At 37.6% G+C, this 60,948-nt stretch overlaps 1 protein-coding gene across 1 annotated transcript; it reads left to right on the plus strand.

Annotated features, from left to right (window-relative positions):
- Nucleotides 1–30,853: 30,853 nt before the first annotated feature.
- On the plus strand, nt 30,854–60,253 carry BMT2 (base methyltransferase of 25S rRNA 2 homolog). Its single transcript, XM_030238184.2, has 5 exons — nt 30,854–31,029; nt 43,356–43,497; nt 50,327–50,500; nt 53,909–54,023; nt 57,182–60,253. The coding sequence occupies exons 1-5, from the start codon at nt 30,879–30,881 to the stop codon at nt 57,809–57,811; spliced, it is 1,212 nt and encodes a 403-aa protein (XP_030094044.2). The 5' UTR covers nt 30,854–30,878; the 3' UTR covers nt 57,812–60,253.
- Nucleotides 60,254–60,948: the final 695 nt, after the last annotated feature.

Here is a 60,948-nt window from a genome sequence, read left to right on the forward strand (position 1 = left end):
AAGGCTCACCAAACCCAGGGTAGCAAGGCCCTGACAAGAGCTAGAGAAGCACACATTCCTGTGCTCCACATGTGCTTTTGGAGGTGCTCTGGGAAATGAATAGCAGTGGACATTTCCACCATCAACCGTGGCAGTGAAGATGACAGTGAATATGTTTCAATTGAATTTTTCCAGGAAGAAAAGTTGGCCATGGAGGAAAATAGAGCTGGGTTTAAGCTTGAAGAAATTGTTTAAAGAACATTTTTTTCAGGGTTTGCAAAAAGCCATAAAAGCAGGTACACAAGCAATGTACAGCCACTGCCATAACATTTCAGTCTTTCACACATGCCATCCTGAAGTGTTTTTGCCATCCAGAATGGTTTTTCCCCTTAGAAAGGTAAAACAAATGTACCAACATCTCTTAAATACAAAACACATTTCCCCAAACCCCATAAAGAAAACAAATTTGAAAATGTTTTTGAGATGGAACTCTACTGAAGTACATCACTGTGGTAGTGGGTTGACCCCTGGCTGGACACCAGGTGTCCAGCAAAGCCTCTCCATTTCCCTCCCCCTCAGCTGGACAGGGGAGAGAAAACAGAATGAATGACTCATAGATTGTGATAAGCAGAAGGAGATCACTCATCCTCTACTTGCATGGGCAAAATCACTTGACTTGGGGAAATCAGCCTTATTTATTGACAATCAAATCAGAGGAGGATAAGGAGAAATAAAACCAAATCTTTAACACCTCTCCCACATCCCTATGCTCTTCCTAGGTTTAATTTCACTCACAATTTTTTCTCCATCCTCCTCCACAGCAGCACAGTGTGACAGAGCATGGGTGTTGTGGTCAGTTCATCATACATTGTCTCTGCTGCTCCTTCCTCCTCAGAGGGAGGACTCCTCACACTCTTTCCCTGCTCCAGGGTGGGATCCCTCCCATGAGAGACAGTTCTCCACATACTTCTCCATTGTGAGTCCTTCCCATGGGCTGCAGTTCCTCACAAAATGGGGTGCAGTCCTTCAGGAACAGACTGCTTCAGCTTGAGTCCCCCACAAATCTCAAATCCTGCCAGGAGCCTGCTCCAGCATGGGCTTTCCATGGACTCCCAGCCTCCTTGGGGCATCCCTCTGCTCCAATGTGGGGTGCCCTACAGGCTGCAGGTGGTTCTCTGTGCCATCCTGGAGCACCATGGGCTGCAGGGGGACAGCCTGACTCACCAGGGTCTCCCCCCAGGCTCCAGGGGGATCACTGCTCTGGTGCAGCTGCCGTTTGGGCAGGCTTTTTGCCCCCTTAAATACACTGTCCCAGAGGCACTACCACCATCACTGATGGGCCTGGCCTCAGCCAATGACAGGTCTTTCTTGGAGCCAGCTGGCATTGGCTCTATCCAACATACGGGAAGGTTCTGGCAGCTTCTCGTAGAAGACACCCCTGTAGAGCCCAGCTACTGAAACCTGGCCCTGCAATCCCAATACAGGCACCTTTCCTGCCTCCCCCCTCACTGCACCCCCAGCTTACCCAAAAACAACATCCTGGGAAAATGAGTCACTCCTGTAGCTGCTCTTGAAGATTGTTGTGTTCAGGTTTTTGGTGAAGTATGACAGAAGACACAAGAACCACTGGGTATTTGATTTAGTGTCAGTAGGTCAATTACTACAAAGATTTTCTGGTCTAGCTGCTTGCAGAAAGATGTGCACTGCTTAAAATCCCAGCTATTTCCTGTTTCATTTATTTGCAAAACAAGACATAACAGGGTAAAAAAAATCAGTTGAACACAACATTTTTATTGGAGTTCACCTGCTACAACAATGTGTATGAACACAAGGCTTCTAGCAAGACAAGCAAGCAATCCTGGAACTGTTTTTAAAGACATCTGCTGTTTGCAGCAATGCAGGATGAGCACACAGCCAGTTTAATAGGTTTTCTCCTTGATTAATTATTCAGCCTTTCCTTTTATTTTCCTGAAAGTTTGGGCTGGTCTGTTTGTTAGTTTTATTTAGTACAATCACTGCCTTTAATAAAGAGTATATGTCCATACTTCTGCCTGTTTGAGTTTGGAACACTATAAATCCCTGCTTTCTTATCTCTGTTTCAGTGGTTCCTCTCTATCCCCAGGAGTTTGTCAGGCAGGAGAAGGATGAGAAGCCAATAGAAATTCCAGCAGATCAAAGAATAGGCCATGTCAGATCTCCACTGCCTCCACATCCAATATAGTGGTGCAGTCCCCAGGGGCCAAAGCAGAACCTTTTATATGAGAACTTGCACCGAAGAAGTTCCAGAGTGCCAAAAAACGGATGAAAGCCAAATACAGTCTGTAGGCTTGGGATTCACAGCAATAAGGGGAGAATTGCACACAACCAGAGTTGCTGTATTAAAAAAAAAGTCTGAGTAAAAAGTCTGAGTAAAGTTTGAGTAAAGTCTGAGTAAAATTAGCTAAAATTGCACTGTAATCTTCAAAAGAAAAATAGATCATTTGAAAAAAATTCCTTTCATAAATCTTGTATTTATTTCCATACACTTCCTTTTTTTGCTTTTATTCAAATACTTTCTATATACTTAAGATGCAATTGGTATTTAAATTTTTTTCAGTCTCAATGAGGTTCAGTAGACAGAAGCAATTAAATCAGGAACAGAGAATGATGTGAAAAGCAGTGAGGGAGTGCTTCATTCAATGCACAAAAAAAATTACCTTCCACAGGACAGCTGTTAAATAGGGAAGATATTATTTCTTTGCTTCAATAGTAAAAACCAGACAGATTTTGTATGAAGCAAGCATTATATGCTCAAGAAAGATGGGTGACAGCTGAAATTTGCTAAAAGGTGGCATGGGCGAAAGTGTTATACTTATTTGAAATGAAAAATACCCCAGTAAAAGACTAAAGCTCTTACTTTACTCACATTAATGACTTTTGGTTTTTTAAAAAAAGAAACAACCTGATTTCATGAATAGAATAATACACAAATCTAGCTGCACCCTTGAAAAGTAGACAACATTGAGTAAGATATAATAATTAGTCAAACTCACCAGTTTATATCCCCAATCAGAAGGAAATTATCTCACTATTAATGATTAATAATTAATCAATTAAGTAAATAGCCCAGAAGCAGCCTTCCTTAAAGACCACAGGGTCAACAGTAGTGGAGGGAATCTGGACAAGCAAAGTAGCAAAAGAGACACAAGCACTCTGCCAAAGCTGCAAACCCAAAGGAGCCCTCAAAACCCAAGCCAGGTGCAGGCAGGAGCTTGGTGCTGGGACAGCAGGGGCAGAGCACAGCAGGCACCAGACTTGAGTCCCTTCCTGATCTGGACAGCTCCTCTAAGCTCAGCATGGTTGAGGCTGGGACTAAAATACCAGATAGTTACATGCCACCCCATTTCTTGTGAGAGGAATTTCTTGTCAAGGTGCTGTAACAGCTAAAGCTGGAACGCAGAAACAGGAGAAGCCCCAGGCTGGGGAGGACTTTTCCAACATGTTGAGCAGAAACACAGGTTTGGTCAAAGCAACTGGCTTTTTTGCAAAATCTGAATGGTGAGAAATAGCTGAAACCCAAACTATTCCACTAGCTTCATCTGCTAATGCATCGCCATGATATACCTTATTCTCAACAAGAAGATTCTGCATAATGAATTTATGCTCCTTAGAACAACTAATTGAAAAGAGAATTTAGAAGTACAGGCTAGAAAAAATCCTCTCCACAGCTCCAACATCATAGACTGGGGTAAAACCACCTTTTTCCCATGGGTCCCAAACTTCTCACAACATTGAGGTCATGGATCAGCCAATGCAGCACCAGACCTAAACTCTCCTCCCTCAAAGGGAGGACCACATTTTCAGGACAGTGTAACAAGAAGTTTTTAACTAGTTTGAACTGGGAGGAGAAATATGGCCTGTTGTTCCTCATCATCTAATCAATGCTTCTGCCAGTTGAGGGCATTAAAATGACAATGTATCTGCTTCATACTTGCATCAAAATATAAAGAAGACATCAGCAGAAAAAAGCTTATATTCTTCTCCATACTACACTAGACAAATTTCCTATATTATGGAAAAAGAACCCATATTTGCACAAAATCTACAATAATGAAAAAAAAAATCTAAAAACTAGATTTTTCTCCCAAGCTTAAAATGAAATATGGAAAAACAGTTGGGGGGAAGTTGGAAGGGAACATTTACATAAAGTACTTTTTCTCAGAAAAGTGACAGAAATTTAAAATAACATCTGAAATTCTGCTCTTAGAGCTTCATTTCAGTTTCTCACCCATTTTGACATACTAATTATAGAAAGACAAGTTATTTTAATTTAAGCTTGCCTATGAAAATTCCTATAAAATGTACAGATGTAACACCCTGATGTGTTACAATGGTTTATAGAATGGTTTGCTTTGTGTATGGTGATGACATTATATATGACATTTATATTCTAATAAAGTGGTTGGTAATAATAACAAAGCCTATATAGCCTCAGTTTTAGGGTTGTTTGATAGTGTTTATAAAGTTTTTAAAACAACACAATGTTTTAAAACATAGTGTTGTTTTAAAAACTTTATAACAAATTCACATAGAGATAGTGTGCTGCCAAAGAAAAATGGATATGTGTTTGTTTCGTGGCAACACTATAAAATTGGGGTTTTTTTAAAATCCAATTTCTGGGCTACACAAGCTTTTAACTTTCTGATTTTTTGGTTTTTTTTAATATAGGAATAGATAAACAGGAAAAAACCTTTTCTTAAGTACATTGTTTTCATCAATTTGAAGATGCATATATCCTTAGTTAAGAATATATAATGCTGGTAATACCAATAAGTAAGTTATGTGTCTATTTCTTACTCTTCTACTAGAAGATTAGTTTCATGAACAAGAAACTACTGGAAAATTTTTATTTTTTTTCATGTTTCCTAATCAGGTTGAGGAAGAATGCAGCCATACTGCCACCTATTAATTTTCAAACTGTGATGGAAATAGGAAAAAAAGTTACAATTTTTAACAGGTAAGGAAAAAAAATACAATAAAAACCAAAACCTAAAACCCTGAATGCAGCTTCACCACTACGAAACACTAGCCTTTTCTGACAATTTAACAGCTGAAACACAAGTGAGAAAAGAGAGCATGTCACACACAAGAAATCAAGGGAAGATAATGTAAGGAAAGACAGCTGATGATTGCCATGTAATCATGGCTGGCAAAAAAGAGACAGATTTCACATCCCGATTTCTGTTGACTGCAAGACTCAGTGAAAGCCCATTTCAGCCCAGCTAATGGGATCTGTAAGGAGGAAGAAACCACATGCAACGCTGACTGTGCTCCCTGTTAGAGCAGGGAGCAGGAAAGGACAGAAAATCTCAGTCCAGTCCCCCCAACCCCTTTTGCGTTCCGAGCGCGCTGAGTGCAGAGCCAGCTGCTGTTCCACAGCTGCAGCACAGCTGGACCTGGAGGGCAGAGGGACACTGCTGCAGGACACTCCTCACACACAGAACAGGAGTGGCTCTGGGAAGCAGCTGTTTCTCCTTGCCAGGGAGGTGCCAGCATGGCTGAATCCACTCTGCTCCAGCTGCTGGGTACCAGAGGGCTGGAGCCCAGTGCCCATCTCAACCAGGCCCCTGACACACAGAGCCCGTGCGGAGATAGCCCAGTAGAGCTGGAGGCAGCCAAACAGCACAGCTAAGCCACCTCTCCAGAGACAACAAGTCATAACTCACCTCACAATCCCTCTGTTCCCATAAATACATAATTTTTAAATTTCATTGGTGAGGTAAACTTGTAGATTTACTTCATTTGCAAATAAAAAAAAAAAAAAAAACCCAAAACCAAAAAACCTGATAAACTCCAAAGTCTTTCTCAAAATTTCTGGGATGATTATCTGAAAATAAATAAACCATCATTTTACTGGTTTTTTACCTTATGTAAAAAACCTCTCTTATGTATCACACACAAATTATCTCTGGATAATTTTTATATAACCTAAATAGAATCAGCTATATTCATACACCAAAATGTATCCCTTTGAGGCATCCGTTTTGAGTTTCACTGTACTTTTTCTTATGAGCTGGGAGAAGTTAGAAACAAGGATATGTCGTTTTTAAAACAAGGATCAGCAGATTTATTATGACTGCATTGGAGTATTTGGAGTGCCTATTACCCATGGTATAAAATTTAGTTTCAATAAAATATATGAGGTTACTTAAGTGCATTAAAAATCAACAACACAGATCCAAGAGTGGGAGAGGCCTGAGCTGAAGAGGTTTGGCAACAGTTGTTTATTAATTAGTGAGAAAACAGAGCCATTAAACTCCAGCAAGCTCAGATTTCTGTGCCAATGAAACCAACCCAAACTGTAAACCAGGAAAGTTCAGTTCACGCTTGAGAAAAGTATTAAAAGTTCCAAAAACTGATTTCAGAAAATTTTACTGTTAGATGGGTGATAGCAAAAAAATTTAAATGTTTGAAGAGAGAGCCTGGCTGAACAGTCTTCTCCCAGTTACTTTTAGCTAGCAAGATATTCTGACAAACTGGTTTCTGCTAGAATCAGATGTAAAACATGTTAATTCTTGAATTAATTTTCTACACAAGCTGAGTAGAATCTGAGGTACAAAAGAAATGTTATACTACCCTTTATGAACCAGTCATTCTTATTAGGGCACAAAGCAATTTAGGTGATAGGCTGAAAATTGACCAGAGTAGAATGCAGATAAGACCCAATTAAAACAAAAAGCAATTTGAGTTTACTGAATAATCTATAAGAGCAAATGACAAATTAAAAAAGCTAGAGAAAATTATATGTAGGCTTTGCTATCACTGCACACCTGGAAGTGCTGAAAGAAAACAAACAAAACATTACCAAATAATTAGAGTGGGGTAACTTCACATTCAGTCTTCAACAGTGAAGGATAGAAAAGATATCAGCAATTTAAATAGGTTTCTGCATTAACCCAGCTGGTTTTTCGTTACACAGAGGAAAGCTAGGACAAACCAAAGGGCCCTGTCAGGTGGCACAGGTGGCACAGGTGGCACCTACAGCTTGAGCAAGATGAAGACAACCAGTAACTCAAAGCTGTGACTGAGGCAGGCTCATGTCTCAAGCTTCCTTTTCCCTCTGCCACTTTGCTTGGAGACACAGGAACTCTTGCCACAAGAGAAATAACTGATATGAGTTCCCCCAAATCAAAGACTAATAAAAAAATTTGCAATTTCATTTTTTAACTGGAAGATTTAGGCACACCCACACTTGTGTGCCCTGGCTCTTGTGTATAATCTCCAAGGCAACTCCTGCATGTTCAGGAAACACAGACACTAAAATGAAGGTGACTTCTACAAAGACACTGATTTCAAGTCTTACTTGCCACCATCAGAGCCCATAAGTGTTTCATTAATGTCTGTCTTTGCTCCATCACTATTAATATTGTATAGCAGCGCCAGTCTGAAATACAGTGCCCCAATTCATCAGCTATGTACAAAGCTATGAAAGTATATTAATATCATTTCTATTTTGGCATATACATTTCACAACAGTCTAAGTAAACTCTGAGTGCTAAGTGGGCATTTACTGGAATTCCCAAAGGCACTTTGGTGCCTTGGCTGTTAACTGAAAGGATAACTTCACAAGTTTGGTTACAAGTCAAGACAGGAGTCATTCTTCAGACCTTAATAAAGATTGCACCACCATAACACAAGCAAACATTTTCTCATCCAGCATAAAGTCTGCAGGCATAAATATAACCCAGAGGGTTCTTTTGAACTTGCAAGGCTGAAGCATGACTAGAGAGAAAATAGAATAGGCTTTTTTCCTTCACAGTTCTGAAAATAAGTTCTAATAATTTAACTACTAGGTAATAAATTACCATAAGTGAGTAAGGCTCAAACTGAAAAGACATAGAAAATGATAATTTGTAACAGGATTATCCGTGGCTGATTTATCTTTGAATATACATTAGAGTAAAGTTACACCAGAGAACTGAAGTCCTTAATGTTAACATTTTGGTACCTATTTCTCATGGGAAAGAAGCCACATTATTATTGAAGTACTTAGTAGAACATTCACTGCAGTTGCTTATTTAATTTCTATTTTAGGTAGGTCTTCCTTTACCAGAAAAAAGAAAAAAAAAATAAAAAAAGGTCCAGTAAGAAATGCTTATTAGGGCCAGGAGCTTTTTGGAAAGAAATATAATATGTGAAATTAATTTAGTCTCTTTCTGCTTGGAAATATGTTGCAAACAGATTGTGATTTTCTTCAACACATTACACAAAACTATTCAAGGATTCATTTCAACAGTAATTGACATCCTGAACCTCATTAGTAAGTAGTTTGCTGCCAGTAGTCAGTATTAAAAATGAACTATTTCAATAGATTTGTCATGTTGCTTTGTTGGGCTTTTTTTTAATACCTTGATTGCGCTGATATAAATCAGACAATAAATCTACCCATGTGAAGACAGGAATTCAGCACTAGGTTTCACCAATATTTTTCAATATTCAGTTATTCTCCATTTTGGCAGTTACTCCTACTAGCTAACTTAATTGCTATCCCTGCAGAAAACCCACCAAACCACTATGAAAATAGGCTACACGAGTTTCTTAACAAATGGGGTAACTAAAGCATGAGACAGTCATTGTACAGTTAAATTAATTTTTGCTGGTTTTTTTCATGTTGTGTATTCATTTACATGAACATCATGGAGGTATCACTTCCAGCTTGTAGAAGTGACAGCAGTGGTAGAGAAGGCAAAGCCAGGTTTCTCCACTTGCAGACCAGAGCAGAGTTATCAACAGCAGAGCGGGGCTTTACAGTTAAAGTTTCAGTGACAAATAAGGTAACTCAACAGAAACAGGAGCTCTCCAAGAGGCTATTCCATAAAATCCTATTTAGTTTCTTTACTTTCATACATGTAACTTCTAGAGAGCCGTGCTGTGCTGGCTTTTCTTCAGAAGGAGGGAGGGAGCTGCAGCACTTCACCTTCTATGCTGCTGCAGCTTCAAAGAGCCCATTAAGAGCCCACACAGAGCTGTGCTTTGATATCAGTGCTCATTCTTGAAGACAGCAGACAATGCTCTGCCCTTCAGGTCATACAAGCAGAGTCCCTCTGGATCACACAGACAGACCTGCCCTAGGTCAGACTCTGGGAAATTGAACTCTGCAGCTTCCATTATAAATTGCAATTTTGCTCCTTATAAAGTCACTGCTACCTTACTAAAACAAGCCTCAGCATCCCAAAAGCCACTTCAGTAGCATAAGACTTACTAGGCTCAGTGAATGCACTGCCTATACAGGAGCTGTTTATAGGGCTGCCAAACACAAATCTAAAATGTACCACAGGATTATGTTTTGCCTGAAGTTTAAACGGCTTCACAGGTAACAGTTCCCATCCTCTCTCTTATTAAAAAAAAAATACGAGAAAAAAAAAAGGATTTTGCTTAATATTTAATTGTGCTGTTGCTTTGTTGGGTTTTTTGGGTTTTTTTGCATTCTCACAAATATCAGGAGCAACCATTCAGTCATGAAGACTTAGTAATCTTCATCTGCAAAGGCGGGGTTGCCACATTTTAGTTGTCCTCCTTGTAACTACGTAGTAGTTTAGTACTATGTACTTCAGGTCAGTTGTGAGCTGAAGTTCACAAAAATGAACTGGATGGGGTCACCTAGCAAAAATTCTACATAAAATTTCCCTTATGATTTTCAGTAGGGGGGTTCATCTCTTCTCAACAAAACACTGTGAAGTTAAAAGCAATCTTTCAGTCCTTATTGTTTCCTTCTGCTAAGATGTTTTCTTCTTCTGTTACTCTCTGTACTGGAAGACAGCAATTAGATTTTGAGACATCTAAACACTGATGTCACACCAAGCTGTTACATGAATTACAGCTGTTCTGCAGAAGAGGGTGTCTCCCCATTCATCACCCAGCCCCTCATTGTGGAAAGTCAGAGCTGCAGATTGGATTTCAGCTTCTCGTGACATGCCTATGCCAGCCCCCTGCAGGCTGCACAGACCTGACCTTTCACAAGTAAAAATAGAAAACTGAATTCCTTGGAGAGAGAATACAGCTAGAATTTGAGGCAGGAGGATATTTATTTTGTTTTCCTATCAATTAAATAGATTTCTTAGACTAGCCCTTCAAACTCTCTTAAATTAATAACATTAAAATCTTAGTTGATAACCAGCCCCTTCTACTTCTCCCAGGCAATTACAGCAACAGAATTAGACTCAGGAAACTCAATTAGACATTAGCCTAACACAGCACTCTCCAGGAGGTCTCTAAGCAAAATTCTCCATAAGGCTGATAAAAACAGCATTAGGATTGCTTTGTTGAGGTCAAATAGCATATGCTTTCAATAATCACTGAAGGCAAAATGATGCCTTGTTTAGTCTATAAACCTCTCCACTTGGCACTTGAATCTCTCATTCATTCTCACACAGAAATTGTGCAGATCTGCACTATGAGGCTGACCTTGTGCATTTTTCCCTTCAGTCCTGGTTCTTCCCTAGAAAACACTGCTTCAGACACATACTTGAAGCACAAGGGCCAAGTAGAGGCATTCCTGAGCCTTATTTCAGCAATCTGCCTTGCCTTTCCTCTTCTGCACACCCTCCCCCCCTTGCCACTTGAAACAGGGCTTTACCTTACATATGAAAACTCAACATGAACATGTAGAAGGTGTAAAAAAAGGGCAGCTCCAAACATCTGCATAGGCAAGGCCTCAGACCTCAGTCTAAGCAAACTTTGGGCATTTTAAAATTAATCCTCAGTCCATTGCCTCTAAAGGGAGCTCAGGGTAAGGCACAGAATCATCAGCACCGTGCATTGGGAGAGGCAGGTGCCTCCAACCAGCCATCCTGCTCCTTAAAAATGTGATGTGTTGCATGTTGGTTTACATTCACTAGCTAAAACCCTGGGACTTTCTATGGAAAAAGTATTTTCTTGTCTTGGGGAACCTTCCCACCTCTGTGTTACCAACCTAGACTTGCAGCTATCTGCTCTCCAAACACCTCATGGCTGTGCTCCTTGCTCCCTGGGGTCCCACAGCTGCAGAAGGGGTGGAAGGTGCCTCCCTGGTGAAACAGACAGGAACCAGTGCAGTTTTCCAGGCTGAGAAAGCTGATGCCCTGGCCTTGCTCCCAATCTCTGGGCACCTGCTCCATCTGCTCAGCTGTTAGGCAGAAAGCAGGAAGCACAATCAGACAGAAGGCAAGGCTTCTAAAATTACGTGTGTTTGCAGACATCCAAAAATGGGTTGGAGTCCTTGATACAGGCTCACAACCTCTTTTTTGAGGCTAGGCATTAAAACTCCAAAAAGTACAGACATAACTCTGTACTCAATATCCCTCATCACTAACTCAGAGGAGATTCCTATTGCACAAGGGCTGGTTACAACCCTGTCTCAGGCACTTAATTCTTCCTCTTGTACTAGGAGCTTGGATGCTTGAATATATTATTGCAATTTACTGCAAGCACTTAGAATTCGGGCACTAGAGCACCTAATTCACGGGTATTAAGCCCTCTATTATATCTGTACACCATCAGTAACTTAGTGACACGAGCAAAATTGATGTACACAAGGGTTAAAAGAATTGACAGAAACCTACATTACAGATTTGTGCCAGATGAACCAGATTGATTTTTAAATTCACTTGATTAAATGGATGTACTTTTCCAAGACTGATTCATTTAGCAGTTTCTCCCTTTAAGGCTTCACTGGTATTTCACATACAGTGACTAATTACTTTTCAGAACACTGTGTACTTGTTCTCTGCTTCTGTGGACTTCAGTGACTTCTGCACAGTCACTATGTCTGGGTAAAGTGGGTATAAAGTTCTATTCTGCTTGACAGTATTCCATAGCACTCTGCAGGGGTGTGTGAAGGATCACAAAAGGGGCAAGAGAGTGTCTGACAGCTGCTGTTGGAGGTGGAGCTGCAAACAGTGGGAAAATACATTGCCGAAGCCACTCCAGTTGGTGGGGCTGTCATACTGGCTCTGTGCGGTGAAAAAAGCAAAGTCATGGTAGAAGCAGAGCCTAGAGGCAGTTGAGCTCTGGCTGTGGAGAGCACAGAGGAGGAGGAGGAGGAAAAGGAGGAAGAGGAGGAGAAGGTGGAGGAGAAGGAAAGGGAAGAGCAAAGGGAAGAAATGCAGCCCTTCACCACCTGCCCACTCCACCACCGCTGTGCCATAGGGCACAAAACTGTGTCCAGGATACCAGTAGGATTTGTGATGGACACAGACAACAAGTGATGATTAAATACCTGCTCTTCTCCTTTTCAGCATTCTTTTTATGCTAAACTCATTAACTTTCTGCTCTACCACCGTGCCTGAGGTTTACTTCCTCCCCTTTCTTAATTTCATAAGCAGTTTTTGTGCAGCTATGCCTAGGGTTTTCATAGCTTGCTTTTTTTCCCCCATGCTTCCCTCATGTACAAGTGGATTTCATTATAGAAGTCCACCAAGTCTTCCAAAAATCTGCTGAACATTTCAGCAAGTGCACATCAATGTTAAAGTTTGCAAAGTCTTCTAAAACCTCCTAAAACTTCTTCTTCACAGCAATGCCCACAGAACTTGGGCAGGCAGCAGGTTTGGCTAGCAGTTACACCACTGTCCATTATGATCACTGCCAGCTTGTGCTCCCTGCTACTATTTTAATTTTTTTTTTTAATTTTATTTTTTATTTTATTTCTGTGCTGTGCTTTAGCTTACACACAAACTCTTTACTTCATGGGACAGGGGCTCAATTCATGTTCACAAAATCATATAGTTTTAAGGTATCTCCAGCTATGAAATAACTGGTTTTTATCATCCACTCTTTCATTATGCAAAAGGAGTGTACTCAGAGGTTCAGATGGCCCCCTACAGAGGAAAACGGGGTTGTGGACCACTGTCAAAGTATGTTTGTAAAGGACAATTAGTCCAACTGAGAACTCACTTGGGCTGTGCCTGCTTTGACAGGCAGGGAGATTTGCATTCACTCCCCTCATGCTTACCCCAGAAGCTCATAGGATGTAGTTCTGGAAGAGATGACACAGCTGGAAAGAAGCCAACACAACTTAGGCTTTATTAACTCACAGCTTTCTTGTCTACCACGGGCACAGTAACTACCCCAGACAGGACTCCAACAAAGACGTTCAGATCTCTGAATTCATCCAAGTTGTGGTAGTCATATGCTGCCCTAAACTGATTATCAAAACTCATTAAAATTAATGCACCATACTAATGTATTTATGTAATACCAGTAGTCTTATGCTGCCAATGCTGTCATGAGCAGGAGGAAGAAAGCCCATGGTCAAAAGAAGCCCCACAGGAATGTGTACAGAGGGGATCTTATTTCTTAAACTTCATGACTTCGCTCTTTGAAGTGGTTAAACTCACATGCCCCATAATGACAAGAGAAGCAAAAGTGGGGCAAAACCTTCCCAGAGGTATGTCTCCAAAGCACTGAGATATATTCTTTTGCACTCTGTTGCAGGGTAAGAAACCTGGCTGATGTGCCTGACATCAGCACCAGCTCACCCAAGTTCACACTAGAGGAACCTGGTGTCCCTAAGCCTTCCCAAGCCAGACTGCTCATTTCAGAGCTGACCTTTGAGGTCCAGTTACTTTCCTGCTTTGGAGTTGCTAGAAATGTTAAAATTCACTTCAGGTGTGTTCACAGATCTCCTCATAACATTCAGTACTTAATAGACAATGAGTTGTCTGAAAAATTCATTTCAGTTTTCTTCCATGTAGCCAGGAAGTTTAGAGCTACAGCTCCTCTGTTACTTGAAGGCAGGAAAACATTTTTGAAATTTCTAGGGCTGTTAGTGCTACCACATGCTCCCTGCTAAAGATGTAGGAGCCATTTGCAAGTATATGTGACCTCTATTCTGACCAGTACATGGCTCAGTCCAAAGGAATAAACAGAAATAGTTCCGTGAAGGAGAGATACGTGCCAAGACCAGCTCCAACTGGACTCTGCTGCTGACTGAAGGAATGAAGCTCCTGTTCCAGAGTCCTCAGCTGCAGGAGGAGATATCTGCCCACATTGGGATGATGTAATACTTACAGAACAATGTAACAGTGCATACCCTTGTCATACTCTAATAACTGACTTGAACATTAGATGAATAACATCTGAATCATAGTGGAAATAAGCATTTCTAAATTGTTACAAACACTGAGCAATAGAAAGAAAGGTAAGGAAGGTCATGCCTGACCTCAAGGAGATGAAGATACAGAGACAAGGACTTCTCAAGATAACGTAGCTAGAGAGGATGGGAAAGAGAGGAAGTGGATAAGGAAAAAAAAAGTATGAAAATTTAACAAACAAAGGAAAAAAGCCAAAAATAGGAAATCCTTTCCAGAAGGAAAATTACAAATTTAAAGAAACCAAATATGTTCAGGAAAGTCAACACACGCCAATTAAAAAAAAAAGTAAAACCAAACAACAACAACAAAACCAGCACAAATAAAAAGAACAGAAATAAAAAGCTCCCCAAACATTTACAAGTGGTTTTCCCACAATACTCTTGGTTCTTCCTGTTAACACTTTGTGTTCATTCCCAATGTACTTTTAAAATCACAAGATCTGGTTAATCAAATATGGATAATATAGGCATCCTCCCTTGCTAAAATCCCAGGAAAAATGCTGTATAAATTCTAGAATAGGACTGGTATCTGCTTTTTCCATTAGTCTCACAAATATGAAGAGTAAAAGAATATGATTTTAACACATAATGATTTTATTCTCTTATTCCCAATCAATCATGTATTAGAATTCCTGATCTATTTTGTCAGACACCACTCGTATGAGTTGAAAACACTTGATACAAGAAGACACTCATAATATTTAAATAATCACTGTGTGATTAATCTCAATTTTGAGGTTGTTCTCCTTTATGATTGACAAGATTAGCACTTCCAAGGTCCCTCCTCTTTGTTCGTATTCTGATAGGACTATTGACTTTGACATGACATAGATTTTTTTTGTCCTACTTTCTACTTCAGATAGTAACTCACCTCTTCCTCCAACAATTAAGATTTATCTTGGAAAATTACTAAACTATACACTACATTGAACATAAGTCAAAACAATTTTCCATTCAGTTTGCAGGCCCCAGAGCGAAGTGCTAGCATGTGCATATTGCACTCTCCATAAATGAGTTCATGAATTATACATCAACATTATACATCTCAATTCTTTTTAGATTATGAGGTTTTTTATAGAGTACATTAAAATTATACAGAATTTAGCATGCAAAGTCACACAGTCTTGCTTACTGCATAATAAAGATACCAGACCATATCTTCAGAGAATATCACTATACCATTTATACAAATAGAAACAATGGAAAGCTTCAAAAAGAAAAACACAAGGAGTTCACCTGCCTATCAGAAAAGCTCCAAGATCCCACTGACAGACCATCAACTGAAAACAGCAAACCTAATAGTATCATCACAGCCCTTAGTAAGAGGGACTATCCAGTCTAGCCTAATACAACATCCAAACCTCACATCTTTCCCTGAAAATCTCTGAAAGTTAGCAGCAGATATGGATTCTCCAAATGCATACTTTTTTCTGATCATGAGTCAAATCCAGCATGAACCTTCAAGGTTACACAGGCTACAATTTTATGATCCTGGAATCAAAGATTTCAAGCAAGGGAGAATCCACCTTTCTGAAGAACTAATCCAAATGATCACTGTTTTCTTGGCATAACATGAAAAGATCTATTTTCAGAAGCAAACAGCTATATACCAAGAAGCAAATTTCAAAGAGTGCAGGAAAAGCAAGAACATCAAAAAACAGAATCCATGTTAGTAAAGCTGGGCAAAGGGGAAAGAGGATTATGAAGAGCTTTACCACATACATATGTGAAAGAGTAATAGGTTGAGGATTGGGGCAGAAATTAACAATGGTTGAGAAATTACTACAGTCATTTGATATTGAACAGAGTCAGGAAATCCAAGCATGTGTTAAGAGAAGATGAGACATTAATATAAGTAGACAAATTCAAGTAAAAGAAAACATGAGGCCATTTGCATTTAGATGATGTACTGGAAAAAGAGAATTTAACTGCCTTTTCTGTGTTTAGGGAGAACAACCCTTGAAAGAAGGGATCTGAAAATAAATCCCCCTCAAAAAAATGGATTTGAAAATCACTGTCAGGAAGAAAAAGACACTTACACACTATGATCCCCAAAAGTCTAATTTTAGCATTCATAAGAAGGACTGCCACTAATTTACCAATACCTTTAAAGTAAACGGATATACTGAACAGTAGAAATTGAAGACATTTTTAGAGATCAGAAATTACAAGCAAAAAGGCAAATCTTGAAAGAATTGCAATTAGTTTGAATTAAGTGAATAGTTTTAATGGTTTTTTAATTAAAACAATTGTCATTTCAAAATTACAGTTTCATTCCCAATCAGAATAATACATTTAATGTGGAGTAAATCCAAACAATTTTAAGTCTGATTTTTATGCTTGCCCCACAACAATATCCATTACTCACACAAGTCTGGTAAGTACCTTTCATTCAGATGGAGGAAGGAGTAATTAAATACTCCCATGAATGATGACACCTGAAGCAGAAACTCCTGCCTAAGGTTAAAGTCAGTACTGTAAGCAGTTAAGCCAGTTCAGTCAAAAGGCTTCTCTGATTTCTCAGTCGATTACCAGGCAATGGGCAAAGGCATAGATGTTTTTAGCTGTGCATTTTTAGAGGCTGAGGAAAACCAAAACACTAAAAGCAACCCAGCACACAGCACAATTTTTTTTTCATATTTTTTTCGTTTGCTCATTCAAGAAAATGCAGGGCTTAGTGTTGTATAGAACCAGTTGGAAAGCCATGCTTGGCTACCATAAGTTAAAAAAGTTGCTTGTGGAAGTCTATTTGTATACTGTGTTAGGGGAATTAAGCTAACAGAGCTGCAAAAAATAATTACCAAGAATTATCAAAATCTGCTAATTATTGAAGGAAGCCAGAAGAGCTTCCAGATATTGGCAAACCATTTATGCCAAAGGACATGGAATTACTATGAAGCCATTGTTCATTGTTTTATATGAAAAGGCATAAACCCCAAGAAACAGAACCTTGCAGTCCTCCTCTGAACTGGCCTCCTAGGTCACAAGGCCTCCATGAAAATGCACAGTGAAGGGGAGAAAGATGCATCCACATACCTGGCAGATATTGATATGTTTATGTCGGCATAGAACCTTTGCTTCTGCCTTGGACCATGCCTTTGAAAAAAGGCAACTGGAACTAACAGTAGGCCTGGCTATGCAGCACCATTCAAGTTGTTATATCATTTTTTGTGCCATTCTTTCAAATCATAAGACACAAGGAAAAACAAACAAATGACAACAAAAAAAAAGAAAAAGAAAAGAAATAAAAAAAAAAAAAGAAAAAAACCACAAACCACGGCATCTGTCATTTACAGTGTCCATCCTATTTTTTGCAATAAATGTTGCATATCTGTTCATTCATAATCAGGTCCATGAGCCTTTATACATGAAGGCAGGCCTCAAATTCCTCTTCTGTCTAGCACAGAGAGTAATGAGGTCAGATGTGATCCTGGATCAGTGTCCAGGAAAGTGCTGCCTCATGCCCTGACTTTTGTGTTTTGATAGTCAGATTCTTTGTACCCGAGTTGACAGCTGCTGTCTTAACCCAGATGTATATAATAAAATGTCTTTAAGGGCATCATAGAAGAGAAAGGTGACCTTGAACCTAATGTATTTATTTAGTGGAGAGAAGTAAAACTGTAAGGTAAGATAGGTCATGTGCTCATGGAAATTTCTTTTCTTGATGAGATGTATTTTTGACAGCACTGAAGAAGTCAGGAGAACAACCCCCTGTCTGGGATTCACCCATCTGCAAGGATGCATAGGCACCTCAAGGACACAAAATACCAAACAGCAACAAGATTCTTATTTTCTCCAAGCTCCCACTTGATCACCAGTAATAGATCTTTCATTAGATTATCCCTGCCTTTGTTTTAACTTGTGTGTAATAGAGGAAGTGCTGGGAAAAAGATGGCAGTAGAATGAATGCATCTGACAAAAATGTTACTTCATAAATAAGATAAAAGAAAGCTTACGATTGATTCTGTTCAATCATAATTGAAAAAAATCAAAATATTTGTTTTCTAAGGAAAAATATCCTCCTCAAAAGGAGAAGTTAGTAATTGAAACTTTGTTCAGCTTTTCAACATTGTTCTTTTCTTTGTAGAGACTTCTCACAAAACCAGAGTTTTTAATTCTCCCATTGGATATTTAATAGGAGATTATTATTTACTAACTACTTAGGCCTAGAAGCAAAGATTTTTACTTCCAGTTATCAATTTTTCTTTCGGCTCCTTCTCATGGAATTTGGAGCAAAACTCTGTTACAAGAGCATGCAATTTAAAGACTGTATTTTTTTCTTGGAATTAGACACATAACCTGTACTTTTCACTAAAGCAGCATCAAAATGTGCCTGGCATCATGTTGGTATTTGGCATCCATGATGTTTTTACTTCCAGAAGATATATTAGAGATGTAAAATCAGACTAGGTAAGGGTCTGCTTTTCCCAAATTACTTGTAAAGCAATAGGACAAATATATAGCTTAGGTTTTTGGGGGGTTTTTTGGTCTCTTGTTCTAGGCAGATCCAGTATTTTTATGCATTACACACTAAAACCACTGTAAACAGTGAAAACTCATGAAAACCTGTGAAAACTTTGAAGCTGTTTGGAGTTAGTAGATGCATTCAGTCTGGCAGATCTTAATTACATCATCAGCTTTTTGCCTGTTTTTAATCCATGATGTTAACATTTTGCTACCCTAAGCAAATTACTAATACCTCCATCTAGCAAACATATTTTTAGTATTTTACCCACCTATTAATACTTAGTTCTAGATCTGTGTTTTTAGGTAAAGCACATTTCATGACTGATATGCTGCTATCTCTATGCATGGCTATATGGAAATGGAAATAATAGTGCATATAGATGGAAAGAAATATGAATTCTTCATTTAGGTATGCTCAGTAGTAGTAACTCACATGTTGTAAAATTATGGAAAAGAATAACTTGTATTTTTAAGATCTGCTGGCAGACAAGCTGATATGGGGGAGTTTAGTGCCTACTACCATCCTAGTTTTGATGCATCTGTGACAATTTTCTGTGATATACTGAAGGAAATACTTCATGGGCCTAATATGGTACATAAAACCACTCTTGAAAGAGGGCAAAATCACCAGAGCTCATTTAGAATTAAATAGAGGGACAGTTGTTTTAATTTCAGGACATTCTCTTTGTTTTACATCAGCACAGTCTCTCACAACTGAAATATCATAGGTTATTCCAGGGTAAGGAACCAAAGTGAAACCTCAGCTTTTTCCTTTTAGACTCAAATTCCTTTTTAATTCCATAGGAATGATTCCCCAAAACCTTAGGATTACTGTCAGCTGTCCAGGATTCCATCAAATTTTAAAACTATTTTTAAGCCGGGACACAGTATTCTTAAGTGTAAGCAAAGTTGCATGAAGCAGAATTATTTTTCTGTCCTTAAAAGTCATGTTCTATTTATATATCTGGTACAATACTAATTTTTTGCAACTTCATCACACTGTGAACTCCTGTCTCATTTGCTCTCCATCACCCTCAGGTCTTCCTCTGCATTTCTGCAATTTATGATTGAGGAACTGGCCTTTAGTAAAAATAACCAACTCAATCAACACTTACCCAGAATTTTGGGAATTCAGACAATCCAACAGAATATTACTCAACACTCCCAACTCCATCTTCTCCAGTCACACTGCAAATAAGCACATTTACTCCTACCACATAGTAATCCTGTTATAATTACTTCTCAGAAAACCTTTGCTGTGGACTTTTGCTATTAAAATAGTTTGCTATTTTCCTCTTTGTTGAGAGGAAATAGAGAAGAACATAAAAAAAACCTGAGCCATAGGCTCCAGTCCCATCAGGGATAGGACAAGCACCTGCCACAATCTTGCCATTCTTAACACCTCAGAGTAGAAATAAGAACTACTGCATTACTATCCTTTGCTCCAGCACCTTTTCATTAACAACTCCTTCCTGAAGCATTCAGTTACCATCTCTGGTTTCCCTCCAAACCTCACACAGCTGGAAAATTCCTGTTTGGTTGCAAGTGGACCATTTTCTTCTGCTTGGCAAGGGCACTACACTAGTAAATTTGGAGGATGCTGAAGCTATATTTTATATTGTATTTCTGCAATCAATAACATCACAAACCAACATATAAAGCAGAGTAAGATGACATTCTTAGTTGACATGATTCTAAAAGTTGATGCTTCATGAAAATCAAGAAAATAAACCTCAGTGTTCAACATGATTTACCTTTTATCAACAAGCTTAACTGCTGCAAATTTAACTTCCTGATTGGAAAGGCAGTCTCTCTTCTGGTGATTGCATTCCTACCAAGCAGCAAACCAGTGAAAAAGAGAACACCATGGTCAGCTTGTTTCTACTCATGTTATACTGCACATGCTGATAAAGGCAAAGGGATCCCCATCCCTGGGAGTTTTCCAGACTTGGAAAACATGGCTAGACAAATCCATGGCTGATCTGATTTAGTCCCAGGATAAGTTCTGCTTCAAGCAAGAGATGGGGTAGATGGCCTCCACAGGTTCTTTTCCAAACGCTCCTGGGAATCTGGTCTGTCTGTGAAAGTGGTAGGAAAGTCAGTTGTATCACAGAGCTTTATAGATGCCAAACACTGAATAAGGCAAGAGGAGAAAATTCATCTAAAAATAAAAACGGAGTCAAAGGATGCTTTGTTTTTCCTGTCTCACAACAGCAACAAGAGCCAGGAGAAGGCAGAAAATACAAAAGATCTTTTTCTCTCTGGCAGCTTGAGTGGGTGACTCACAGCAAGTAATGAACTCTTTGCATACTGCTCCTGTCAGCATTGAGTGAATTCGCCTTTGAGCCCTGACCTGAGCCATGTAACTGCAGACAGAAGGAGGGAGCTTGGCTTCTCCCTAGAAGTTTCATCAATAAGACATAATGCCAAGGACAGCTGAGGACAGCAATCATCAAAACTTAGACTTTGCAAAGCAGCTAAAAACCAAGTGACGGGAAAGCAGGTTGAGAAAATTCCAGCATTCTCATCTCCCACAGCTGCTCTGAATTGCAGCATGCTGAGTCTCTCCCAAGACTTTTCTTCCCAGAACTCAGAGTGCCTTTGGATCCTTTTACACCTACCTACTTCAAACCAGAAAAATATATGATGCGTGTTCTCATACTTCTCTAGCAGCTAAGTTCCCCACCAAAATTTGCAACTTTCCTTGTAAGACTTCTAACTTACAAACCAGACCTAAAGACTGAACAAAGGCAGCGGTTGCTTGTAGGAGGCAGGACACAGGATTTGAGTATGATTTTGTAATTAACTCATTTTTGTCTAGCTACTAAATAATGTAATTGCACACAATCGCTGAGGCCCTGATGTCACATTTCCCTGAAAGTGTCGTGCATTTTTACAGTGCTTGTATACCTGGAGAAAGCTGCTCACATTCACACTCTTCCAGAGTAATAGGAAGACAAGGTTTTGCTGTAAAGATTTGGGTTTAAATTTCCACTTGTGTTTTCAAGGACTGATGCACTCAGGTATCAGCTAAACTTGCTATTACATTTACTAGACACACACAGTTTAATTGTATTTCATTAGACCTTCATCCATATCAGCAAATTCACTTACTAAACACATTGACCTAAGTCTTGCCACTGAGTTTAAGAGATTCAAATTTGGACCTGATAAGCACCTGCTGTCAGAAGTGGTAGCTGCTAATGTCATTCATTTCCAAGACCCAGCAAGCCCATGCGAATCCAGCAATCTCCACTAGCAAAAGAAGACCTCAAACCATAGTCATTTGTTTGTCACCTTCATTTAGGTGCCAGGTTCTTCAGAAAGAGGACTCTCAGAAACATTCACAGATGATCTGGTAACTTGATATATCAGAATAACAAGTTTTATAGTCACTGAGCATGTATCCCAGAGTGGAGAGAATTTAGAAGATAATTTGTTTAAAATAAAATTCTATTAGAAATGTGACTCAGTGAAGATTAGTCAAGATTTTCGGAAATCTCTTACCCCATAACAGTAACACAGGCATTTTGTGAATACCTCTCTTCATAGATTCAAAAATCTCACAAAGTAGATCAGATGGCAAAAAGGAAATCCTAGGAATGAAGTCTCAGCATCGGAGAGCTTTAAAAGCTCACCCTTGTTTTGGTATTTCTCTTAGGATAAAAGAGGAAATTGTAGGAGTACAATTTAAAATAATAATAGGATCAACCTCTGTATTCCTTCCCAACAGCCCAAAGATTACATGTTCCTATTACCTTTAGGGTGTGTTAGAAAAATCCCTACTTTGTAATTTCCAGCTAAGCTTCTTCAGAAAGAAGTCTATTTCATGTGCTCCAAAGGCCTTAAGTAATATAACTTAAAGAACGTCTAGTGTAGAATATTCACAGGCAATTCACATTACAGAAACATTTATGTAGTGCTCTTAAATGCTAATGTTGGCAGACCATTCAATCCCCAGAAGAAAATGTTTCTTCCAGCAAAAGAAAATTGGCTAAGGTCCCATTCATGACCATCTGCATGAAACAGCTATTGCAAAACTAACAAGTCAGGAATGACTTTGAAGTACAATAGTCATTTGTCTTGTTTCTCTCACCACTCTGTCCCCTGCAGGTTACACTGGGGTGGTTACAGAAGCTGCTGTTCACAGCTGTCTCTCATTCAGAGGTTTCTCCCCCATTATTCGTAAAGTAACGGCTGGGCCACCACAAATTATATAGAAAAATTAAGGAAAAACTTCAGACAGAAAAATTTCAAGCAGAAATCATAATTAAGAATGCATTTTTGTCCTAGGTAATCCTAGGCATCCTAAGGAACGTCAAGACCATAGAATAAATTACATTTGTAGGTAGCCTGAATTAAAAACTGTCAACAAGGATTCATAGGATGCCTCGTGCTGGATCTGAGAACAAGGTGAAAATACATGTGACCCCATGAGTACTTGCCATACATGATCTAAATATGACTGGTGTCCATACTAAATCCAATGTCTCTCACATTCCACCTGAGATGCTTCTTTCATAAATCAGCCTTCACAGACCAACAGAATTCTATTTATTCCACACAGGAAACTTCTTTTGAAATAGCTAGTTGTGTAAAAACAATTACTCACATGGACAACCCTCCAATAAACATAAGGTCAGACAGATCTTCTGATATATCTGTTAGTCTTTAGACTTCAGTCTGAATGGTAAAAAAGTGCATGTAGCCTTTTACCAAAGGAATGTACAATCTGCAATATTTTTAAACCAAAAATTTCTTCCCACCTGTTCACACAGGAGTAAAAAGAAAAAGAGAAAGAAAAAGAAAAAGAGAAAAAAAAGAAAAAGAAAAGAAAAAGAAAAAGAAAAGAAAGAAAAGAAAAAGAAAAAGAAAAAGAAAAAGAACAAGAAAAAGAAAGAAAAGAAAAAGAAAAGAAAAAGAAAAAGAAAAGAAAAGAGAAAAGAAAAAGAAAAGAATTTTATAAAAACTGGTTTCAATATTATTTTTAAAATAGATTTTTGGTTATGCTTCTAGTTCTGGTTCAGGGACCTTTTAGGTAATGATTGGTAAAACTCACCTTCATGAGTACAAACAGAAATTGAAAGCTCACATTTTCTGAAAGTTATTTCAGAAAATTGGCCACAATTACTTTTTTTGCTGCTTCAAAAAAAGAATTATTTCTATGTCTCCTAAGAAAATACTGTTTCTTTTTATGTAGAAAAGTCTGCAGGAGACCATTCTACCTTCTAAAAAGGCAAGGACATCAATACTTCAAGTACCTGTCAGGCTATGTGATAAGCCACAGGCTGCATTTTGCTGATCATGTTAGGCTCCGAAAGAGGCAAATACTTTAACTTTATATTATGAAATTATGTTCCTGCTGAGAATACGTCCTGCTAGCTCACATCCATTTCTCCTGGATTTAAAGGAGTCATTCAGCAAAAATTCACCTACCATGTTTCAGCAAGCAGGAGGGCTGTCTCTGGTTCTTACAACCTTCTTACATTACCTCCCATGTTGTAATTGTATCGGTTTTGTAGTACGTTGTCATAATGGCTTCCAAAATGAAGTCTTCTCCTTGTCAACCAGCGCAGAGAAGTGAGTAGCCAAAACAGACATTTCTACTTTTCATGCATTCTTTATAACATCTCCCTGTAATGAAGTCATCAACATTTGTAAGGAGCATTTGCACTGGTTTGGAAACTTTCCTGAGAAAGAGTATCACATGCAATATGTTTCAATCAACATGTGAAATAGCAAATGTGAGGACTTCAATACTGGATCCCCAGCAAAATTTAGCCTCTTTTGAAAAACAGAACATATTTTCTGTAAAGACAAAGGATTCACTAGATAACCACAACTCTGAAAAAATCAAGAGGTACTGCCCCTGGAAGAACTGAAAAAAATAGGTAGATGTGGTGCTTAGTGACATCATTAGGTGGTGGACTTCGAAGTGCTGGGCTAATAGTTGGATTCGTTGAAATGAGAAGTATTTTCTGATCTAAAATTTTTCTAGGCATTAATAAGATGGGTAATGTCCAGGAGCACCTTTGCACATAGAGAGAGGATACAGAAAATTTTATCAGCCAGAAATCTGAAAGACTGAAAGTGTTAACTAAAATCTGAACATCAGTAAGAAATGTATGTCTTCAGTAACTGCTACAGTACCTTTCTGTTCTATTTCCTATCTTTTTAAATGTAACAGTCTATCAGTGTATCCTCAATAAATTGAAATGGTTATTTAATTTTATCACAACTCTACCTAGCTTTAAATAAGCATTTCAGAACTGCCTTCTTCTTCTTCAGTTTGTACTTAATTCATACCTCAGGGCAGCTGCTATCAGATCATTCTTAAGCCATAGCAATGGAGATAAAATTTTGACAAAATCTAGTGTGGAGGATGCTCACTTCATGGTATTTGTGTCACAGTTGTTTTATTAAATGTTCTGGAGAAGTAGAAAGAAACCATTCTTCAAACAGATAATATTTATCTGTGGTGCTCATATGGGAAAATTACTGCAAACCTATGTGTACTTCCAGACAAAATTTCTGAAGCAGCGTTAATATTAATGACTTCATTTTTCCTACCACCATTCTTTAGACTCCTTCAAAATGATGAAGAGAATACTAGCCCTTTTAATTTTATTGATAACATCTTAGATACTACTGTCACTGAGGCCAGACTTAACCAAACCTAACACATGATCTGTGCACAAACCAAATACCATGTGTGAAGGACGAGCTAGAGCTTTGCCATTCCTCGCTCTTCCTGAAGTGTATCATACTGCCTGCAATATGTTGTCCTGAAGATAAAGCTCTGTTTGATGCTGTATGAATAGACTTTGTTGTTGTTCTCTCATCTGCTTAGCAGAAAATTGACTTGAACTTCAGCAGAGTCCCAGATAAGCCACATGACAGTATTCAAGAGGCAGGAGAGATTAAAAGGAGTTGGGCAATCATTGGCACAGACAAGAACACTTTATTCATTCTAGAGATGTACTTCTTTTATAGGTCATATCTAAAGATACCTGAAATATCTTCTCCCACGCCATCCCAGGACTTAGGATGGGAAGAAGGAGAAAAGTGAAATGTCACAGTATACCCTGATCTATACACAACATCACAGAAATAGATTATTCCTCACAAATTTATTTATTTTCTTGACTCAAAAATTCACATGCACCTTAGCCTTTCTCTGGGTAATTTTTTAGCATACACTACTCCAATCAAACTTTGAGGTCATCTTAGTTTATGAGTCAGGCTATCATACCTGCAGTACAAGATTACAGGAAACTGCAGTATTTCCCAAGTTGAAAATTACCTACTGTACATCTATATTGATGTTGAGAGGTACTAAAATTATACACACCTGACCTATACAGAAAGGCTGGAACTTTACTCCCAAAAATTGACTTTAGACTATCTAGTCTTAGTCTGTAAGACTTTTAGGTGTTGCAGATGCACAAATAATCAAACATAAAAGTTTTTGTACTAGTACCAACCTTTCTCAAAGTTACTGTGTCTGAATTGATTATACTGCAAGTTTATAGATAGCAGCTGACAGAAACATGAACCAGTGCTAAAACCACATACTATTTTGAATGACATTGGAAGAAAACCAGTTAGACCTGCTGGATGTTTTGACATCTCTTGCTAAACCAAAGTGATTTTATGAGTTAATCCTTCATGGCAGCAAGAAATCAGCTAAGAAACTCAATCTAGAAAGAGTGGTTAGTAGTCTTTGCTAAAGCTATCATGATATTGACTCTGGTTATTGAATAATTCATACATTCCAAGTAACAGGGGAATATGCTCAGACTAAAATCTATTTTTAATACTAACAGATTTTTAAGGGAATTTAGGATTGATTTTCAAAAAATTATGTTTACATTTAATGATCTTTGTTACTAAGGTATTAAGTATGTTTGTGATGCTCATGTTGCAAAGAAGTTGCAATGAATACAGCAATCATTAGAAAGTGCATTGTCTGTTCTCAGCATTAAAGGCTTGTTTTACTTTCTACTCATGCACATAACGTCCAGGATAATTTAGGTATAAAATGCTTTGCTGCTTTTCAGGAAATATTTCAGTAGTTCCGTGAAATTTAACTCCCACTTTACTATTACAAGAGTGATAGTCTGAAGGGACTTACAAATTCTTAACTTTTCCCTCCTGTGTCAAAAGAAACAGCTCCTTTCCATGACAGACACAGACAGTACCTGCTGGCCAGAATGCAGGTAGAGAATGTACTGTTTATTAGAAATGCTGGCTGCTGTTAAAACTATTCCTCATTTTGCAACACAAGCTAGTAAGACACAATTTCAGTCAATAAAATCTCTTATCAGTATCTAATTCTCATGATCTTAAAGATACTTAATTAAATTCCACAATGAGCCCCTATTTGGGAAGTATTTTAACCCTTCTACAAGCTGGGTGTCTCTACCCACTTGAGGACCAACTTTAATTTGTCCTGCAGTAGAAAAAAATCCTCCGCTTTCCAAAGCAAAATATCTATGTAAATATTGGGACTTCAGATGCAAACCAAAATCAATATCACACCTATTTTTTTCCACTAAAATACACAGGGTACTAAGTAAAGGGACTGCTGGTGTGTACTTAGTTTTAAAGGTGTCAGACTCCAGAAATGGAATCCAAGATCTGTAGTTATAAAATTATTGTTATGGAGTACCAGTTTTAATTACTATGTAACTTTAATTACTAAATTACTGCAGTGTATAGTCTGGAGAATGCAATGGACCAACTCTAAATAACAACATCAGTGCAAATTCAGGGATGTGAATCCCACTTTTTAAACAAAATTATGTTATTTTCATGGCTTATAAGACTCCACAGTTAATGAAGAAGAAAATCTTCATTTCAACCCAAACATTCTACTCCTGCTGGTTTGTCTGCCACTCAGATACATATAGCAAAACCATTTCCCCATCTAACAAAGAACATTTTATTCCTTTTAAATCACCACCGTGTTTCAGTGTTCCATTAAAACAATTACATGCTTCTGGTAATATTTTTGCAGATTACATTCCATTAGAGACTCTTATGATGATGTCATCATACTAGACAGAAGAGGCTGAGAAGACTTGATTGTCAAAACTGCCGCAGAAAAATGGAAGCAAAGCATTGCTGATTTGCAGCTCACAAAGTTTTTATGTTACTTTTCCTCCACAATTTCACTGGGAGAAAGACTGAAAATATAGGCTACTTTCACCCTTCCCTCAGGAAGAGCACTTCCACTTCATATAATCTCATGTGAAGATGTGGGTTCAGATCCCTGTGGGCAGAGTAGAGATGTGAACTGGTTTTCCCACATCCTCTATGAATGTTCCAGCCACACAAGTACTGGAAAGTGCTGACATTATTCCTCCTCCTAGTCTGTGAACTAAGACTTTTGATTCCAATTCCAATTCCACTATTCATGAAAAGTGATGGGCATTAAAATATTTCAGAAGTGTCAAAAGAAACTAGCTTTCCCTAAACTGGCTTTTTAAATTAATTTATTTATTTAGAAAGTAACTAATACATAGAGGATCGTTCTACAGCCAAGGTAGTAAGTCCAGCTGCTCAAAACCATTCTTTCCCAGAGAGTGAAACTCCAGCACCCCTATCAGGACACGAGTAGCTTATTGCTTTTATACCCTTGGAGTAAGTGCATGCATCCTTATTGCTCATTCTATTCTTACGCCTCAGGGATAAATTCATTTATGCTCATCTTAATTTGTTCCTTGGGTCTTCCTGTAATGGGTTTAATAAATGTATAGGTCACATATGTTTTTTTCTCAACCCTGACAGAGCACTGGGACATCAGTTCCATCAGGCCTTAGAGAACCAGTCCTGCTTTAGATGTCCACTCCTTTGCCCACCAATATCTTCATGCAGCACTCTGGGGAAGCACCTCCTTCAATCATTTTGCATTTGAAACCTGACATTGGGGCCCAAATCCCATCACATATTCCAGAAAATATCTGTGTGTCTTGTGGCTGTAATGCCTCTTCATCAAATATTCTTTAATTGTCATGGCTGGAAAGACTTGACATGTGATAAATGCTCCCTACTTGCTTATTGAAACTAAACTTCTGTGTTAATTCATAGTGATATATTAAAACTACCTTGTATTTAAACCCACTTTACTAGTTTTAGAAAGAAACCCTGAGAACTGAAAAACAACAGTGATAACATAATTCAAATAATAACTTATTATTCTGAGAGAGTCTATTTCACATAAGTATAATTTCATCCCAGTTTTCCAATTCTACAATTAGATTTCCAATTCTCCAAATCACAGACACACTGATATTTTGACTGTGTAATCTACATTCCAAGTCTGGAGGCTCATGACTGGGAATGTTGATGCCACAGCAGTATTTTTAAGGCATCCTCCAAACGCCTCCATCTCTCTTCTGTCACTCTGATACTCCTACTCTTCTGAGATGCCTCCCTCAGTGCTCTCCTGGTATGATGCCACACACACAGAACGCTGGCTCATGCTTTTCCTCCTCAACCAGTGCTTCCCCAAATCCTACACAATGGAAAAATGTAAAGAACATTAACCACCATGTAGGCTCCCTGTCCCAGTAATTATCACTGTAATCTCTTTTTACACCATCTTAATCCCTCTTAGGTAGACTTGCATATAAAACTAGAAATAAAAATATTTTGGAAAGATTTAATTAACCCCAGTATAAAGTTTTATTTCTGATTCAGATTTAACTTCCTGAACTAGTTTGGTATGGAATACAATAATCCACACTAGCAAATGAATCTTGGATGTTTTCAAAGTCAAAGTAAAATTAATATACTGCGATATGTTTTTTTCATTAACACACAATCCCTTATTTCAGTTTCAGAACTTAGGAAGGAAAATGTAACTAAAGGAAAAAGTCAGTCACTACATTGATTTTTTTTCTTTCTTATTGCTGATGTTAGTAGCAAAAATTTAAATTCTACTTCCATTATTCTCTTGTATTTTGAAGAAAAAATACCCCACCCAACAAAACAAAATGGAAATATTCTTTCAATAAAATACATAATACATAGTGATGAAAGATCCAAAATACAATGAAGTTGTTTAAACACTCTCTAAAAAATATCAGCACAGAAAAAGCTGGACCTTTGGGCATTACACAGGCACTTCAAAGTGATGGGTGAGATCAGGATTTACATACCTCACTCAGAGTGAGTGAACAAGGGAAGAATTTGCAGTCAGTAACAATGAAAACCATCTCTTTGGACATTAGAGTTTTGCCTTGATAATTGCACCTTCAAAAGAATTCTATCAGAAAAGCAGAAAGCCACTGTGCTCTGTGATTAGCTGTAATTTTTTTTCTGGCAGGACCATCATGGTGCTGATAAGAACCCGTTATACATCCCACTCACTGCACAAAGTCGTGTGCCACAGACTTCTCATTAGGATGAAATCTCAACCCAACCTACTGCCAGATTTGTCACAGATTTAACTGTAGCCGCAACTACCCCCTTAATGTTTTTTAACATCTTCAAAGAGGACAATTAGCGGCTTCTGGCCACGTCAAACAAGCAGCTTCGTGGCATATTTCCCTGCCATGATCTCGTAAGCAATGGTTTTGTCTATCCCATTTCCAACAATTACCAAGAGAGAGAACTGAAGTACTTGGGATTTGGGGAAAGGCCGCGGCCGGGCACAGGGAGCAGCAGACAGAAGTGAGGGGCAGTTCTGCTGTCTGCAGGTGCTGCTCCGGCTCCAGCAGGGCCTTTCCACCCAAAGGCATGCCAGAAACTGCGCTGCGCAGAGAAAGGGCCCAGCAGCTCCAAGAACACAGAAAAAACCTGATCAAAATTGGTGCTCTTCAGGCGCCCGCACCCGCACCAGGGCCACCTAGCCACCCAGGTTTGCTCGAGTACGTTCTGAATTCAGGTTTTTTCCGCAAGGTCGTTTGTAGGTGGGGAACTGGTTTTGCCACGCCGCGCCAGACGGGCTCCCGGCCGCTCCCTCACGGGGGTCTCTCGGGTAATGCACACAGCCTACAGGGGAAGTCCCACTGCCCCGGACACTCGCTGTGTTTTCTGCCTCACTGCTTTGCTAAGCACGGCGGAGTGACCAGCTCCAGATGTGCGGATGGGAAGTTCAGCCGACAATAACCCACCCCACACCTCGGGCCGCTAACAGCGGGAGTGCCGGGACGGGGGGCGTGGGGCGCGCCCACGGAGCGGGGGGCGGCGCGCGCGGACTCCATGTCCCGGCTGCCCGCGCGGCGGGGGCGGTGCGCGCATGCTCGCCCGGCGCAGCCCCGGCACGGCGCGCGCCTCCCCCTGGGCCGGGCGGTGCGCGGAGAGCAGCGGGAACACCATGGAGGCCGCTCCGCAGCCCCGGCCCCGGCCCGGCGGGGCCGCCGCTACCCCACCGCCACCCCCGGAGCAGGAGCGGAAGCTAGAGCAGGAGAAGCTGTCGGGGGTGGTGAAGAGCGTCCACCGGCGGCTGCGCAAGAAGTACCGGGAAGGTAACACGGGGGAGGGGGCCGCCCCGGCCGGGCCGCCCTGCTGCCCTCGCCGGCCGGGGATCGGGGTGTCCCCCGCGAGTGGGGGGCGGCGGGCCGGCCCGGTGTCGGGGGAGGGCGGCCGGGAGCAGCTCCGCACTCGCTTCCTGCTCCTCCCGGGAGAGCGGGGTCGCCGCTGCCGTCGGCTGCCCGCAGCTCCACCGAAGGCAGCCGGTCGGAGGGGTTGTGCCGCTTTCCTGGAGCTGTTGGCAGCGGAGCCCCCATCCTGGCCGAGAAGGGAGCTTCCCGGCCGTATAGCAGTGTTTTCCAAACTGAGGATCTGCAGGCGTGAGAACAGTAGATGATGAATGCCAAAAGAGATTGAATGGTGATCTGGAAAGGCACAGGTCTTTGTGAATTATCTGTGCCTCCTATCTTTCAGTCGTAGCGCAGTAGTTCAGGCAAGAGCACTAACTGAAGGGGTTGGGGTAAAGCTGTTGTAATTATTCATAGTCTTTGAAAAATCTACTTTGTCGTCAGTATTAATGCCCTTATGCAAGGTTTTTATGGGTGGTATTGGAATGCTTTAAAACCTCCCTGAAATGCTAGCACAGGTCACAGAAAATTCATCCATCCATTCTTTTAGTGAGCCTGTAGCTCACCTCTAGAAGAGCACACATGAAATGGGAGCTCTTCCTCTTGTAGACACAAGTTCTTGCCTCTCCTCTGTGTTTGCATATGACACTTCTGTTAAAGAAACAAGGTCATATTGCCTTCTGGACTCCCAAAATCTCCCCTGGAACCAGTTCATGGGATTTGGGCATAAATACCGACCTATCTAGATACTGATCAAAAGTCTCTGTTTATTTTGGCCCTGGTGAGGCAGAACTTAATGGAGGATCTCACTTCACTCAAATGTTGGGAGAATGAATATAGTATATTTAAACATTCCAGTCCTGGCAAAGTAGTCCAGCTTTTAGCAGTTCATGTTTCTGTGTTATTTCGGAGCACCTGTAGATTAAGACGGACAAGGATTGGCTTTGTTAACTTTTTTTTTTTTTAATGAGCAATCTCTGTAGCAACTGATTTAATTTAATTTTTTTTAGATGAGAACCTAAATAAGGAGGAAGTTTTTGTAAGTCTATTTCTTAGCAAAAAGCAAGTTTGTGCTCAAGGGTAAGTTGTGTGTAGCTGGTTAAGTGAAAGAGCCAACAGCATTTTTATTTACTTCCTATGGCTGGTAAATCATGCATTAGTGAAAACTTTACAATGATTTTTCTAGTCACTCCAAAGGGCAACATGATAGGACATTTCATTGAGAGTTAAAACCATTTCATTGAGTTAGAACCAAACAATTCATCACATCTATGCCGCAAGAAACGCTCTACCCATTACCTACTCATCCAATAGCAGGTGGTCCTTACAAGTTACTAGTGCTTAGTAGCCAGTACTACTTCCTATGTTAGCTTCTTTCAGCTTAAGAATTTTAGTTTTGGAGTCTTTTCTACCTACATCTGCCTTTGCTTCTAAAGGCAGCTTTGAGAATATCCTTCTTAAATGCCTTTAATGTCATTCTGAAATTGTTATACCAGGACATGCTTGATCTCTGAAAGGTGTTTTCTTGAATTTTTTCTTTTTTCTAGTACTTGGTGATGCTGACTGGCAAGTATGTTATCCTGACAACATTAAAGTTGACAGTTTGTTAAATAGAAATAAAAAATCAGTAAGTTGTCTGTAATTTTGCTATACATTTTGAATTATGGCTTGAGTATAGAAAAGCAAAGAGCAAAATCCCTTCATCCTTGCTTATGTGTTTACAGCTTTTTACACAGGAAAAGCCTCTTGACTCCACAATTCAGTGTTCTTACCTGCATATGAAACAGAAACATAATTCTGCATTATTCTGCAATCTTTTATTGTCTTTTTTTTCTCTTTTTCTACTTTGTCTCCTCTTGTGTTTTACTAGAGTTCTATGAAGCTAGTTTCCATTTTGTCTAAATAAGCAAACTGCTAGAATTGCTGTTGCTTGGACTTCAGTGCTTTGTCTGTAGAAGCAAAAGTAGATACCCATTTTAATTTTGCTGGTAGATGAAAAATCATATTCATTATTCTGAAAGCTATATGATTATTTTGTACAGGGTAGATAAGTCTAAGAAAGCCCTTTGTATTGTAATGTGATCCTGAGTTACTGTCTTCTGTTAGAAGTGTTGAAAGGAAATAGATGCATCCTTGATACACTGAGATGTGTGTTGATAGATTTTATTTGAACTTGATTTTAATAAGCTGATTTCTTTGCTAATTCATTTGCCTTGCTGATGTTATCAAGGTTTGTGTTTCAATGGGCAGTTGTAACGGGCAAGCCAGAATTGAGTTGCTTATAACTGCACCATTGTTAAAATTTTGTATCATCTTCTGCAATGGTTCCCTTCTTTTTTGAAGATGAGCCAGTAAAAAAGTGACAATATGCTCCAAAATTGCAAGCCAACATGTTTTTGAAGAAGTTGCATACTTATTAGAAGTGCAAGAGCAATATTTCTTAACTAGGGAAGCATTGCAGCAAATTTTTTGCAGTTACTAGGGAATTACTAGAATAAAGTTTAGTCACCCTGTCATGTAAAGGGTTTGATTTTGATTTTTTTTTCCTGGTGAAAAAGTGGAGATTAATCAAAGCTGAACCTTGGCTATTTTTTTAATTTCTGCACTTACTGAATCACTTATACCTGTAAGTATGGTGCATGGATTTTATATGTAGTTCTGTACTGTGCCTCGTGTCATATCACAGCCCCATGCCATTCATGACAAGCATTTACCATCTTTTAAATTATGTAGCTGAAACGCTTTTAAGTTTGCACTGAAGTACGTTTTATTTTGTTTTCTTCAACAGTTTTAGGTTTTTTGCTGTGTGACTAGTACTTTTCTATTGTTTAGATATTACCAGTATGACTTACAGTGAGAATATTTCCATTTTTTTCTTCTTTTCATTCTTCTTTATTTCCTTTTCTTCCCCTTCCCTTCTCTTCCCCTCTCTGTTGTTAATAAGAAAATAAAGGGTAGCAAGTCATCATAAATGCCATGGCAGATTTGGTATTTTGAAATTGTAGGATGGGCTACTTCTTTTTTCTGCTGTGGGTTCTGCAGTAGTATTCTGTGTGATATTTTGAAATTATTTAATGAAGTTTACCAAATGAGTGTAGGTTTTAAATTAAAGTGATTGGTTCTTGTCCACACTGAGTGAATGTGTCAACTAAAGCAGCAAACCATTGAGAAGTTGTTTCAGGCTACTTTTAGGTAGTGATAGAGAAACAGTACATATATAGTAGTTCCTAAAAATAATCATCATTCCTGAGGTTAGCCTATAAACTTTCTCATAATAAAGAAAATAGTAAGTGAGAATAGCTCTGAGATGTAACATGTTCACTTAGGAGTCTCTCTCATTAGTATAAAGCTCATGGGTTTTTTTAGTTTTATTCCTGCTTCCTATACAAACAGAGTCATTCACAGTAAAATCCAAAAACTGAAACTGCTCTCAAGTAGTGAGTTATTCACTTATCAGAAATTTCACAGTGGTTCTGGATGCTTGACACAAGCATTTAGAAAGTAAAGAAACTATGATTTTCCATAGTGTTTGAATTTCTGTTGCTACATGGAAATGGGGCAAAAACAATGTTTGATTTAGTCACTTCCTTTTGGTTCTGTTGCTTGGCACCACAGGTGACCCCAAGTTTTACAGAGCTTTCCTCTATGCATCCTTTGGGCACCTGCAGCCATGGGCTGGAGCGTGTTGTACGAGTTGCATATGTGCATGAATGTTTCATATGCTGCATGTAGGCTGATGCATGTCAAGCCTTAATGACAGACCTGTAAAAGCTGATTTAGTGGTTCCTAAGGAACTATGCAAGATCTGCTGAACATCTGCTGTGTGATGTATGTTTGTTTGCTTCCAATTGCTTGTAGTAAGTAAATAGGTTTAATTTTTACTGGGATAAAAATCCCTTTCCCTGATACAGAGGCAGCCTGTTTTTCACTGTTGTTTATTACCTTTGTAGTCATGCAGAGCTGTATTTATCAAGTGAACATTTTCTCTGTAGCACAACCCTCAGTTATAGATGGTTTTGTGTATAGTCTGAAAGATGATTTACAAGACTACTTTTCCCTTAAAATTCTGTAATAAGTACAAGTGAAAAAAATTGCTGAGGTATCTGTAAAGGTATTTTGTGAAATGTTTTCCTGTATGTTCGCTAAAACAATTCATTTCTCCTAACATATGCCTGCTAAGGCTGCTGAGGCTTAGAGAATCACACAGCAATGTTGTTTGTCCTGTTACTAGTTATCACATCACAGAAGCTGACAAAAACATTTCTAGGTGGCAGTTTCATTCCTTAAAAGAAATATTTGTTGAAACATCAGAGAAAAGGAACTTTTTTAAAGTTTTTTTCAGAAAATCAGGGAAAATTTACAGGACCCTGCCTGATAATACTAAGTAATCCAAGTCGGTAAGTGGTTTAGACATTTAGATAGAAGGGTTGTTCTAAACTCAGTTGTTTCATGGTCTCTTCGTCTCATGTTTTTCATGAAAAACCATGAGAGAGCTTAAGTTCTTCCTAATGTGAAACAGGAAACATTTTGAAATGGTGTCATTTTTCACAGGACAGGAAAAACTTTGTCATTGAACTCTACACGATAAGTTAACAGTTGTTGCTCCTTTTTGTTAAATATGACTGATTTACAGTAGAAATAAACTGAAGTTTTCAAAGTAATAGTATGTGTTTTACCATTTGGAATAATTTCTTGGAAGAGGAAGACATTTTGTAATACTAACTGTTGAATTTTCCAGCAGTAGAAACTAAATTTTATTTAATTAAAATGAAAACTGATTCTAGTTTATGACATGACCATTAAGATGTGTTTGCCCTTACAGTTTGCAAACCACAGTTTTGCAACAAGGCTTTCATTAGAAATCACGTAAGATCTACGTTTTGGGGGATTTAATTATTGCTATCATTTAGTTAGCCTGTACATTTGAAAATGTACTGGCTACAGCATAGGCTTGCACTCACTGAACAAACAGGTCTATGACACCTTCCCTGCTGCCCTGGCAGGGAAGATGGTGTTCCTGTTACAGGGTCAGCATAATGAAATCTGTACCTATGCATCAGCATAAGTTCAGCTCCTGCATTTGCAAAAATTACCAAAATCAGTAGCTTCTATTAACATGTTCATGTCTGTGTTGGTTGTGTTAAGGTGCAACACATAGTCCATCCTAGAAAGTCAGGTTTGGGAAAGAGGAGAGGAATGAAGTTTCCAGAAGAGTATATCCAACACCTGGGGGCAGTAATTGCTTAAACTATAACATACATGCTGTTTCTGTGATGGCCATCAGAGATTTATAGCAGAGACACAAATTATTCTTCAGAGTGATCTAAGCTGACCTCCAGTAGATGCTGAAATGTCAGTTGGGCCCTCAGAGTCTGTTTCATGTAAACAGATGGATAGTAAGTTTACCTGGGAGGCCACATGTAGAAATCCTCATTTGGTCAAATGAATCCTTGCCATGTAGGTTGGAGGATACTAAGATAGAGAAAGTTAGTTAGATTTTTTGCACTTGATTTTTTAAAAAATATTTTATTCTGAAATAATTGAGGTAACTCCTAAGAAATGTGAAGCAATACTAGTCAGACATGAAAAGGAAAATATTAACTGTGGTTGCTTGAACTTTGTCCAAGTTGAAGTTCATGTTCTGTATGTAGACATGTAAAACTGGAAAATAGAGAAGCCAAAAATTCCCTTATGTCGTTTGCAAGGAGTGCTGAATATGCATTTAGTAAGACAGATGTTCAGTAAGTTTATTTGGTATACAATGAAAATTATGAATGTCCTAATATTTGCTGATATTCCTCATGTAATTAATTTTTCTTATCATTGTCACAGCATCCATACATTAGTAGTACAGCTAAATCTCAACTGACAATGTTAATGAGGAAATTTTGTCAGATAATAATAGGAATTTGATTTCAGTTTTAGCCTAGTAAACAGTTTAGGACTGCTTTCCTCATTTACTGTTTAGCATGTTATAGAAGCTAGTTTACTGTTTCCAGCAAGTGAGAGGTGATCTTAAGAGGATGAGAATGAGATCAGTTCTTTTCATTCTGCAGTGCACTGCCATCAGCAAACAAAAAAAAAAAAAACCAAAACCTCAAAAATCTTGCTAGGCAAGCAGCTGGTCATGTAAAGTTATCCAGCATTGTCATGGGCACTTGTTAATTGTGAGGATAGGTTTCCTTTTTACCATGAAGAGAATTTATTAATTTTTATTAAGGTAGTGTTAATATTGTGCAAATATTAACATGTCGATTTTAGTTTTGCCTTTTGTTGTTGTTATGTATATTGAGGTTATTTTCTCTTCTACCACAGCCAAAGTTCTGGTAGAGGAGAAAATAGAAAAGCAGTGTATTGTTAAATGAAGGTATTGAAAAGGGAGTGGATTGAATCTGATTTTCTACACTACTCAGTTATCTACCAGTATGTAGAAGACTTTAAACCCTGAAACACTTGGGGGTGGGTTTTGGTGCGTTGAGGCATTGTTGGGGGTTTTTGGAGGGTTGTTTTTTGTTGTTGTTTTTGCTTGCTTCTTTTTGTTTTTGTTGTGGTTTTTCCAATTAAAGCTACCTTGAATTGAGAAAATTTTATTTTCCCAGAAGGAAATAATTACCCTTCTCCTCAAGGGGTTTTTTCTTTTGTTTTTTGATGGGAGGGTTGTTTGTTTGGTTTTGTTGTTTGTTTGTTTCTGGGATTTTTAGGTTTTTTTTTTTTAGATTATTATTACTATTTTTAAATTTCTTTTTTTGGAGGAAGTTGTTACTTAAGATCTAACCTGCATTACATGTAACCTGCATTACATTACATGAAGACTTAAATGCACAGTATCAGTGCCAGTTAACTTTTTATATGCTAGGTCTTGTTTGGTGATGGATGAAATATTCTATAGTTAGTTTTGAGATTGTCAGAGATGACTGCACTGTTTTTCCAAAGAGCACCAGTGGACTTATGGAAAATAGTAATTACAAATCTCTTCTTGTAGGTGCAAATAGTACTTTTATAACTCTGTGGTAACTCTTGTGTAGCTTGATAAAACTGAATTATTCAAATCAGTTTGTTTTGGATTCATCCCATTCCAAAATGAAAAATACTGCCTTTATAGCTTGATAAAACTGAATTATTCAAATCAGTTTGTTTTGGATTCATCCCATTCCAAAATGAAAAATACTGCCTTTAGCAGAACTGAGCTCTATTTCTTTTATATTACAAAAGGTTGTGTTTTCTTAAAATACCAGTTGACATGATTTGTTCTATCAGAAGTTGAAGAAAAACTGCCTAATTATTTTTTTGTTTATTTCATAAGCATACCTTAAATGACAGTTCAATTTAACACTCTACAAATAAATGACTTTTTAAAATAAATTTTTTTAATGGGATGGAAGAAAGCGGAATTTTTTTTTCTTAGTAACAAACTACCTGGAGAGAATTACGATGTAGGTTTGTCTCACCAAGAATGGCAAACCTGATCTTCTCATGCTGATCTTAGAACCTCTGATAAAGACTTGTAAATAAATGTGGAGCTAGGGGAGTTCTTACTAATTTAGTATGATTCTTCTCCTTTAAAAATATGTTTGGTTGTTGAAAGCTTTAGCTAACATTGGTCTCTTACTGTTACCCACATTTAAAATTATCTTGTAATTAGGATAATTTAAAAATAACTAATACGTGCCTGGCCTGTTCTCTGTGTGACAGTATTCAGCAACTGCTGATACAGCTGTGGTTGAGTTCAGGGTTATGACTTGGCTATTCTGTGGGCAATATTAATGTGGGTGGAAATTACTTAGAAGGATTCATCTGTTCTAGGTAAGCAGTATTGGATTTTTGTTACTGTAAAGTCTGTGTTACAAAGAGCAAGTCGATCAGTCGTTCATTCAGTGACAGAATTCTAGGAAGCAGTGGGCTTTGACATTCTTGGCTTTAAAGGAATAGTTAACCTGCAAGAGAAAGAGTAGGTTATTTATTTAATTTCTAGGTAATTCTGAATAAAATAGAACAAGCTTTAAATAATTTTGAAGTAGCATAATAAATAATTTTGAAGTGCTTTGAGGCATGTGAAACTCTTATTATGAGCTAGTTTTACCAGTCAAACTTTTCAGCTGGACAGTGGCATACTGGCTCCTTGATGGAGATCTTAGGCCTATGAAGATCTCTGAAGGTTCAGCACTCAAAAGAGGTTTTAAATTGCATAAAAGGTAATCTGTAAACGTAAAGTAAAGTGTTTAGTGCCTTCAGTTTTATGTTATGGTACAGTCATGAGTATGAAAAGTTTAATACACAAAATCAAATATTAACTTTAGGATGTGGTCAAAGATTCAAGACTTTTCTTTTTAGTCTAGTATATTTGCCTACAAACTACTATTTAATTTACAGCTACTGATTGCTTAATAGAAGAATTTATGTATCTTTTTTTCTCTAGTAACTGCTAGTTTTGTCATGAAACATTCCTGCATATTTTACTGCCTGTTTGGTTACATAAGCAAAAATTTATTGATTAATAAATAAATGTTTAACTCTAAACTCTAGAGTTAATGCCATATTTGTACCTGGATTATAATGTATTGCTTGAAAAATTAGGACACAGTGGATTATAATATACTGATTGAAAAAAATTAGCATGTAACTTTTCTGTGTTCTGGATATCAGTTTGAAATTGAATGCTTCAAGACTTGTAGTCACTGTCTCAAAATCTCAACAGATAGGAAGGATAGTTTGCATTTTCAACTCAGTATCGGAGCATGATTCTGGATTTAAAGTTCCTATATCTGGTGTGCTTGTTTGTGTCTTCTCAAAGCTCACTATGTTAAAGTATGGGGGAGTAAAAACCACAGCAGATCAATGCACTGCCATGCTACTTGCTCATACGAAATTAGATGCCAGACCCTTTGAAAGGCCCTGCACAACGGTGCCAGTGCCTTAAGATGACCCATTATTTGCAGTTGTTTGGAGCTTGTATCCATGAAAAAGCAGAGAAATGGGCATCACATCAAAATCAGTATTGACAGTGGTCCAACAGCAGATACTTACACAAGAATAAGTGAAAAATGCTGCTGGAGTATCACTGTGCTTGCTTACCATTCTGTCTTTTAGTGATTTTGTGGTCTAGGAGTTCCTGAGTTAGAAATCTCATCTTTGAATATAGAGTTTGTCATGGATTTTCTTCCTGTAGTTTGCATGAACTTCATGAACTTTAGGCTTAGTTGTACATTTCATGAGGAAATAACTTTTTTTTTCTTTTAAGCAGCTCTTTCTGTCTAAGATTGTTGGAACAACCGGAAGTTGTTCCATATTTACCTTCGCTGTCAGTTGTGATCTTGTGGAAGTTTGTCCTCTCCTTGTTATATCTGCCTTCTTCCTTCTTCTGTTTCAATGCTTGTCATAAAAAAGCAGGGCTGCATCTGTCCCATGTACACAATTTCTGTATCTCTGTATTGGTTAATGAAAATAAACCAGAAGTGCTCACAGAATTGACTTAATATAGGATGTGTGACAGAATTGCTTTGTGATAAATTTTTCACTTTTGTTCTGCATCTCTCTCCTCATGGTCTGTATAATTCAATTTTATTTTCATTTCAGCTCAGAGCCAAGAAGCTGTTACTCTTATAGGCAGCTCTGTTGTAACCCAAAGTTCATGTCCCAATGTGCTGGTAGTCAGCTCTGGGTCTGTTGCTGTATGTCTCAATTTAAGACCCCTTATCTGTGGATGCTCTTAACCCTCATCTGACTTCCAGGGACTGGTGCAAATCTGTGATTTGTTCAGAAGGAAATTACAGCAGCTGCTTTGAGAGCAGGATTTGCTCTTAGCAGGCATCACTATTTTGCTGTTACTAAGGGGAGGCTAGTTAAGAACATCTGGTCTTTGCATATTTCTTCTTTCCCATCTCTCTTATTTCTTAAGCTTTAAGGAAAAGGGGTATTTGAAAATAGAATAATTGCTTCAGGAATAGACCAGATAAGTATTGAAATAAAAGAGTAGTAATAAATTTCAGATTTTTTATTTGTGATATTTTCCTTCAGTAAGTGTTCATTCATTTACTTTTTACCTTTCCAATTGGCCACGTATTCAAACAAGTCTCTAGCAACTGCGAGTCATTGAAGCATTTCACAGCTGTCTGGAGCATGCAGTAGGACTCAGAGTATTGTGTTGGAGAAATTACAACACTTTGTCTAAGCTGCACCAGAATTCCATTTGCTGTTGAGAATCACTTCAGTCTTTGCTAGTGCTTCGATTGCTAGGAGTTGTATTTGTTTTGCCCCCTTTGCAGGTAGGTCACTATTGTTGCCATTTTCTGCTCTCTTTTGTCAGTAGGGTATGTCCTGTTCTGCATGTTTATTTCTACAGAAGGCTCTCCTGAAAGCTCTGGGAAAGTGCCCCACAGGTTTTAGCAGAACCCCCTGTGGGGATTTGCCTGCAACTTGGGTGTTTGCTCTGCTCTGGTGGTCAGCTGGTGACCTTGCTTACACCATTTCTTATAAAGCATACCTCTCTGAACTTAGATCATTTGGAAAATTCTGAGGGATGTAATTTTGTTTCTTTTTTTTGGTTTTTTGGGGTTTTTTGTTGTTGTTTGTTTGTTTGTTTGTTTGTTTGTTTTTGGGGGGGATTTTTGGGTTGTTTTTTTTTTTTAATTTTTTTTTTTTTTGTTCAGTGTAATAACTTTCTCATATATGCTTGTTGAATAGCAAGTAGAATGCATAATTTCTTGCACAGCTTCCCCATTTTGGTAACATTAAATTTCAGCCACTCCCTTCCATCTCAAATGCCATCTCATACTAGGGAGTATAAACACCTCATTTTAAACATGACTCACTTTGATGATTGTACAAGTGTACTAGATGCTTATTTCTGAAAATTGCTATGACTTCCCTAAACCAAACCTAAGTAGGGAGTAACCTGGATGGTTGATTTAAATCTTTTAAGTATACATCTATACTTGTCCATCGGGGCCAGTCTTTCTGTAAGTGGAGGACAAATGAGGTGAGGATTGTTGTTGCTTTGCACAGGAGGAAAAAAATAAAAAGGTTGTCACTGGAAAAAATCCTTGATTTACAGCTAATTGAAACAAAGTGCATCAAAGAAATTGCCGTAAGTGTGTTAGAAACAGCAATCTCTTACTGGCATGAGGAGAGGTCATACTGTAAGCTACTTTCAGGCTTTACAGACACTTATTATTAGCTTATGGCTGATATACTTTCAAAGTATTTCTTTCTCATATAAAAATGCTAAAAGATGGAACCATGTTATGAAAAGTTGTTTGTCCAAGTTAAAGCTTAAAATATAGCTATGTTCTTGAAAAGTTATTTTAAGCTGTATTAGCTTGTCAGTTCAAAATCAGTACATATTTTTTATTCTGCAAATTGGCATATATTGTAGATATGTGCACACATTTGTGGTTAAGAAACACAAAAGCAATTAGTGAAGATCATGCCAGGAAAGCATCTTTCTTAGGGCAGAAAATCCTTTCAGTAAGGTACACCAAGGGTTTGCATGCTGTATAGGAAATGGGGCTAGCCATGACTAGCGTTTCTTGTTTTTATTTAGCAGTGCATTATGTAAAGCAGGCTAGGAGAAGTGGATACTTAATAGCAAAGAAGGAAAATCATCATGTTTAATTACTTTGAAGAGCCAGAACTTAACCTGCAAGACTTCTTTTCAGTGAGGTGAGGAGCATGGAAATAAGTCTGTCCCCAGAGATCAGCAAAGGAGTTTGTCTGAGATTTCCTGATCATAGTTGGTTTGATTCTTCAGTACTATCTCTAAAAGCTAATTTATTGGGCCTGGCTAGATTAGACAGTGGTCAATGAGAGTTTCAATTTCTTTTTCAGTATACCCAAAGAAATCTATAGTGTGGGATTAACTTTCATGGCTTTTTCATGTAATGTCATACAGTACTTGCCATGGATGTGAATGCTAATAGAAACCTTTAAATCTTTCATTTCTAAAATGTTTGTTGTGTTAAATGCTCATGCACAGAAACCTAAAAGCAAAACTTCAGGGACTTTAATTTCACAGAGCAAACAGAACATAATCCATGTACTGATATTTCTAGTTTCTCAAGTACCTGACAGCCCCTTCCTGCCCCAAAACTTGGAGTACTGTGTTTATGACTACAGAAAGTAGAATTTGTTTTTGTTTTGTGGAGGTAAAGTAAGCTCTTGGTGCATTTTGTAACTCTTAAACTGGATGGGGATTTTGCTGTGGAGTTAATGAGAGACTTTGTATCTGATGTGCAATTTTTTTGTTCTGTTTTGTTTAGTGGGAGACTTTGATAAGATCTGGCGTGAGCACTGTGAGGATGAGGAAACTCTGTGTGAATATGCTGTGGCAATGAAAAACCTTGCAGATAATCACTGGGCAAAAACTTGTGAAGGGGAAGGCCGAATTGAATGGTGTTGCAGGTAAATAATGCATTTGAAACACACAATTGCAGGCTTTTACTTGCAATTATTTATATTACAAAGCTTAATTGTTTTTTACTTTTTGCCAATATTTAACATTTGTCCTATAGCATATTAATAATTTATTGCTTTCTTAAAGAAATACCTTCTTAGCATTCCAACTTACTAGGGAAATAGCTTATGAAATGTTTTGTTATTAGATGATCCTTTATTGAAGTATTTTCAACAAACATGTTTTTTTTCTCAAATACTGAAACTGTTTGCAAATAAACCTATGAAGTAACTTTCCTTGCTTCTGAACCTAAGCTGAATAAATTCAGTGAGTGTAAGTGAAGTTTAATTTTCAAGGTTTGATTTATACATATAATAGTGTTTGATCTATACATGCAGATCTTTGGTGCTTAATTTTCAGTTCTTAATCTCCTGTGACAGACTTTACCCCTGTGAAACTTGTTTTAAATGTGTTTGAAACTCTAAAATTCCTAATAGTCATAAACATCTAGTTTTTGTTGAGCTATCTGAACTGTAAAGTCATGAAATGAGGCACTAAACTATTTTAGTCCCTGAGGAAAATAGTAAAAATAGATGTTGGTCATTCAGAATTCCTGCATACAGTTGGCATCCAAGCCATACCACAGTATCTGTACAGCAGAATAAAACAAAATGCTATTGAGATTTAAATGGGAAGAGAGTGTGTCAATGGTCTTGCCATTGGGCAGGGAATGACTTCAGGAAACATTGTAGTAAATGTCCAGTTTGGGTTTTGCAGCCTGAGCTCATGTTAGGAAGATAATCCACCCACTAAGAGACGTTAAAGTGCTTTGTCTTGGCATAAAGCTGCAGATAAAGCACGTATCTTTTCAGTTTGCAAAGTAAAGGGATCAGGAGTTTTTGCATTAGTAGAAAAAGAGAGAGTACTTTTAACTTCTCAGATTATCCCGAGGCCTGGATTGATAAATACCAGAACATATCAGATTATCTTTGTGTTCTGCAATTTTATGTTCCTTCTCCCACGTTGGGCCAAGAGTTATGCCCGACAGGTGGCAGGTCCCATTGTTGTAACTCCGCCTTGTGCCTGGGTGCAGAATTGCATGCAAGAGAACTTGGCATGAGACTTAGGTGAACGCTTTTGCTCAATGCTTATTACTGTGTTACCATGACAGCAGGAAGGTAGCTGTTTCATATTAGATGAATTTTAATTTGTGAGTGGAATGCTGAAAATAGATTGGAACCACCAGTGTATGCCTCCTGAAGAAAGAAGAGACTGAGTTTTGTTTTAATTTGAAGGACGATCTTTTCAGCGATCTGAAACTGAGAAGTGTTTTTTCCATTAGTTAAAGGGGGGGGGGGAAGTACAAAAGACTTTGTGGTTTTTGTTCTTTCCTTCATTTTCCTTGTATCCTCCTAGGAGCTGATAAAGTAAATCAGATAGCATAGAATAACCACTAGAGAAGCTATGCATACTTCTCAGGATCAAGAATAACAATTTGTTTTTCTTTCAAAAGCCTTTTTGTTGAAAACACTGGAAAAAATTTGATATTAACTCTTAAACCAGATGACATAAAACTTACTGGTTTACTTCTTCATTAGTGTTGATTTAAAGAACATGTATCCAGACTCCAGAAACCGTAAAAAATGGAAAGTAGTACCTGATAAGACTGTGCTGGTGGCCATATGCTGAGTTATGTAGAGCCAATTTTGTTTATTGTTTCAGGAACTCATTACAGAACTGTTAAGTGGGATGAGGGATGGGGGAAGAGGGATTAAAACTTTATCCACTTTCAGATCCAGGTTTATGATCCCCTGAGTGGTGGTGTAAAAAGCCTGGGCAACACTCAACTGTTCCTTCCTTCCTTCCTTCCTTCCTTTATATACATTTAAAAAATTGAAAGCAAGTCACAAGTGGTATTTTCAAATTAATACTTCTATTTCTCTTTCATTTATACTACAATTCAAAACTTAAAACAAGTTAAGATAGCGTTTACCCAGAATAATTGTTGTAACTCTTTCATTTTTGCTGGCATAGATAGGCTGGTGAACCTTTGTACACACAATGAATGCCAGCCTGTTCTGGTTCTAGTTAGAACAGAATAAGCCAGACCAGCAGGTTTGCTTCTTTCTGTTGCTTTTGCCTCCGTGTTAAGACTTGTGTTGACTTGACTGTTTTTTTAAAGAGCAAAAAATAAAATCTTCTCTTCTAATTATCATGACAAAACACTATCTAGACCTGCATTTTTTTAAAAAGTCTTTTGACTGTTTAATGAGTAAAGAAATACAGTTCTGATGAAATTAATGACAGGCAAGTACAGAACTGTTTGAAAACATTTGCAAAGAATAGATGTGAGAAGCTTATCTTAAAAATGTGACTTACTGAGAAGAATTCTGTCAGAGTTTGTCTCTGTATCCATAACTAATTAGTACTTTTATTAGCAGTCTGCTAGAGTAAAGTGTATTTATTAAATTTGGAAATGAGACTAAAGAGAGAGGAACAGTCACTCTGAGAGCAGAATTAAAATTACTGAAGTTATAAACTATTTTAGACATTATCTACTATATTAAATATCAGCTCTACAAATAAATGCCAGGGAATAATTGATTGTGTCAGTCTTTCAAAAAACTATTTGGATTCTGAAGTAGGCCATAAACTGAATATGAAGTGGTCATGGGATACTTTTGCAGTAGAGGCAAATATCATACTTAAGTGTGTTAATGAGATTGTCCACAAGAAATGTAAAGTACTACTCTGACTCAATTTAGCATTGCTCTTAGTGAAAATATCGCCTTGGCCACTGCATTTAGAAGATAAGAAACAGCAGCTCAACTCCAAAAAAGATAAAGAAATTATCAAAAACCTTCTTTAATTTCCACAAAAGCCTTGGTGTTCTTTTCTAGAAACTGGAGCTGTCTAGTCAAAAAATGAGAAGGCTAAGTAATCTGTTAGAGGATCTTGGAGAATAACAGATCTCTGCTAGAACTGGAAAGCTGATTCTGTGTAATTGGGAGATCAAATGAACGAGTGTTTGCAAGTCCCTTCCACACTGTTTTGCAGATTCTTTGATGATTGCAATTAGTCAAGCAATTGACTGCAAGGAGACTGGACCTGAGGAAGGTGGCAGAACCAGCAGGAGGGGAGCCATTTAAAATGGGGAAGGACAATGTTCAGTGTCCTCATTGATATGCCAGTCTAACACATTGTTTGCTGATGATACTAAATTGTGAGGAGCTGTTAACTCCCTTGAAGGGATAAGCTCTCCAGAGAACCTCAACAAATTAGAGGGCTGAGCAATCACCAACTATATGAAGTTTAACAAAGACAAGTGCCAGATTTGGCAGACAGAGCAGGGGAGTCAACTGGAATAGGTTATTTATCATCTAAGATTTGGAATATGGAAAATAAGTTTCACTGAGGAAATACAAAGATTTTTTTTATTTCTTTTTTAAAGCAGACATTAACTTCGCACTTCACCCAGAAACCCTCCTGTCTCTCATCTAGGAAACTGAAACAGTTTAGACCTGAAATGTTTTTTTCCCAGTTTCTGTGAACTGTAGCAAGTATCAGCTCAGATAGCATTTACATTGCAGAATTCTTCACGAGCAGGTATGTTAATTGTGTAGCTAATATTGTATCATCAGAGACAGAATGCTTGTCAGTTAAAAGTGGAGCCATGTCAGTTTTTAGAATTATAAAATAGATCCCTTAAGTTTTGCTTTGTAGATAATTGAGATGCTCTGTTTCTTACTTGAGACAGTTGTTAAATGTAGAGTCTTAAGTTAAATGCAGACTCAAAACCAGGGTGATCAATTATGGCTTTAATGGCTTTGAAGTTAAACATCTGGCTACATCAGCATGTTATCTTGGGGTAAACTACAGAGTGCATTATTTTTGCCAGCTACCAGTGCAGTGAGTGCCCATGTGCTTGCTGTTACCCCACAGGAAGTATGAAAGTCACTTCTGCAGGGGGAGTACATAGGCAGCTCCACTGAGAGCTCGGGAGCCAAAAGGGCATTGTGTAGTAATCATGCCAGAAAGGCTGTGATGTCAGAAAAGTGTAAAGGGAAGATAACCCTCAGTGGCTATGAAGTGCAGGGTAATCTGAGGGTTTTTTGTTTGGACTGGGTGGGTTTGGCTGGAGTTTTTTGGTACCCTGTGGTACTGCACCAGTATGCAGAACTGCCTGGGATCTGAATGTGAAGAATTGTATCCATTCTTGGGCCTTCCTGTGACATTGGCCAGTTTTCCACCAGGGAAAATGAAGAAGTCAGAGATGCTTCCCTTTGTGGTTGACTTGGTAGTGTCTTATGTGCAAATGAAGAAGGTCTGGTATGAAGAATATAGAATTATGAGAACTCAGTTGACATGGTTAGGGGTAGAAAGATGGAAGAAACACTCATTGGCATCAGTACCAAGAATGAGGAAGAAGTGGCTTCTCAGTGACAAGGGGAATTCACACTTTACAAGTAGCTCGTTCTCCTGTGCTCATTAAGTGTTAAGCTGGGTAGCATACCAGCTTCTAGGGAATTAAAAGGTTGATAACATGAATAGTTGAGAAGGAAAAAAAAACATTCTTCCAAGGCTGAGAATTTTCTCATGTCTTACATGTCAGTGCAACACTACTTAAACTGCTGTTGATTCTGGATGTTTTAAGATACGTAATGAGAAAAAAAAGACTCAGAATGAAAATAGAGACTGCAGGATGCTAACAAAATGGTGCAGTAGCTGATAAATGGTCAAAAAAGATTTTTCTTTCCAAGTTTCATTTCTTTGACTAATTGATACACAGAACTTAATAGTTCTAAATTGATCATATGCCTATAAATAAATAATACAATGTGTAAAATATGCTTTAATTAGTATACCAGCAATATTGCAAGTGTTTTTTTCTGGGGTTCTCATTGTTTATTGATCTTCTTAAAATGTTTTTCCTACTAAGTTAAGTGACTGGCTTGTTATACTTAGTTTTAGAATTGTTGTCTCTCCATATATGCAGTCTCTTATGGGTGGAGTTGCTGTAATTTTGCAGTCTGGTATGTCTGGTGGTATTGCAGCCTAGACTGGAGCATCTGTCTTTTGAGGAAAGTCTGAGGGATTTGGGCCAGTTCAATCTCAAGAAGAGACAACTGAGAGGGGACCTCATCGATGTCTATCAGTATCTGAAGGGAGAGTGTCAGGAGGATGGATCCAGGCTCTGCTTGGTCATGCCAGCCAGTTGGGCAAAAGGCAACAGGCAGAAACTGATACACAGGAAGTTCTAAATGAAACAGATGAAGAAGTTCTTTACTGTGCAGGTGTCTGAGCACTGGAACAGATTGTCCAGAGAGGTGGAGTCTTCCTCACTGAAAATATTCCAGAACTCTCTGGATGCAATCCTGTGCCTTGTGCTCTGGGATGACACTACTTGAGCAGGGAGCTTGTATCAGATGACCCTCTGGGGTCCCTTCTGACTTGACCCATTCTGTGATTAGACCAAATTTCTGACTCAAGGGAGCTTCTTTCCTACATATCTTGGGGTAAAGTTATTTCTATCTGTACCTTGTGTATGATTCCATCTAAGAAACTCAATGACACTTCAATTACATTTTTTTTTGTTGTCCTTCACATCCATCACATCTTTTTGTTGTCCATCACATCTTATGTGATGAAGAGACTGGGTATATTTGATGAATAAAATATCACCAAACCTTAGATTAGCCCTGTGTTTTCCAAGTCTTTGTCACTAAATTTGTGATTTAAATCCACCGTTATACCAGTGTGTCCATCCTTAAATCTGTGATGTGAAGTGTCATTATCTTGTTCCAGCTTTGTATAAGATATTATTAAGCTACACTTGAATTTATTTTTTGTGGAATGTTCCTTCAAACCTCTGCAGTTTTGTTAGAGGAAAATGGAGTGAATTTCAAGAAAGCATCATAAAAATGAGTTGTTCAGAAAACATTCAAACAAGTATTATTTCTCTTGAAATTTCTCTGCAAATAGTTGTATGGTAAATATAATTAAACTGAATTGTGCAGGGTAAATCTGCATTTTTAATTTCTCAACAACAATTTTTTTCCAGTTCTAGTTATATTTTATGGATGAAATTCAGTTATTCTCAAACTCAATGCTTGCTTCTCATACACTAATGTTGACTACTGATTGAAGAACACAAGTGCTATTTAACTTCTTTTTTAACATTAATTTCTTTCAACTGGCTAATATTTCTGTTCAAGTATGATTAAGTATTTTGTTCTAGTATGTATGAGAAAAACAAGTAAGTATGGGGGAAAAGTGAAAACTAAAATAAGTTTTTGACAGTAATACAGCTACTGTCTGTTACTTAAAACAGAAAATGCCCAGTCAAACTCAATGAAAATGTAAGTTTGTGCATAAATCTGGATTAGGTTTCTTTTCCCCTAGTTTATGTGCCAGCAAGACACATTTCAAAACCTTGTGTTGACAGGGAGCTAGTTGATAACTCTGCACTATAGTGGAGAACTGAGCTAAAGTTTACCTTCTGGTAATGTTCTGACGAGACTTCTGCTGTCTTACTCCAAATGTAAGACAGCAGAAAAAAAAATTAGTTAGACAATAAAAAAAATTTTAATTTATTTACTTAGCTGTGACTTAGGGCATAATTTGGGGGAGGGGGGGAACCCACCAACCTACCACTCCTACTGTTAGATGTATCACATCTTTTTTAAAGCTGATTTATCAAAGTTGAAATAAACCCCAGATTTGTTTAAAAGCTGACAGCACTTGTATCACTTAACACTCTGGTATGTATCGTAGCTGTAATAGTGACTAACAAGAGCATTCAGTTTTCCTGGGGAATTTTTCTTTTTGTCTTTTCAGTGTATGCCGAGAATATTTTCAGAATGGTGGAAAAAGAAAAGCACTTGAGAAAGATGAAAAAAGAGCACTTCTTGCTTCTAAAACCACTCCAGCTTTAAATGTTCCTCAGACTCCCAAGATTGAAGATCCTTTGCCAAACTTTGGCTTGACAAATCATGAAGCTGTGACAGAAGAGTAAGTTTAACTTATTTTGACTTTTTTTTTCCTCTTTTTTGAGTGTTAAAACTTACCCTGATGTTTTTTTCCACCAGAACATGTTAGATCAGTCTGATGTATTTTTAATTGTTAAGAAAGGCAATTTTTATGTGAATATACACATTTCAAGAACTGTTTATGTTATAGTATATTTTGGTGAATGCCATAAAAAATTGCTCAAGAATGACAACTTAGTCATCTTCATTGTAGTGCTAAAGCAATTTCACTTTAGTATGTCATTGGTGTGCAATGCAATTTATATTAAACCTTGAGGTGAAATAAGGAAGATGTTAATTAAGTTAGAATCTAATGGCTGTTCAGCACTGTTGAAAAGTCAATTGCTTATGTACGTACTAAGTGCCAAATGTAAATATCAGAGTACTTAAAACTTTCTCTTCATAAATAATTGCAGAGAAACTCTTGATTCCAATTACATACTTCAAAAGCAATTTGGAATTACAGCCCTTAACTTTTAATGTGCTAGCTTTCTGATGACTGGCTCTGCAGAACTTGTAGTATCCTTGAGGTATTTTCCAAACAACAGTTTTAATTTTGTTTGTGACCTTCACTCAAGCAAGAATTTTATTTTTGGCATTCAAGACTAACTTTATTATTTCTGAAGTCCCGCCCTCCATTTTTTTTCCTAAATAATGTGCTGTGTTTGTGACTATTCCATGTGTGATGGAAAAAAATGCATATTTTGCAAGTGCATTGAGATAATGAATGCATAAGCATAGAATCTATAAAAGTTTTACTTATGACTTGTTCCATATTCTTTATAGATTAGTTCTTAGAACTTTCTGCAATAGTATTTTTTCTGTTGTGTAAAGAGGTTTTTTTCCTTTATTGTAGCATGTCTGCTGTGATCAGCAGTTACTTGAAGCTAGGTGTAGGATGAGTTAGGGAAAGAATGATGTGTTACTAATGTTATTAGTAGGTGTGTCTGTCCTTAGGAGCTGGTGTCTCTTGTGTCTCTCATGTTTGTTTAAATCAATAGATTTGGTGATCATATTTACTCTAAAGCTTTCTACCAGTGGGAGGCATTGTCAGGATAAAACATTGGTTCTCTCTTTGCATCTTTTTAGTCTCTCTTTGATCTCTGTCTTCATACTTTCTGCAGCTTATAGTGTCTGTTGCAGAGCTAACTTCACCTGCTTTCTTGCTACCAGTTGTTTGTAGACTTCCCTTTTGTTCTAATGTGTACAGAAAGTTAATAGAGTTAATAGAGAAGTTTTATAAATTATTTTTTAAAGTATTTGTTAGTATAGTGAGTGCTGATGATTTTTATTTTCTTTCTCAAAAGTTTAAAAATATACACACCTCATAAGACATACCTGGCAAAGGCAAATTTTTTATAGTATTTACCTGAGTAAGCTACAAACGATAGTAAGTTCTTAGTAGCCATTTAGACCTTGAACAAAAAGGCATAACTGGTCTAAGTTACTGCCCAGAGAAATCAAAATTCCTTTTTTTTTTCTTGATGCCTTACAGGAGAAATTACAGAGTTTATAAGAAAGAAAATGGATTGTATCTTACACAAAGCAGAGATCTCTCTTGAAATGCTTTATCATGTCTTCACTGCTCTAGTAGAGAAGTCTCAAAGATGGTACAAGGGATATGGGGAACCTACACACAGTTTTTAAAGACTGTCACTCCATTCTGGTCATTCTTGTAACACTACAAGAGTGTGGGTTTGTCTGTCGGTATGACTAAGCCAGTGACTCTTTGTTTTACTCTGGTAGGTGTGAAGACAATGATTCTGTTCATCCCACATATAATCCTCTCTCAAGTAATATATAAATACATATAAATAAGGTAGCTTTTGTAAATAGGAAGACAGACTACATCATAGTGATTTTTTTTCTCTGTAGCATAGGTGAAGTGGCTGTCCTGGAAATTAGAGGCTTCTGGGATTTGCTGCTTAATTTTAATCTGTACAAGTATTTCATTGAACACTTTAAAGGGAACATGCTTAGACCTCTAGAGGCTCTCTCTTTTTTATGGGAAGTCCTCTCTGCACTTTTTTATCCGGTTTCCTCTTGTTATGCTTCATATGGTCCCATGTGTCCATTGATTTGTTGTTACCTTATTAGACTCTCATATAGAATGTAAGCATTCATACAGGCATAATTTTTGTGTTTGAGTGACGAAGGATCTGCAATTAGTGTCTCCATTTGCTAAGGGAGATACACTGATCTGAGAAACCACTATCCTTATATGGGAAAAGATCTCTGATTTGACTTCCATCTATGTTTGTGATTTATGGCTACTAGGATCTGCTTACACAGTATCCAAATTCCTGTTCCAAGTCTGGAAAAATTGTTGCTTTCATCTTCATTCTGAAAACTCACTCAGTACTGATTGACTTACAAGGCAGCTTGGTAATATTTGCAACTTTGACTTTAAAAAAATTGTTGCACTGTTTGCCTTGGTCATACTGGTATTTTGAGAGAAGTGTGCCCTGGGTATCTTCTGTTCTATGTAGAAGCAAAATGTTTAAATTTGCCATTGTTTTGCCAAATGCAACAAGACATTTTCTCTTGCTTTTCCAACATCCTCTCTCTGGTAGGTTACTGGGAGTCTAGAAGGAGCCCAGAGAGCCCGCATCTCTTACTGCTACTTTGAGGCCTTGCTTTTCTTTCTGATTCTTTGTTGCTATGAGTACAGCCACGGCTTGGTTTTATTCCACTGGCTCTGCACCTCTGTTTCTGAAAGTTTTTTGCAATTATCTGTCTTTCCAGGGCTGAGCCCTTCCCAGAAACATGACAAGTTATATTTTGGAGATGCCAGTTGGTTTTGGCTACAGAAACATGAAGCAAAAAATATTTTCTTTATGGAATGTTATTAGCATTCTCCTCTCTGTAAAGTCCCTGTGACAGCTGTGACTTTGTTTGCCTCTCTTAATGGATTTTGGATATTCTAAGACATTACAAATCATGGAATTTTTTTAGATTGCAGCCATGTAAGTGATGCAATTTATGTAGTTGTTCTCTGTTTCCCATTTCATCTCATGAAATTTTAACTCTGGCGTCTAGTGTGACTTCAAAATCAGTAAATACTACAAAAAGTTAAGTGAGAAACACAAAACAGTATGAGAAAGCCTGTCTAGTAGACGCACACACAGTTTGCCATCTTATTTACTTACTACAAGTGCACAAGTTTATAGTATTACAGCTGCTCTGAACAAAACTTCTGCTTGAGGACCATCTGCTTTTATTGATGGAGCTTGGTTCTTTAGGTAACTCAGCAATTGAAGTAAGGCATTTACCTCTGTTAGTCACTACTGTGGTGTTTTGTGAGAATCTTCTGCATGTTACCTGAGATTTTGACTCAGAATGCGGCTTTAAAAGTTATGTTTGATAAAACTTAATTCTTGCTACTTCTTAGGTTCCTTCACTCCTTGGGAAAAATCAGATTACTTGATGTTGGTAGCTGCTTTAATCCATTTCTGAAGTTTGAAGAATTTCTGACAGTTGGCATAGACATTGTTCCAGCTGTTGAGGTAGGTAATGTTTGCTGTATTTAATATAAACTTGATTCTCAGATTTGTGGAATGCCTCAAAATAACTTTAAAAGAAGATGTTTAATACTTACATGCTTTTAAAATATCTGTTTTAGTAGGAACTAAACACTACATACTTTTCCATGGACAGGCTCTGAAGTCCTAGTTGTGTTTTCTTCTAAAAATACATTTTTTTTTTCCCAGAGCCATGCCTTTATAATGGCATTATAGATCTTGAAAATCTTGAACATTTTAGTAGCCATCTTTTAACGGTATTTTAGGCGAGTCCTTGCATCCTAAAAGGTATAAATAATGATTAAGTAGGCTTCTGCTTAGGCAAGAGCCTCTCATAAGCTGCATTCACTGACAGAAGGAAATGATCAGTGACTGTATTTGGTGAGTTTTTCTGAGGAGATTTAGTAATCAGAAGTACACTATAAGGGAGCATTTCTATTTATTGCTAAAAATATTTTTGAGCTTCCAAAATCCAGAGGACAAATTTATCAGCATAGTTGAGGTAAATTGCTTCATTTTCTCTAGGCAGTAAGGTTCTCAAATACCTTAATTCTGCTGTAATCATATCTTCTTTCTGTCCTTTGCTTTTGACCCAACTTCTGTCAGCACTAATTGCATTTATCAACCACACAAAAGGATAAAGTGGAATAAAAATGTTTAAAAAAACCACAGAAATACATTTCTGAGAAAAAACAGAAAAAAAAAAACATTTGACTATACACACCTTGCATACTTACAGTTAAAAATCCGGCTCTGTTAAAATCTGTGGCCTAAGGTAACCCTCTTTAGAAGTGGAGAGGCGAAAAGAAGTGTGCAGGTGAAATAATACAGTAAACTGGAAAGTAATATTCTCTTGTTTGTGGCAGTGTGATTTACATGCTAAATGTGTGGTAGTTTGTTGTTGTTACCATGTTTACCTTATTTATATTTTTGCATTTATAATGAGAGATACTAAAAGATATTCTTTAAAAATTTGGGCCTGATAACTTGCTTTCAAAAGCAATTCAAAGTTAGTTCTGCCTAAAACACAAACTTTGAGTAGATTTTGTCTTGCCTAATTTGAAACATGAGCATCGTGATTACTTTCTATGACTTCAGAGGCTGTAGGGCTGTGTAGGGCTGTTGGGCATGACACAGGAGGTAAAAACGACACAGGTCACTGAAATTACAGCCTGTGGCATTTAAAATGGTAATACATGGCAAGTGAATTTCTAGCTATGATACGTATATCCTCAGTGTCTACATGTCAGGTTCTAAGTTCTTATTACAGTCCGTGAAGATCTGTTAAAAATAGTTAAACCTAAATATCTGCTGTTCTTCGATGGTGACATGAATTGGGTTGTGTATTGACTAACTCTCCAGTGACTATAATGGCAGCCTAGGCACCTAACATTATATGAGTTGAACCTAAACATTAATTGGGAAAGTACTGAAAAAGTAACTTCTGTGGATTTAATGGAGGAACATATACAATTTCTGTGTACTAACCAGTTCTTTAGATTCTCTCCCAGTAGAAGGGAACAATAAGAGAATTGATTTCTGGTCGTCTGACATGGTTAATAATATGGCTTCATGGTAGGCGTTCCCAGAGTGCTAATGTATAAGTGGTGACACATCTGCCTACTCTGGGGCCTATCTCAGGCTCACCAACATCTGTGATTGTCTTAGATGCTTTGGCTTCTTCAGGGCACCTTGAAGCCTGGCTAACAAGTGTTCTTGGAGGGACAGGGAGTACAGTTTGAGCAGTCAAATGCATCTGCTGGAATAAGCTTAGTCCTACTCCAAAACAGAATTAATGAGCCCTGATCTACTGAAGATGACTCTTCTTTGAGCTGCATCAGCACCATAACCTTCTGAATAAATTTATCTTTTAAGGCCAGAAGTTGCCTGGACTGATTTAAGATTTTCGGAATAACAATCAGAGATTTATTATGGTAATTAATGTCATCTCCTGACTTGAAAAAATTATTTTGAGAGGTTGTGGTAAAAGCTGAAAAGAAAATAAACTGGTAGAAACTTCTGATTTAGTAGATTTCTTAGGTAAGACCCTAAAATACCTTTTAAAACAAATTGGAGCGCAGAGGCTTCTTACAAAGCCAGTTTCTTAAATAATGTTGATCAGAGGGTTAAACAGTTCTTTCCTTAATAAAAAAATATCATCCACCTTCATATAGAAATGCTTTGGATATAGACTAAGTAGTTGAGTAATTCTTCAGTTATTATGGAGGATTAAGAAGGATGTAATTGTGGAAGTACAAGGAAAGGAACAGAAATGTTAGTTATGTAACTAAAGGATAAATGTCTTCAAAATTTTTAGAATCTCTGTTTCACATACAGAGAATGCAAACTGTTGAATATGGAAATATATTTCCATTGATAGGTTTTGGGTTTTGAGAGGGAGGGAAACTGCTTACCAAGAAAAGATTAATATTTTCTTTAGTTAAGCAGCGTGCACTCACTTCCTGGAGTCCTGGGGTAGAGTACACTGAGGGAAACATGCATTATTAGAAGATAGGAGTATGGAAACTGAGACTGGGGTCGCCAGCAGATGGTGTCTTGGAGTAAATATAGTCTGAGACCAAAAAGAAAAAAAAAAAGAGGTGGAAGGGTCCTGGAGTGAAAAATTAGAATATATATATATCAATACTTGATTGTCCCTTCCAACTCAGAATATTGTGTGAAATATCTGTGCGAATTATCCACATAATTATGTTTGTGTTCTTAAATGTCAGTGTATGCACTGATAACTGCTGTTTTAGTGTCTGTGAAGACTTAAACATTAAAAGACTTAAATTAAAAGTTTAGTAGGAGATTCCAGTTAAGCAACATTTTTGTCCTAAAGCTGATTACAGATTCCACTTGAAATATACCTTAATCCTGAAATTGTCTTAAACATTATATCTGCATTAGTAATTTGTGTTTCTCCTCTACTCAGAAATACTTGCAGCCTGAATTGGTTTTTTTCAACTGTGTATGTGTGACCATTAACTTTTTAACTCTTGAAGTAAAGTTTACTCTTAAGTAAAGTTAGCATGTCACTCTGATCAGTTTTAAGGGAATAATTTATTTTTCTGTGGATTTTGATTGTATTTGCTCTTTAAACTAACCTTGATGTTTGGTTTTCTGTTTTGTCACTCCACCAGAGCGTATACAAATGTGACTTCCTAAATCTTCAAATTCAGCAACCTCTTCAACTGGCACAAGATGCTATAGATGCCTTTCTTAAGCAACTGAAAAATCCCATTGATTCTCTACCTGGAGAACTGTTCCATGTTGTTGTTTTCTCACTCCTTCTTTCTTACTTTCCATCACCCTATCAACGATGGATATGCTGCAAGAAGGCCCATGAACTTCTCGTATTAAATGGCTTACTGCTGGTAATAACTCCTGATTCATCTCATCAGAATCGCCGGGCTATGATGATGAAAAGCTGGAAAATTGCCATAGAGTCCTTGGGTTTTAAACGCTTCAAGTATTCCAAGTTTTCTCACATGCACCTGATGGCATTTAGGAAAACTTCCCTGCAAACAACAAGTGACTTGGTTAGCAGGAACTACCCAGGGATGTTGTATATCCCACAGGATTTCAACAGTATAGAGGATGAGGAGTATTCCAGCACTGCCTGCTATGTGCGGTCAGACACAGAAGATGAACAGCTAGCTTACGGTTTTATGGAGCTCCCTGATGCTCCCTATGACTCAGACTCTGGAGAAAGCCAGTCTAGTTCTATTCCTTTCTATGAGCTAGAAGATCCTATATTGCTTCTAAGTTAATGTAGTCATTGAAATGCCCTTTCAGTCAAACCTCTTGCTTAACTAATTTTGCTATACTAACGTGGGCTCAACACAGAAAAATGGTTTGCATAAAGAAAATGCAAAGGTTTACAGAGTTTGCTATTTTTTTCTACTTTTGAATTTTAAAATTTATTCTTGTATGAAAGTGAAAAAATACAAGTTTTATGCAAATGACTCATGTCATAGCATAAATTGCTGTTACTTTCTTTAGATTTGTATCACTATTTTTTTTCCAGAAAGGTACCATTCTTTAGTGCTGTGAAGTGTGAACTCTATTTAATTTGTTAAATGTTGTTTCAGTATTTTAACTCAATGTGGTTGAGCTTAAGGCACTGGAGTTGGTGGGCTTCTGAGAAGTATATGTAGGAAGAAATAATTTGCACTTTAATTAAATGTGCAGATAGGTTAAGACACTTGGTTACAAATGTCCTTTCTTAATTATGGAACAAAACTTTTTTTCTTCCAAAATTTGTTTCACTCTGGTTAAGCCTGGGCTGGAGAAACAATAATGCTTGCACATTTGATTTTATGTTTATTGCAGCCCTTGTGATGAGACACCAAAACACTGGAATATATTCATCCATAGTTCTACATACTGTGTAATTTCATTGCATAAATAGCAATTTCTGAAGAGGCTTTTCCCCCAGAGGAGTATGGTACGTCTAGACAATTATGTTTCACTTCAAAGCTGGAATATATTCTGCAGTTTTATGAGTATACAAGCACTAATGTATTTCCCCAACTATGGTGTTCTGTATTCTTTTCCAACTGTGTTTTTGGGGGACAAAGTGGATTTGGTCATGTTTTAAAGTAAATTATTTATGCATTTTAAAAAGAAACAACTTTTTCATGATTTCTCCTTATTTGTAGACCTAAGTTAGCCAGTGACTACAAACTGATTTTGTAAGAAGGAACATAACTGTACAGGTTTTTCAAGGATACACACATTTGCATAAAGCCATGTAATTCAGACCACACACATGAATTTAACACATGCTTTTTGTTTACTTATTAGGACCCAACTGACTTCAGTTGAATAAAAACTCCATAGCTGACTGAAAACTGGTCTGCACTGTAAAGAGATTAAGCATCTATTTTTACATCTGTTAGGTTTTTAATTTGTGTAATGAATCTGAGTTTTTGCAGGAAAAAACAATTCTGTTCAGTGGTTAAAAAAAGAGGATTAATTATTAGTTTACCTTTAATATTCTTCCATTTATAAATAATGGCCAGAATTTTCAGATATGGATATTAGGCTCTTAAATCTATATGTAAGTGCCTAGTAGTAAATTATTGGATCTAGGTGCAAGATTATGATTTATTTTGAACTTCTGAAAATTGGCAAAAAAATACTAATACAGTTTCACAGTCTATTGTGATGAAATATCTTACAAGATTAAATATCTTACATTAAACTGCCACATTGTATTTATAATATGAAAGTTGCTAGATAAATTTAAGTTGTAGTGTGGATTTTACAGTGCTTGCTACAGAAATGAAACTCACTCCTTCCATTGAAGTTTTGCACTGAATGTGTCACAGTTTGTCCTACCTGTTTTTCTTTTACAGTATTTCCTACATAGAGTAATTGCATTGGTCCAGCTTACACTCAGATGTGATCTGGACTGTGGTGCTGTATTCTTTAACATAAGCTTTTTGTGTCTCTTCTTAACTTTAAAGCATTCCCAAATTCCTAATTCAGATTTATTATTCAATCTGAATGATAGTTATACAAACCAAACAATTATATTGTGATGTGTAAAAAGAAAAAAAGAATTCAGGTTACACATACAGGAGTCATGGTTCACTTGCTAATTTTTGTTACAGAGAATACTTCTCTAGTGAAATTCACAATGGCTTCAAAATTGGCTTTTAGTCAGTATTTTCATTAAAATGTTTTTCATTGAAAACCTTTTTTTCCCAATTAACCACTGGTTCCAGCAGTGTTCATGTTAAAATATTGCTACTGGAAATTCAGCTGTTTATGGAAGGTTAATAAGTGCATTCTTCAAAGTATGCATAATATTTTAACTGATACTTGATTTAGAAACTAGTACAACGTCAAACATGTGTTGGCATTGGTTACTGTAAATCATACACAAAGAAATGCAATTCAGATCAAGATTTGTCCCCCAAAATAGCTTAAATACTAAGATTTAAAGTTTAATCCTTTTTGCGAGGCTGGGGACAACACTGTGGTTTAGGGACCTGAGATTCATAACAGCTTGGTTTTCTTGCTGAACATTCTGAATGCCCAAAGTGGGTTTATTGGTTATTTGGTTTTGTGGGTTTTTTTCTTTTTTGGTTTGGTTTGTATTGTTTTTTTCACAAGGGACTGTAGATTGTGGTGAAGGAGGAATGTGTGATTTACATAAATACTTACATCTCCCTTAATAATAAAGTGGTGATGTCAGAAGTTGTTGTATATTTGGCCTTGTTGCAAGAATATTATTTCTAGGTTTTGAAATATTTGAAAATTATGACTGTGCAAGGTGCTGGAGAAGAAAAGGAAGAAAACGTGTTGGCATCTGTTGTCTTTTATGTCATTACTTTTGTGAACAAAGCACATTTATTAAAAAAAATCTGAAAAACCAAAAACATTTTTTAAAATTCTTTGGAATGGAGCTATTGTCTTTTTTTCTTTCTGTGCAATCTGTTTATGCTGAAATCCAGTGAAATCAATGCAAAAAATGCTATTTTCTTTATTTTCAAGGAGATAGGTGTCTTGGGTTTAATTTGTAACCCATAAGGATGTTAAATTTGCTACTTCAGTTTCAGCTTCTACATCTCCGTTGTGGTCTTTGCTTTTCGGAAGGGTTTTTTAAGTTTCTCCAGTTGATTCTGTTACCATGTTGCTTTGCCTGCCCACTTAGCTGTGACTACTTTCTAAAGCCCTTCCTCTCATCTATCTCTACATGTTCCTAATTTCTTTTCTATCTCACTGAAATACTTTTATAGCTCCCATTGTATGTTGCCCCTTTAATATCATTATGGTATTTTTCTGCATACTAGAATACTAGAGATGTTGGGAAAAGGATGGCAGTGGGAAAAGAAATCCAATGAATGAAAATTCAAGGCTCCTGCTCAGATACAAAGTTCTAGGAAGACTGGATTTC

The sequence above is a fragment of the Serinus canaria genome, chromosome 1A, assembly GCF_022539315.1.
Source record: "Serinus canaria isolate serCan28SL12 chromosome 1A, serCan2020, whole genome shotgun sequence".
NCBI classification, from domain to species: Eukaryota; Metazoa; Chordata; class Aves; order Passeriformes; family Fringillidae; genus Serinus; species Serinus canaria.

Excerpts from the sequence above, each read along its gene's own strand:
- BMT2 (XM_030238184.2), top strand. The coding sequence starts at position 30,879 with ATGGAGGCCGCTCCGCAGCCCCGGCCCCGGCCCGGCGGGGCCGCCGCT. Across the intron at positions 50,501-53,908 it reads CATGAAGCTGTGACAGAAGA|GTTCCTTCACTCCTTGGGAA; the intron begins GTAAGTTTAACT and ends GCTACTTCTTAG. Across the intron at positions 54,024-57,181 it reads ACATTGTTCCAGCTGTTGAG|AGCGTATACAAATGTGACTT; the intron begins GTAGGTAATGTT and ends TCACTCCACCAG.